Here is a 71,512-nt window from a genome sequence, read left to right on the forward strand (position 1 = left end):
GTCTCAAAAGCCTCAACATTTACTACCCGGACCTTTATAGAACAAATTTGCTAACACTTGCCCTCCATGATCCGGCTCTCTGCGGCCTCCCTCACTTTGTTTTCTTCTGCTCCCTTGGTGTTCTTAGAGCCTGCTGGGCAATCTTCTGCCCCAGGGCCCATGTGCTGTTGCTGTCCTGGCCTACTGTGGTCTCTCAGTCCACAGCCTTACCTCCTGCAGGCCAATGCCACTCTTCAAATGACATCTTTTCACTGAGGCCTTTCCTTACCCTCTTTCAAAATTGTAATCCTCTCACCCCCAAGATTTTTCTGGCTTTTCTTGTCTTCAATTTCACTACATAGTTTACTTTTTAAATTTTATTTTCTCTATCCTCTTCCACCAGAATATATCCTTCATGACGACTTACCCCCCTCCCATGGATTTCCTCCCATATGTTTTCAGCATCTAGAATGTCACCTGGAATGAGGTAGGCACTCAATACATTAGCGTTAATGAATTCCCTTTAGGTCCTTTTTCTCTTTGGTTTGCTCATTTATTTATGCCCTCATTCAATGCATATTTATGAATAATTACACAACGCTACCCACCAGCCGCAGCATCAGATGTTTTAGTAAAGGCAACAAACACAACCTCCTGATCTCAAGAAGCTTGCATTCTAGATCATTCGTGGTGGGCTGGAAAACGGTGGTGTCAGTGCTTTGGGGCTGATTGTTAAATTTTCAACTGTTAAACACAGCCATTAAAAAAAGTTAAATAAATCACAACTTTACAAATAAATTACAATAAAAACAGAAGTAGGCCGGGCGCGGTGGCTCAAGCCTGTAATCCCAGCACTTTGGGAGGCCGAGGTGGGTGGATCACGAGGTCAAGAGATCGAGACCATCCTGGTCAACATGGTGAAACCCCGTCTCTACTAAAAATACAAAAAATTAGCTGGGCATGGTGGCGCGTGCCTGTAATCCCAGCTACTCGGGAGGCTGAGGCAGGAGAATTGCCTGAACCCAGGGGGTGGAGGTTGCGGTGAGCCAAGATCGCGCCATTGCGCTCCAGCCTGGGTAACAGGAGCGAGACTCCGTTCTCAAAAAAAAAAACAAAAAAAAAAACAAAAAAAAACAGAAGTAATAAATACTCAAGACGCACCACTTCCCAATCCCTACGTTCTATTTCTTGGTTCTTGATGTTATTACTTCAAGGGTATCAGATAACCAGGATCAGCACTGTCTTTTGGAAAACCCAGCTCAGTGGTTTTCCAACAGAAACTCCCTCTCGCTGATTCTCAGGAGTCTATCTAAGTAGAGTTAATGTTATCCACCTGTTGGTTACAGAAGTAGCCTGTCTTCCCCCAGGAGGCTGTTTGCTCGGTTTGACACTGAATGCTCCCCCTTCCCCCGACTGGGGAGAGGAGTATCATCAGAGTGCACAGCCGCAGTGGAGGCGCACGGGGGCGTGCAGGGGCGCACAGGCTCCTGCCCCTGCGGGTGGGAAAGGCAGGAGGTGCCCGGGTCCCCGCTTCCGGGCTGAGCCTGCCTTGGCCACTGGTATGGGAGCCTTTAAGGTAGGAAGGAACGGAGATCGATCACTCGAGCCTCCACTTGCTGAGCCTGTGGAAGCGAGACGCGGGGATCGGCTGGGAATGCCTGGGAGCGCCGGCGCGCGGAGCCAGGTGGGAGGTGCGAGGCGGCTGCGCGGCGTTCTAGGACTACCGGGCACCAAAGGTGGGTGGACGCTGGGGCAGCCGGGCCTGGAGGGGACAGGGAGGGCGGCTCAGGTTTAGTCGCGTGGCCCCAGGTGCGCGGCCTTCGCCCCGCAGCACCCGTGGTGCTGGCCCGGGCCTCGGCTCTGCGGCAGAAGTCGCGGTTGTGGCAACCGGCGCCGGCGCAGCTGCCCCGGGCCGGGGCGTTTCGTCTGCGCGGGCCCGTGGGGCGGGCATCGCCCTGGGCCACGCGCTGATAGTCTCCATCTCTCAGAAAAAGTCACGCCGTGGTCTGTAAAGGGTCCGCCCCGAAGTGGTCAAAGTGTTCATTTTTAGAAACGGATAGTGTGAGGTCGTAAAGACGTTCTGGAAATTACCTCTACGAGCCCGGCTCTGGCATTTTATGGTAAGGGATACTAATATCGCCTGCGGAGCTGGTGGGAGGGGCTTGGTCTTCTGTCTTAGGCTTAGGGTGGTCTCCATCCCAGGAGACCTTGCTCTTCCACGTTTTAGAGATCGCTTTTCCCCTTGCTGAATTAATAAAAATGTTTTCAATTCACACGTGTTTCATCTTGTAGGAAGAAGAAATTGTCTGGACGAATAACATGAGATCATATAGAATCCCACTTTTGGTGCTTTCAAATCAAGAAAGTAAAAGTAAACCATTGCGGTCTTTCACCTTAAGTATCCTGTGTTTTACTGCTCAAAACACCCAGTTTTTATACTATTCATGATGTCAGAAGGGAAACCTTCTGACAGAAAAAAGCCTCGTAGACTCATCTTGCGCAGGGTCCTCTTCTTTATGATAGAGTAGAGCTGGTTGTCTGAAACCAGTATGGCCTCCAAAACTTCATCTGCTGCACGTGCACACACATACAGCTCTCTGATGACGCTGATTGCCTGAAGCGTTGTTGAATTGCTTTAAGCCTCTGTGAACACTAAGGAGAATCTGTTTCCTGCAGTGATACCCTTCCTTATCTAGCATTCGTTAAGTACCTACCCATGTATTGGGTACAAAATTGTACTGTATTAGAAAAGAAAAACGTGAGCCTTGGGTTCAAGTTGCTGACATTTTAGACCCAAATAAGCAAATCAGTCCGATGGTTTCTTTGGGGCAGTTTGTTGTGGGGAGCAGTAAGTGGGGATGAAGGGAAGGAAGCAGGAAGTATTGAAGGGTGATTGTTAGGGTGGGGCTGGATGCGGCGGGCTGGGGAAAGTTTTGGGAGAGGCATAAAGCTCAGTGAAGGAGCTTAGATGTGGATGGTTAGTGTGGGACAGAGGACATGCTGCAGAGCAGTGCTTCCCACACATCAGTGCCAGCAGGGTCACCTGGGAGCTTGGCTCAGTCCTCACCTGACTAGGAAAATCTGGTGCAGATTCCATAAATTCATATGTGTGACAGGCATGCCAGGTGATTCCTGCAGGTGAATCTTGACTTACCTTCAAATGAGCAACAAAACCAGGATCCTAGTGCTCACTGTAGCACTCAGTCAAGTGCAAGTCCTACCCAAACTCCAGCCCCATGAGACCTGGCCCTGGCTGTCCCTGTCACTCTGCCACGGCCACCCATCCCTCAGCATTCTTCACCAGGATGGGTGCACTCCTGTCTCAAAGCCGTGGAGTGACTTTCCCCTCCACCCAGGTCAGTTTCCACCACATAGCCACACGGCCTATTCCTGGTTTCCTTCACCTCTGCGTGGTGTTGTTTTGTCCCAGGTTTGCCTGACTGCACTGTGTGAAATACAGCAAGCCTCCTGCCAGCTTGTTTGCCTCCCCAAGTTGTGATTTTCTTTAGAGAGGTTATTACCACCTGATATATATGCCTATGCATTTAACTATTATGCTGGGAGGTTCCTGTGGATGGGATTTCTTTCACTAGCATCATGCCCGGGGCCTTAGAACGTTACCAGGCACACAGTGTACACCAATAAATATTTGTTGGAGGAGGAAGGTGCTGCCCTAAACTGTGAAGCCTTGACGGTAAAGACCTGCCAGGTCTGACTGAGCTGAATTCCTATGTGAAGGTTGGTGTCGGGGCCCACAGTACAGAACAGGCTCATGAATGCGGAATGAGCAGGAGAGGCTTGTGGGAGAAGAGGGCTGATGATCAGTTCATTCTGACCTGGTCTGAGAGGTCCTGTTTTGTGGGGGTTTTGTGACGGGAAAGGCAGGGAGTATATATTCCAAAGCAGTGGTGGGATGCCCAAACCATAATGGCTATCCATGTGTGTCTTTATTTCCTTTACATTTTAGTGAGAAATTCTACTATTTGATTTTTTTTTTTTTTCTTTTTTGAGATAGTATCTCGTTCTGTTGCCCAGGCTGGAGTGCAGTGGCGCAATCTCGGCTCACCGCAACCTCCACCTCCCAGCTTCAAGCAATTCTCCTGCCTCAGCCTCCTGAGTAGCTGGGATTACAGGCACTGCCACCACACCTGGCTAATTTTTGTATTTTTAGTAGAGACGAGGTTTCACCGTGTTGGTCAGGCTGGTCTTGATCTCCTGACCTTGTGATCCGCCTGCCTCGGCTTCCCAAAGTGCTGGGATTACAGGAGTGAGCTGCCATGCCCATTCTTGGTAACTTTTAAGAGATAGGATAGTAGCATTATGAATACATTAATAATACCATGTTAATAATTCCACATTTAATGATTGGTTTGGCCAGCTAATTAAAATTTTCTAAGTAGAATTTCATTTTATTTTCATCCTACTGAGGTAAATAAAGCTAGAAAATGGTAAAATTTTAAAAACCTTTTTTTTTTAACCATTTCAGAATCTCAGTTGCAAGAACTCTCTGAAGTGCTTGAACTCCTTTCTGCTCCTGAACTGAAATCCCTGGCCAAGACCTTCCACTTGCTGAATCCCAGTGGACAGAAACAGCAGCTGGTGGACAGCTTTCTCAAATTGGCCAAACAGCGTTCAGTCTGCACTTGGGGCAAGAATACGCCTGGAATTGGTGCAGTGATTTTAAAAAGGTTCTGTTGGCTATCATTATAGTAAAACAATTTAAAATGTTGATAGCACTTAATGACCTATAATAGATTGTATACGTGAGTGAACTGTAATTGTACGCTGCGGCTGCAGTTAGATTGAGAAGGCTGAAAAAGCCGTAACTGTGATAGCCTGGGTTCTTTCTTCCGTTACTATACAACATCTTTGTTATAACACTGTACTGATTTCCAGGACCAAGAAAAATCGAAAGGCAATAGGCCTCTGGTAAATTCTAGTATTTTATTTTCCAAGAAAAATACAGTTTTAAGTGATTCTTACAGGATTTTAGACTAAACTATTCAGTCACATTTTTATTATAGTTAAGTTTTTGTTTACTAAACAAAGTATAATCAGGCAGTCTTAATGTGCAAATTTTCCTGAGTTTAAACATAGCAGTTTACCAAAACTGTTGGTGGTTTCTTTTGTCCTTGAGAAGCCCTTGAACTAATTTGAAAATTACACAAACTTTTAGAATTGATTTATTTTGCCCATGATATCAACTTTAGTCTGGGAATTCACTACTCTGGAGTCATTGAGGATGAAATGAGAGGATGCTTTTGAAAACACTTTAAAATGAAGTTAGTTATTTTATATATTTCTTTTGTATATTCAATTGTTATGAGCCCATCCTTGCTGAGGTACTATAAATACTAATCTTTAATAAAACTTAGGTACAGTAAGGCAGACATTAAGAAAAACATCAATACCAACACTTCAAAAAGGTTTATATTGTAGATTTTTAAAAAATGCTCTAATTACTTATTTGTGATTAACTGACTTGAGAAGTATGGAATCCTTATCCATGTGATAAGTTAAATGTCTTCTAAGTCCTTTGTCTAATTTTATTTCTTAAGTATTTGATGTTAACCTTATATGTAACATTTTGTGGGCAAGTACACATTAAAATTAGCAGCCCTCTGACTGGGCATGGTGGCTCATGCCTGTAATCCCAGCACATCGAGAGGCTGAGGCAGGCAGATCATGAGGTCAGGAATTAGAGACCAGCCTGGCCAATATGGTGAAACCCCATCTCTACTAAAAATACAAAAATTAGCCGGGCGTGGTGGTGTGTGTCTAATCCCAGCTACTCAGGAGACTTGAGACAGGGTTGCAGTGAGCTGAGATTGCACCACTGCACTCCAGCTTGACTCCTATCTCAAAAAAAAAAAAAAAAAAAAAAAAAATTAGCAGCCCTCTCTTGGTATATGTATTTAGCATAGAACAGATAAAATAAATAAGATGAACATATTTTGTCATTGACTATGGACTTCTAGGAAAATAGAATCCTCAAGGCGGTTTTAATTTTAGTAAAAACCACTGTCTAGTTTGTCCTTTATTTCTTCATTTTGATGTAAAGCCCAGCAGTGGAATTTCTGAGTCCCTGGCAGCCCATGTCAGGACAGTGCCTGGTGCTCTTTCTCTGCTGTTATCGTAAAGAAACAGAAAAAACGCACATTATTACAGAAAAAGGCACATTATTTACGCTTTCTTAATCCTTGCAGGAGTCCCTGCTTAGTTTTCTCCGTTTGATGCTTCACAGCCTGGAGGCTGTGTCCACTGGGAGCATCCCTGGGATTCTGCCTGGAGGTAGATCAAGTGGGCACTTTGGGGCACTCTGCAGATGAGTGGCTCTCAGTTCAGTGGTGGTATAATAAGAATCCCACCCCTTCCCCTTCAACTCCGTGGTGGTGATACTCATCTCTCCCATGCCCTCAGGGATGCAGTGCTGCTTTTGGCTTAATAGCTTCTGCACCAGGAGGGTGTGACATCTTTCACGAGGCCAGTGGTTCTCAACTGGGGGCATCTGGCATCATTTGGAGACATTTCTGGTTGTCAGTACTGGAGGTGGTGATACTGATGGCATCTAGTGACTAGAGGCCAGGGACACTACTGAGCATCCTATAATTTACAAGACAGCCCCTGACAACCAAGAATTATTTGGCCTAAATGTCAATAGTGCTGAAGCTGAAAAACCCTGCTTTCGATGGTGTCTAAGCTGCTAGAGTCAGAGGGCCCACAGGATCCTGGATTTAATTCAGACCTCCAAGCCTACCTTGCAGATACCAGAGTTGAACTGAATTCACTCCAGTGTTAACGTAGAATAGATATGCTGCTGGACTACTCTATACACTAGAGCAGGGGTCTCCAAGACCCAGGCCGCAGACTGGTAACTGCCCATTGCCTGTTAGGAACTGGGTGGCACAGCAGGAGGTGAGCAGTGTGCCAGCAGCCATGACTGCCTGGGCTCCGCCTCTTGTCAGATCAGCAGTGGCATTAGATTCTCATAGGAGCATGAACCCAATTGTGAATTGCACTTTTGAGGGATCTGCGTTGGGCATTCCTTATGAGAATCTGAGGTGGAAGGGTTTCAACCCAAAGCACCTCCCCCAAACCCAGTCCATGGAAAGGTTCTCTTCCATGAAATCACTCTCAGTGCCAAAATCGTTGACTGCTGCACTGGAGAACAGCACCAAACTTTGGTGTATACGTTTGTACCACGTCTTGGTACACAAAATCTGATGTTTTACCCAGAGCCTATGATGATGACATTTTAAATAAACACCATTATTTAAATCATCACTTGAATCGTGAAACCCTGTCTTTAAAAAAAAAAAAAACATTTGGTTTTTGTGCTCCCAGGTCTTCGGAAAAAAAGAAAAGACAAAATATTACTTAGGATTTTGATACCTTTTGTGATTTATCTCCCCTTTTGGGCTGTGAGCTTCATGAAGGACACGTATATATGTGGTGTGTGGTGTGTGAGGGTATGATAGGTGTGTGGTGTATTGGGTGTGTGTGAGGCGGGCGTGGTATATATGTGGTGTGAGAGGTGAGTATGTGTTGTGTGGTGTGTATGGGGTATGTGTGTTAGGTATAATGTATGGTGTGTTTGAGGTGGGCATGGTATGTGTGGTGTGTGTGTGGTGTATATGGGTTAAGGGTGTAGGGTGTGTGAGGTGGGCATGGTGTATATGTGGTATGTGGTATATGACGTGGGTATGACGTGTGTTGTGTGTGGTGTGTATGGGGTATGTGTGTGAGGTGGGTATGATAAGTCTGGTGTGTGAGTGAGGTGGGGATATGTATGTGCTGTGTGTGTGGTGTGTATGGGTTAAGTATCGGGTGTGTGACGGCATGGTATATATGTTGTGTGTGTTGCGGGAAGTGGGTATTTGTGGGGTGTGTGAGGTGGGCATGGGATATGTGGTGTACATGGGTTAAGTGTGGGGTATGTGAGGTGGGCATGGTATCTGGGGTGTGTGACGTTGGCATGGTATATATGTTGTGTGTGTTGCGTGAAGTGGGTATGTGTGTGTTGTGTGTGGGGTGTGAGGTGGGTATGATATGTGTGGTGTGTGTGAGGTGGACATGGCATGTGTGTGGTGTGTTTGCTGTATATGGGTTAAGTGTGTGGCGTGTAAGAGGTGGGCATAATGTACATGTGGTCTGTGATGCAGGTACGTGTATTGTGTATGGTGTGTACGGGGTATGTGTGTGAGGGTATGCATGTATGTGGGGTGTGTGTGGTGTACATGAGTTAGGTGTGTGGTGTGTATGGGGTACGTGTGTGGTGTATGTGAGGTGGGTAGGTATGTTGTGTGTGGTGGGTATGGGGTATGTGTGTGTGGTGCGTGTGAGGTGAGCATAGCATGTGTGTAGTTTGAGGGGTATGATATGTGTGTGGTGTGCATGGGGTATGGGTGTGGTGTGTGTGAGGTGAGCATAGCATGTGTGTAGTGTGAGAGGGGTATGATATGTGTGTGGTGTGCATGGGGTATGGGTGTGGTGTGTGTGAGGTAGGCATGGTACGTGTGTGGTGCGTGTACGTATGCACACACATGCATACCTGTGCACTGCAGATGACAGGCAGGCCAGCAGCCCGGGACATGCAACAGTGACCAGCTCAGCCAAGGTAGGGCTGGGGGCAGGAGTGGCCAGGCCCCTGGCAGCTCAGGATCTTGGATGCACTAAGAGCCTAGAAGGAGAGAACAAGCTGTGTCATCATCTGCACCCAAGTTCATCACTTAACATAAACCTCTAAGAAGCACTGAAACTGTTCCACTTCTGATTAGAACCAGAAACACTCCAGATGGGCAGAAGCTGGAGAGAGCGGCAGGGAATAGCCACTAGCGAGATTCTGTGACTCCATTCATCACCACCACCACCCCCCGCCAATACCCCACTACCCCCAACCCCCAATCCCAGATTGAAGAGTCATCTTCATGATCTCCCTGATGGCAAAATGCCAGAAAGACTTACCGAGGGGCCTGAAGATGCCTTCAGTTCTCCAGGTCCTGAACTCTTCCAGTCACAGGAGTCCTGGCAATCCCGAGGTTTCCTGAGTGTTCCTTATTCCTGAGCTCCTCTGAGATTTCCACTTTCCTCATTTTCATCTAAATTTAACTACATCTAACTACCTCTGCTAACCAGACATTTGTTCATAGTGGACAGAGTTTCTCGAAATGCTGTGTGGTTATCTTGCAGATGACTACAGTTATCTAAAAATAACTAAGATTCTACTAGCTATACTGGAACAGAACTATTCTGGAACAAATTACCCCAAAATGTATTGGTTTAAAAAAACCAAACATTTGGCCGCGTGCGGTGGCTCACACCTGTAATCCCAACACTTTGGGAGGCTGAGGTGGGCGGATCACCTGAGGTCAGGAGTTCGAGACCAGCCTGACCAATTTTCGTGAAACCCTGTCTTAAAAAAAAAAATTTGGTTTTTGTGTTCCCAGGTCTTCAGAAAAAAAGAAAAGACAAAATATGACTTAGAATTTTGATACCTTTTGTGGTTTATCTCCCCTTTTGGGCTGTGAGCTTCATGAAGGCAGTGGTTATATATGATTCCTGAGTGACCACAGTTCCCAGAACGATCTTAAGTATAGACCGTTACCAGTAAATATCCATTGGAAAATGCACCCTATGTGTGTTGAAGGAATGGTGGAATTGACATCAAATGTATCTTCCACATTAGCTCTATGGCTGGTAATTCTAAGCGTTTTATAGTCCATCACAAAATGTTCTGTTCTTTTTCTCAATTGCACTGAATCCACAGAGTAGACAGGCACATTTTCTTTTTTTTTGAGACGGAGTTTCGCTCTTGTTACCCAGGCTGGAGTGCAATGGCGTGATCTCGGCTCACTGCAACCTCCGCCTCCTGGGTTCAGGCAATTCTCCTGCCTCAGCCTCCTGAGTAGCTGGGATTACAGGCACGCGCCACCATGCCCAGCTAATTTTTTGTATTTTTAGTAGAGACGGGGTTTCACCATGTTGACCAGGATGGTCTCGATCTCTTGACCTCGTGATCCACCCACCTTGGCCTCCCAAAGTGCTGGGATTACAGGCTTGAGCCACCGCGCCCGGCCGACAGGCACATTTTCTTCACTTTAAGGAAAGGCGTTACTATTTTTTAGCTAGGGGCCAGCCCAAAGTGACCTCTGGCTCTCACAGGAGACCCAGGAGCTCCCAGTTTACAGCCCAATAGCACATTTCCCAGAATACTTGGCGCCTCGCCCGCCTCCTCTGGCTACCAGCCAGACAGAAGGGGACGTCCTGGGAGTCTGATGCCAAGGGAAGGAGGCGGAACGTCTGTTTTCTACTCTGGGCTTCTGCTGGACCCTTCTTATGTCCAGTTAGAGTCGGCCTGGGACCTCGCCGCGCAAACACCCAGCAGGCTCCGGCCGCCGAGATGGGGTGGAAGGATGGGCAGAAGAGAGGCCGCAAAGGCCAAAGGGCTGAGCTGCTCCGTGCTGGGGAGGGGCGATGTGCCAGAGGGCGGGAGACCTCGCTGTGGGCACAAGGCTGCTCAGAGGTGGGCGTGGGAGGCCAGAAGATCCGCATCTGCAGATCCCACACTGGGGGAACAACATTTAGATCCCTCCGCAACAAACAGGCGGTTCCCGGGGCGGTAGCTCGAGAATTGGGTTTAGTACTTGTCAACCCTTCAAACTGTGCATCCACGGCTGCGAGTCCTTTGAGGTCTTGCTCAGGACTATGTTTCCCAGAAGGCTCGGCGGTAATTGACAGCTGTGTCAGCCTATGGACAGAGAAGAATTCTAGTTATGGAAACTGAACAGCCAATAGCAAGAGGACAGGGGCGGTATGTTCCGGCTGCGGCTGGGGAAGCTGGAGTCCCACCTGTGTCCCCCACAGCTCTGTCACGAATCCCGGTCGGGTTCTGGGAGGGACCGCCTCGCGGTGGCGGGCCGGGTGCTGCTCGGCGGTGGAGGCCTCACTTCCTGCTCCATCCCCGGCTGGGCCCTGGGGCGGTGAGTGATCCCGGGAGGGAGACGGCGGCGGCCGCGGCGTGCTGCTGAGGGGCGTGGAGGGGGCTTACCTGCCACCCCGACGTTTTCTCAGCCGGGTTCCCGGCCTGGCCTTTGGGAGCCCCCGGGTCTTGCTGGGGTGCGGGAGAGGTAGCCGTGGTCTCTTTCCCATCGTTGGGTTAAGTCACTCTCCGTCGGCTTCCTGGCTTCTCGGCGGTGGTCTCGGGTTTCAGCTGACCTTTGTGACCCTCTAACCGCAGCACTCGGGTTCCGGCCTCAGCGCCGAGAAAAAGGGGGTCGGCCCCCCGCGTGCGGTCACGTTCCTATTAATAAACCCGGTGTACGCGCTGCACCTTCTCACAGTGGCGCTTAGTCACAGCCCCTGAGCGCTGGGGGCCTTTGGGGTCACCTGTGCATGGGGAAGGGGGCGGGCCCGGAAATAGGGCTGCTATGACCGAGGCTCAGAAGTCTTCCCGGGGCGCTGCTCCCGCAAGTGACCTTTCGGCTGTGTTTGGTCATGAATATAGAAATAAATATACTCACAACTGTTTTGTTTTGTTTTCGAGATGGGGTCTCGCTCTGTCGCCCAGGCTGGAGTGCAGTGGCCCGATCTCGGCTCTCTGCAACCTCTGCCTCCCAGGTTCAAGCGATTCTCTTGCTCTCCGTCTCCTGGGTAGCTGGCATTACAGGCACGTGCCACCACACCCGCTTAATTTTCGTGTTTTTAGTAGAGACCGGATTTCGGTTGATCTCGAACTCTTGACCTCATGATCCGCCAGCCTCGGCCTCCCAAAGTGCCGGGATTACAGGCGTGAGCCATTGCGCCCGGCCATTACTCAAAACTCTTATTAGAATTTCTACTTTTGAATTACATTATGGTTGTTAAAGTTTTAAACCAGAGAGATGGTTTTTAGATCCTTAAAAACTCAATACTTTATAAATGACCTGACCGATGATCATGTCTGTAAATACATAAATATTCCCCCTGAAAGTGTGTGTGTGTGGTGCTTTGTTTGTGGTGGGACAAAAGGTGTGAAAGAGTAAAACTTCTTCACCCCATTCTGGTCCTTCCTCCTCTGAAATGCAATATTCTTTGTAGCAGGTGGTCATGCTGGCTGTTTTTTGTTTTGTTTTTATGGAGAGACAAGGGTTCACTCTGCTACTAGGCTCACCGCAGCCTTGCTTGACCTCCTGGGCTCAAGTGATCCTCCCACCTCAGCCTCCTGAGTAGCTGGGACCACAGTTGCGTGCCACCACACCTGGCTGATTTTTCAAAGTTCTTTGTAGAGAAAAGGGTCTCATTATGTGCTGAGGCTGGTGTATTAGAAACTTTTTAAAGGAAAAAAACAGGATCTTAATTTCTTTGTGACTCCTATGCCTAGCAACATATTGATTGCTGAATAAATGACTGATCCATCCAGTAATCGACTGACAATCCTCCAAAAAGTAACTTCTTTGTGATACTGTCAGCTTATTAATATATGAATGGTTGGTTTCGGCTCCTAAGAATTGTGTTTTGTGCTTATCCCCATTGACTTTCACTTATTTTTACAACCTATCCATGTCTATTTTTTTTTAAATTCCATATATTTTTCAGTCTTATTTCTGACTCCATTAAAATCTTAAAATAGAATGGCGTCCAACACAGTTTCCTTTGGAGTTCTGCATAATCTGTCCCTTGAGATTGTCCCCAGATCTGCAAGCCAAGAAGTGAGCTATTCTCATAACTAATATGAGTATAGTTAAGTCCGCGACTTCCTAGCTTGCTGAGGAAAATGCAGCTGGAGAGAATCAAAAGCTCTCCAGAAATCAAATTATACCTGCCAATTCTCTCCTTTGTCTACCTTGCTCATTGTGGACAGTTTGTTCCTCAAAAAGTTAATGTATCTAAAAGACTAGCTTCTGTCTATGTGTTTGGGAGGCCTAGGTCTCTGTTAGTAATGGGAAAGTTGGCCAGGAGAAGACGTATGTAAAAACAGACAGAAAAGCAACCCGCTGTGGTTGACAGAATTTACCTCAGGATGATTCTGGTCAGGGGTAGGGCGTTGTTTCTGTACACTGGTGGCCGTTTTTTGGCTTTCACATGGTGGTGAGAATAGGGAGCTACTGATGCATATTGAGCTCTCTTGCTTCAGGAACTGATGACCCTCAATGATGTGGCTGGGGACTTCTGGGAAGAGTGGGTTACCTGGACACTGCTTAGAGAATCCTCTTCAGGGATGCCACCCAGCACAGTTAGAAGAATGGGCCATCAAAGGGTAAGAATGCTACTTTCCTTTATTTTATGTATTTATTTTGTTTTTCTGAGATGGGGGCTGTCTCTGTCATCCAGGCAGTGGCGAAATCTCAATTCACTGCAACCTGTGCCTCCCGAGCTCAAGAGATTCTCCCACCTCAACCTCCTGAGTAGCTGGGATCACAAGCATGTGCCATCATGCCCACCTAATGTTTTGTATTTTTAGTAAAGACAGAACTTTGCTGTGTTGGCCAGGCTGGTCTCAAACTCCTAAGCTCAAGTAATCAACATGACTCAGCCTCCTAAAAGTGCTGGGATTACCGGTGCCACCACGCCTGGCCTCTACTCTCCTTTAATTTGAGACATAGATACTTTGAGAGGGCCAGGGTCTGAGTGGTCTCTGGTGTGTTGGTGTCTTAGAGCTCCAGACCTCTGTAAGATTAATTGTTGCCTCCTTGGCAGAAAAAGAATAACTTCTTTATGCATTTTATGGTTGCAGATGTCTTAGCTATTTATTGTCTTTTTAATATCTCACCTAAACTTTTTGATATATGTATTACTATCCTCCTTTTCCAGCCTGGGTTGGACTCTCACCTCTGCCACTTAACTTCTGAGGTCTTTGTGGAAAAGGAGGTAGTTTTTTTCTGTCACTTAAAAACAAACAAACACCTCCAAGGCTCTTTCTCAAAAACAATGGCTACCCTTCCTCCTGCTTTACTTCTTTTGTGTGTGTGTGTGTGTCTAAGTCTTGCTCTGTCACCCAGGCTGGAGTGTCATGGCATGATCTGAGCTCACTGCAACCTCCGCCTCCTGGGTTCAAGCAATTCCTGGATAATTTTTTGTATTTTTAGTAGAGATGGGGTTTTGCCATGTTGGCCAGGCTAGTCTTGAACTCCTGACCTCAAGTGATCCACCCACCTTGGCCTCCCAAAGTACTGGGATTACAGGCATGAGCGACCGTGCCCGGCCCTAATTTTTTGTGTTCTTAGTAGAGTCGAGGTTTCACCATGTTGGCCAGGGTGGTCTCAAATTCTTGACTTCAGGTGATCTGCTGGTCTTGGCCTCCCCAAGTGCTAGGATTAGAGGCGTGAGCCACTGTGCCTGGCCTACTTCATCTATTTTACAAGTAATGTATACTCATTAAAGAAAAAGACAAGCAAAATGAAAACAAACGCCATCCTGAATCCTACCATTGAAGAGTTACTATCCTACCAGCATTTTTCTTTTTTTTTGAGGCAGAGTTAACACTCCTGTTACCATCCAGCATTTTTCTAATCATTTATACAATTTTAAAACAAGCACATAAGAATAATATTGGGATTATACTGTACAGTCAGCTGTACATTCTACTTTCTTCCATGTTGTGAGCATATTTTGAAAATAATAAATTCTTTACATCACTTAAAATAACCACCTAGTATTTTGTTTTATGGAATACAGTATTATTTTGTTGATGAAGTCAAACATTAGATTGAACCATATATCTGACCATTTTTTACCTAAATAGCAATTGTCTGTAGTTCTAGCTACTTGGAGGCTGAGGCAGAAGGATCCCTTGGCCCAGGAGTTTGAGGCTGCAGTGAGTTATATAATTATTGCTTTGTTGTGAGGCTGGAGTGGAATGGCACGATCTTGGCTCACTGCAACCTCCGCCTCCTGGGTTCAGGCAATTCTCCTGCCTCAGCCTCCGGAGTAGCTGGGATTACAGGCACGCACCACTGTGTCCAGCTAATTTTTTGTATTTTTACGGGAGACGGGGTTTCACCATGTTGACCAGGAAGGTCTCGATCTCTTGACCTCGTGATTCACCTGCCTCGGCCTCCCAAAGTGCTGGGATTACAGGCGTGAGCCACTGCGCCCAGTCTAGCTTATTTTTTTAAAGTATTTTTAATTGAAATATAATTTTATCATTTCCTTAGAATTCTCAGAATTAGAATTGCTAGGTCAAAGTATAGATACATTTCTAAGGTATTTAATACTTTGCAAAATACCTTCCAAGAAGATTGAATCAATTGATTTATTCCCATTAGCATAATATGAAAGTATCTTTCACAGTGGCTATGATAATTTAAGTCTGGGGCTGGCTATGATGCCTCGCACCTGTAATCCCAGCACTTTGGGAGGCTGAAGCAGGAGGATCAGTTGAGCTCAGGAGTTCCAAGACCAGCCTGGGCAACATAATGAGACCATGTCTATACAAAAATTGCATTCGCCAGGTGTAGGGGCTTGTGCCTGTGGTCCCAGCTACTTGGGAGGCTGAAGTGAGAGAATCACTTGAGCCAGGAGCTTGAGGATGCAGTGAACTGTGATTGTACCAGTGCTCTCCAGCCTGGGTTTCAGAGCAAGAGCCCGTCTCACAAACAAATACACACAAAAAACACAAAAAAAGAGCCTGGGAAAAATGGCAAATAGCAGTGATAGTTAACATTTATTGAAGTCTTTTTTTTTAAATTTTGATTTTGGAGACAGAGTCTTACTCGAGACAGAGTCTTACTCTGTCGCCCAGGCTGGAGTGCAGTGGCACAATCTTGGCTCACTGTAACCTCCGCCTCCCAGTTTCAAGCAATTCTCCTGCCTCAGCCTCCAGAGTAGCTGGGATTACAGGTGTGCATCACCACACCTGGCTAATTTTTGCATTTTTAGTAGAGACAGGGTTTCTCCATGTTGGCCAGGCTGTTCTTGATCTCCTGGCCTCAGGTGATCCACCTGCCTTGGCCTCCCAAACTGCTGGGATTACAGCTGTGAGCTACTGCACCTGGCCAATGCATCTTATTCTTATCCCTATCTTATTGATGAAGACATTGAAACACTGAGGTTAAGTAACTTTCTCGAGGCCACACAGCTTGTAAGAGGCAAGATTATGCGTCACACCCAGGCAGTGTGACCCTTGAGGCCCCACAGCTTGTAAGAGGCAAGATTATGCGTCACACCCAGGCAGTGTGACCCTTGAGGCCCCACAGCTTGTAAGAGGCAAGATTATGCATCACACCCAGGCAGTGTGACCCTTGTGTTTGCACTCATTACCTCTACACTGTATTGCCTCCGTGTACCATTGTCGTAACTTGAATTTCTTTTATTATAGAGAGGTTAAGCATTTTTCATACATTTACAGGCTACTTAACAAGCGTTTGTCTTTTTCTCATGGCGTCTTTGACTGCTACCACTCTGTGAAAATTTTAAAGCCCAACTTTATAGTTAACTTCCTTCATTCTTTCTAAGGGTGAGGTCACGGCAGCTCTGTTTCTGATAAAATCCTCTCTATATTTAGCTTTAGACTTATACAGAAATAGTTATTGTGTTTACTTCAGACTTTCTGTCACCTGAGTCTTTTTTTTTTTAATAAAATGAAAGGGGCTTTTTCTTTTCAGCTTTTGGGGAAATCACCCTGTTTTATCACTTTACCACGGCTGCACTTTTAATGAGACCAAATACACGTTAGAGCTCCCGGGGTCTTCCCTACCTAGGCATGGGGTAGGGCTTGGATTTTGGTCAGGCCTCATGTGACTGGCTCAGACTCACATCCTGTGCTTACATTCCTGTGTAGAATTTCTAGACCTAGTGTAGTCTCCCAGCTGGAGCAGAAAGAAGAGGCATGGGTTCTACCACTCCAAAACTCTGAGGCGAGGAAGATCCTGAGGGAAAGCCACACAGGTGAGATGCGAGTGCTCCCAGTGGAAGGAAAGCTAGCATTTCAGCCTTGTTGAGATGAAGAATTTGGAATGCTGCCCTACACTTTTCTTCTTATAGCAGACATTTAAATTGGACTCAGTGGTCGGTAGTTGACTAAATAAAGTCTTCATTTTTTTTTGAGACAGAGTTTCGCTCTTGTTACCCAGGCTGGAGTGCAATGGCGCGATCTCGGCTCATCGCAATCTCTGCCCCCTGGGTTCAGGCAATTCTCCTGCCTCAGCTTCATGAGTAACTGGGATTACAGGCACGCGCCACCATGCCCAGCTAATTTTTTGTATTTTTAGTAGAGACGGGATTTCACTATGTTGACCAGAATGGTCTCGATCTCTTGACCTCGTGATCCACCCGCCTCGGCCTCCCAAAGTGCTGGGATTACAGGCTTGAGCCACCACGCCTGTCTAAAGTCTTCATTTTCATTAAGCATTTCACTTTTGTCTAACCTGTAACTTATTTATTTATTTATTTATTTATTTGAGACAGAGTCTCCCTCTGCCTCCCAGGCTGGAGTGCAGTGACACAATCTTGGCTCACTGCAACCTCCGCCTCTCAGGTTCAAGCAATTCTCCTGCCTCCCCCTCCTGAATAGCTGGGACTATAGGCATCTGCCACCATGTCCAGCTAATTTTTGTATTTTTAGTAGAGATGGGGTTTTACCACGTTGGCCAGGCTGGTCTCAAACTCCTGACGTTAAACGATCTGCCTGCCTCAGCCTTCCAGAGTGCTGGAATTACAAACGTGAGCCACCACACCTGGCCTAAACCTAAAATATCTTCGAAAGAAAAAGTGCCCAATATTGACAATATGTGGTCTCCTCTTGAAGGATATCAAGATTCATCTGGCCATCTCAAAATTTACAAAGTTTAGGAATTCACATGTTCTGAAAGCTCAATGAACTTCAACAAACTTTTCACAAAGCAAAAAGCAGAGCGGTTGAATTAAGTGCAGTCTGCTGCAGAAACAGCAATTTTAGTCTTTCTCACTGCTTTCTGATATTCCTTCCTGATAACTGATAACTTCATTCTCTGTTACTTACATTAATTTTTCAGACTTTGAGCATCAGGTGGCAAAGCTTGATCGGGACATTTCTGAAACAGCAGAACAATATGGAACATCCTCAGAAAGGAATAATAAAGATCTCTCATAGTCTTCGTTGGGGAGGAAACTGGGAGAGAGGCCTAGAATTAGAAGAGCAACATGGAACCCTTACAGGAGAGGGCCAGCTGGAGCCCTTTTCACAGGAGAGGGATTTAAACAAGCTCCTGGATGGATATGTAGGACAGAAGCCCATGTGTGGAGAATGCGGGAAAAGCTTTAACCAGAGTTCCTATCTCATAAGACACCTACGAACCCATACTGGCGAGAGGCCCTATACATGCATAGAGTGTGGGAAAGGCTTCAAACAGAGCTCAGACCTTGTCACCCATCGCAGAACACATACAGGAGAGAAGCCTTACCAATGCAAGGGGTGTGAGAAAAAGTTCAGCGACAGCTCAACACTCATCAAACATCAGAGAACCCACACAGGGGAGAGACCCTACGAGTGCGCAGAGTGTGGGAAGACTTTTGGGCGGAGGCCGCATCTCGTAATGCACCAACGAACCCACACAGGCGAGAAGCCCTACACATGCCTGGAATGTCACAAAAGCTTCAGTCGAAGCTCAAATTTCATCACCCACCAGAGGACCCACACAGGTGTGAAGCCTTACAATTGTAATGACTGTGGGGAGAGTTTTAGCCAGAGCTCAGATTTGATTAAGCACCAACGAACCCATACGGGAGAACGGCCCTTCCAGTGCCCGGAGTGCAGGAAGGGCTTCAGAGATAGTTCTCATTTTGTAGCTCACATGAGTACTCATTCAGGAGAAAGGCCTTTCAGTTGTCCCGACTGCCACAAAAGCTTCAGTCAGAGCTCACATTTGGTCACACATCAGAGAACACACACAGGTGAGAGACCTTTTAAGTGCGAAAACTGTGGAAAAGGATTTGCTGACAGCTCCGCCCTCATTAAGCATCAACGGATCCACACAGGAGAAAGACCCTATAAATGTGGAGAGTGTGGGAAGAGCTTCAACCAGAGCTCCCACTGTATCACCCATCAGCGAATTCACTTAGGAAACAGGCCCTATCCATGTCCTGAGTGTGGCAAGACCTTCAATCAGCGCTCCCATTTCCTCACACACCAGAGAACGCACACAGGAGAAAAACCTTTCCACTGTAGTAAATGTGACAAGAGCTTCCGTCAGAAGGCGCATCTTTTATGCCATCAAAACACCCACTTGATTTAGGAAGTAGTCTTCAGTGGTTCCACTGCTCCCTTGCAAATTTTCACTGCTTCTGCCTTTGAGCACCTCACATAGAGAAAACCTGGTAATTAGTCGCTCACTTTGGGCCCTGATCTAGTCTCCCTCTTTCTTTTCTATGTTATAACAGAGAAGATAAACTTAGAGTCCAAATAATGGTCCAAATACAACAGGCATTTCTGACTCTTAGTGAAATGTGAGTTTATTTTTTATTTTTTTACAGATGGGGTTTCACCATATTGGTCAGGCTGGTCTCGAACTCCTGACCTCAGGTGATCCGCCCACCTCAGCGTCCCAAACTGCTGGGATTACAAGTGTGAGCCACCACGCCCAGCTGAAATGTGAGTTTAATAGTTGATGCCAGCCAGGCGTGGTGGCTCACGCCTGTAATCCCAGCACTTTTGGGAGGTCAAGGCAGGTAGATCACTTGAGGTCAGGAGTTCGAGATCAGCCTGGTCAACATGGCAAAACCCCATCTCTACTAAAAATAAAAAAGTTAGCCAGATGTGGTGGCCCATGCCTGTAGTCCCAGTTACTTGGGAGGCTGAAGCAGGAGAATCACTTGAACCCGGGAGGTGTAGGTTGGAGTGAGCCCAGGACTGCACCATTGCACTCCAGCCTGGGCAACAGAGCAAGACTCCATCTCAGCAACAACAAAAAAAGTTGATGCCTAGTTACTAAATGAGAAGTGAGAGCAATGTGGCCTTGAGATCACATGTAAACCACCTAGTACAGTGCCTGGCACAACGTAGAGGCTCAGTAAATAAACGGTCACATGATTATTCATGATTAAAACTTGAGGTCTTAGATAAAGCCTTTAATGCAGTATCTGGCCCTTAAAAGACACTCAATACAAGACTGGAGGCTTTTATCAGTCTTATTACTCAATTAGGAATTTATGAGTATAGTTCCCACACCCCAAGCTCAGAACTTAAAGAAATTAGATTGGCACTAGAAGCTTTAGGGTTGGAAAACATGAATTGAATAAAATGTTAATGCAGTCCCAGTTCAGTGCTGTGCAGGCATTAGTCACCAGATGTCTCACTGCCATGACAAGGCAGAACTACTGAAGAGGATGTCTGCAGTCTTGTGACTAGGAGGCTGAAAGAATTACAGAGGCACCTTGAACAGCAGTGTATGAGGTACTTTCACAGGAGGTTTGCTGTCTGACACGGAAAATACCCTACAATGAACGATCCAGAGGGACCTGGTAGAGGACTGTAGAATTGTGGAAGCAAAATTGCTGAGAATGTCAAATTATATTACAGGGATCCTCCCTGGCGTTTAGCTGAAGGAAGCACCTCTTGTTTTCTTTTGTTGTTTTTTACATGGACCCTCGCTCTGTTGCCAGGCTGGAGTGCAGTGGCGTGATCTCGGCTCACTGCAACCTCTGACTCCCTGGTTCAAGTGAATCTCCTGCCTCAGCTTCCTGAGTAGCTGTGATTACAGGCATGCGCCATCACACCCAGCTAATTTTTTGTATTTTCAGTAGAGATGGGTTTTGCGATGTTGGCAGGATGGTCTCGATCTCCTGACCTCATCATCTGCTCACCTCAGCCTCCCAATGTACTGGGATTACAGCCGTGAGCCACCGCCCCCGGCCAACAATTTTTGTTTTCTAATTTCCTGGGTCATTGGCCATTTAGTTTTAGGTTAATATAATTCTCTGATCCTTTTAGGGCCATTTAGTTTATGTACTAATACATTCCTACATTCAATTGAAATAATTTGAGGGAAGGCAGCGTGTTGGAAAGAACACTGACTTACTTCATTGAGAAGGTGAAGCATTTGAGTCCTTGCCCTGAGACTTTATTTGGCCAGACTTACCTTCTCCCAGCCTCAAGTCACTACCTTACCTACCTCACAGGGTTATTGTGAGGATCTAAAACTGTGCACTCACAAGCACTTTGTTGGTAAACTATAAATGTAATGTCTCTAATGTTACAGTTCTGATGCTAATGTCTTTTTTCGAAGAAAATTTTGGCTAATATTTCTTCAGGTATTCCATTTCTCTCATAGTGAGAGACTTTTTTTTTTAACTGTTGAAGAATTAAGGTTTAAAAATGCTAAATGACATGACTCATCATGGGCCACGTAGTTGACAGAAGAGCCAGACTTGGCTGCAAGTCACTAGATTTCCAGCCTGCAGTCCTCTGCAGCAACAGACCAGTTCTGGGATTTTGACAGTGTCTGTGAGTCACTACAGGACCAGAGGACCCATATGATCTCCATTAAACCAGTCTGAATTTGGAAATGGTGGAGTGTGTCGTCTAAATTATAGGGAGCTTTGCAAGATCCTGTGCTGGCATTCTTGATCCTGGGGGAATGGAAGTGGCTAAGTGCAGGTGCAAGGGGTTAGGGAGGGACCGGGGTGGCTATCACTGTTTAGAGAGCAAAGTGGTGGGTTGAAGGTTTTTTCTTTCATTCTCTTCCATTATATGGAATGCATGTTAGTGTTGTGGCTCATGGAGGATAGCACTCAGCTGATAACCCTATCTCTGTTTCTGAAAGCATCATTGGATAATGGACCAGAAATTTTTTTTAGTTAATCCAGTGCAGTGGTTCTCAAATTGAGAGGCCAGAACTGTAGCATCAGCATCATCTAGGAACTTGTTAGAAATGCAGATTCAGGCAAGGCGCAGTGGCTCTTGCCTGTAATCCCAACACCCTGGGAGCCTAAGGCAGTTGGATCACCTGAGGTCAGGAGTTCATTCAAGACCATCCTGGCCAATATGGTGAAATCCTGTCCCTACTAAAAATATAAAAATTACCCAGGTGTAGTGGCATGTGCCTGTAATCCCAGCTACTTGGGTGGCTGAGGCAGGAGAATGTCTTGAACCCAGGAAGTGGAGGCTGCAATGAGTCGAGATCACACCTGGTCTCAAACTCCTGACCTCAGTTAATCCACCCACCTCAGCCTCCCAAAGTGCTGGGATTACAGGCGTGAGCCACTGATCCCAGCTACCTATCAATTTGTTATTCATGTTCAGCTATCATAAGATGTGAGCTTTTTTTTTTTTTTTTGAGACAAAGTCTTGCTCTGTTGCCCAGACTGGAGTGCAGTGGCATGATCTTAGCTCACTGCAACCTCCGACTCCCAGGTTCAAGCAATTCTCCTGCCTCAGCCTCCCTAGTAGCTGGGATTACAGGCACACACCACCATGCCTGTCTAGTTTTGTATGTTTAGTAGAGATAGAGTTTCATCGTATTGACCAGGTGGCTCTTGAACTCCTGACCTCAGGTGATCCACCTGCCTCCGCCTCCCAAAGTGCTGGGATTACAGGCAAGAGCCACCATGCCTGGCCACCTGTCACTTTGATTTTCATGTTGTTCAGCTATGGTAAAATGTGAACTCTGGAAGCGGAATGTGCGATTTGCTTTGTGGCCCCGCCAGGCCCCTCTCTCCTCCCTTTCTTCCTGCCCATCCTCCCCCAGCCATGAGCAGGGAATATTTCAATGCTATTGCTGGGAGTGGAGGTAACCCTTTCCACAGTTTTCTTTTGTTTCTACCTCATGACTAGAGATTCGCTTCTTGAATGTGCGCCACACATCTGTTCTTTCTCACTCCAAAATTGAGGTCATCATCAAGCCCCATTAATTTTACCTCCCAGATTCCCCTTGAACCTGTCTTGTCACACGCGACCATCTTCCCTGCCACTTTTCAGTCCCAAACAACCAGACTCTCTTACCTGAATTCCTGTAGCAGCCTCCAGACTGATCTTCCTGATACTATTTTTGCTCTGAGAAAACTCACAGAAACCAGAGTGATCTTTTAAAATCCTAAATCGGGCCGGGCTCACACCTGTAATCTCAGCACTTTGGGAGGCTGAGGCAGGCAGATCACCTGAGGTTGGGAGTTTGAGACCAGCCTGACCAACACAGAGAGACCCCGTCTCTACTAAAAATACAAAATTAGCTGGGTGTGGTGACGCATACCTGTAATCCCAGTTACTCGGGAAGCTGAGGCAGGAGAATCGCTTAAACCCGGGAGGCGGAGGTTGCAGTGAGCCGAGGTGCCATTGCACTCCAGCCTGTCCAACAAGAGGAAAACTACATTTCAAATACATAAATAAGTAAAAATAAAATCCTAAATTGAATCGCATTACTTCTCAGCAGCTTTCCATTGCTTTTAGAATGAAGACCCAATCCTTACCCAGCCCTAAGAGACCCTTGTGGTTTTGTTACCTCAGACTCCAGCCTCTTCTGATGTCCCTTTCCCTCTCCCTTGCCTCACTCAGCACTCTTGAATTCTCTGCTCCTTGGTCATGCCAAGGTTGTGCGCTCTTTAGAGCCTTGGTACTAACTGTTCCCTCGGCCTAGAATGTTCCTCATCCAGACCTTTGCATTGCCTCCTACTTGTCAACCAGGTTTCAGCCTAAACTCATATCCTCAGGAAGACCTTCCTGACTATCCCATCTAAATTAGTCACCCTCCATCACATTATCCTTACACCTCCATCAGAGTCCTTACACCTGTCTGATCATTTATTAATTGATTTGTTTTTGGTAAACCCCACAAAAGGTGAGAGTCATTTCTCTTGTTTCCATTCTTTCCATGGCGTTTAAAACAGTGCCTGGCACACGGTGGGTGCTCAAGTAATGCTTACTGGATGGATTGAGTGCATGTCCACAGGCAAGGATCTCGTTGCACTGGAAAAGTAGCAGAGTGAGACAAAACTGGACAAGGGAGCAAAGGTCACACCAAGGAGGTTCTTAGCTGCCCAACTGGGGAGTTTGGATCTTACTCCCTGGGGAAAAGGGTGTGGCTGGTGGTTTTATAGGAGAGGAGAGGCGTGATCAGCACTCAAGAAGGTCAGTTTGGCCACTGGGTATAGGTCATATTACAGAGAAAAAAGCTGAAGGCTTTGAGACAATCTGTGATGTAAAGGGCTTAGCACAGTGCCTGGCATGTAGTGAGTCTCCAGTGAGTCACTGTTAGCAACAAGCACCTGGGAAGGCACCACAACAAAAAAAAATCTCTAACCTGTCTTTCACCTCGAAATAATTCTTCCTAGACCCTATCCTCGCATTACTTCTCTGCCCCTTTTGTCAAACTTCCACTCACAGGTATATATTCTCAGGGCTATCATGCCTAGGCCCTTTTAAATAGGACTACCTACCCTAGCATGCTTCTTTAACTGGATGCTCAAAGGTCTTCTAGGGCTGAGCGTGATGGCTCACACCTGTAATCCCAGCACTTTGGGAGGCCAAAGCCAGAGGATGGCTTGAGCCCAGTAGTTCAAGACCAGCCTGGGCAATATAGGCAGACCCTGATTCTACAAAAAATAATTTTAACAAATTAGCCAGGCATGGTGATGTGTGCCTGTAGTCCCAAGTACTTGGGAGGCTGAGGTGGGAGGATTGCGGATTGCCTGACCCTTGGGTGACACGCCAGATTAGGTGACAGAGCTAGACCTTGTCTCTTAAAAAAAAAAAAAATCCAGGCGTGATGGCTCACGCCTGTAATCTCAGCACTTTGGGAGGCCAAGGCAGGCTGGTCATCTGAGGTTGGGAGTTCAAGACCAGCCTGGCTAATATGGTGAAACCCCGCCTCTATTAAAAATACAAAATTAGCCAGGTGTGGTGGCACATGCCTGTAATCCCAGCTACTTGGGAGGCTGAGGTAGGAAAATCACTTGAACCGGGGGGGTGGAATGAGCCAAGATCGTGCCATTGCACTCCAGCCTGGGTAACTAGAGCAAAACTCCTCAAAAAAACCAAAAAAGACTGAATTTCCACATTTGAAGGTCTCTTGTTAGTCTTCCTTTAATTCAACAGCTCTTTACTGTTTGATGCCATTTACATATGTTTTTTATTTTTTACAGATGGGGTCTTGATCTATTGCTGAGGCTGGAGTACCGTGGTACGATCATGGCCCATTGCAGCCTCAACCTCCCAGACTCAAGCCATCCTCCTGTCTCAGCCTCCTGAGTAACAGCTAGGACTACAACCACAAGCCACCAGGCCCAGCCTTTTAAAATTTTTGGTTGAGGCTGGGCACGGTGGCTCATGCCTGTAATCCCAGCACTTTGGCAGGCCGAGACGGGTAGATCACCTGAGGTCAGAAGTTCCAGCCCAGCCTGGCCAACATGGTAAAACCTCTTCTTTACTAAAAATACAAATACTAGCTGGGAGTGATGGTGGGCACCTGTAATCTCAGCTACTCAGGAGGCTGAGACAGGAGAACCCCTTGAACCTGGGAGACAGAAGTTGTAGTGAGCCAAGATCACGCCATTGCACTCCAGCCTGGGTGACAAGAGCGAAAATAAAAAAAATTTTGGTAGAGACAGGGTCCCCTTATGGTGCCCAGGCTCCCAGGCTGGTCTTGAACTCCTGACCTCAAGCAGTCCTTCCACCTTGGCCTCCCAAAGCATTGGCATTACAGGTGTGAGCCACTGCACCAGGCCCATATGACTTTTTAAAAAAATTCTTTTTTCCAGTGGTGATCGTGAGGTTGTGAGATGATTCTCCTACATTTCTGGCTGCTTCTCTTCCAGTACCTTCCCTGGCTCCTCTGTTCCTCTGTTTTTGTTTGTTTATTTGTTTTGAGACGAAGTCTTGCTCTGTTGCCCAGGCTGGAGTGCAGCGCCTCAGTCTGAGCTCACCAGTTCACTGCAACCTCTGCCTGCCAGGTTCAAGGGATTCTGGTTCCCCAGTCTCCAGAGACTAGGTATCATTCTATCAAATTCAGAATTTTGACCTAACATAGCTGGATTATTGCCCAGCATGATAAAACTTTTAATTTTTTCATGTTTAACTGAAATTGTTATTTGATAAATGTAAAAGATTACTAATATCTATGTCACAGGTCAGATGCTCTTGGTTATAAATAGGCAACATTTCTTTATAGGCTCGGATGTCCTTTGAGATAAAATGTATTTAAAATTATTATTGAACAGTGTCTCATGTTGAACAACCCAACTAAAACTAAAGACAGTAACTCACACATTTTCAAATTTGAAATCCACTAATTGTTCATCACAATTAATTGTGTATTGTTACTTTGTCACCCAGGCTGGGAGCAATGGTGTGATCATGACTCACTGCAACCTTGACCTCTGGAGCTCAAGTAGTCCTCCCATCTCAGCCCTCCATCACAGCCCCCCAAGTATCTGGGACCGCAGGCATGCACCATCACCTGGCTACTCTTTTAATTTTTGCAGAAATGAGGTCTTTCTGTGTTGTCCAGGCTGGTCTTGAGCTCCTGGCCTCAGGTGATCCTCTGCCTGGGCCTCCCGCAGTGCTGGGATTACAAGCATGAGCCAGTGCACCTGGCCACTTGCATTATTTCTGTGAGAAATCTGTCATTTTTATCTTTGTTTTCCTGTATATTCTGTAATTTTTTTCTTCTGGCCACTTAAAATTTTCTCTTAGATGAACTGGTTGAAGAAATGTGATTATGATGTGCCTCAGTATGGTTTTCTTTAGATTTTTGTGATTACGGTTTGTTGAACTTTTTGGAGCAGTGGGTATATAGTTTTCATCAAATGAAGAAAAATTTCTGCCATTATTTTTTGAAATCTCCCCTTCTCTATCAGAGATCCTGGCTGCATGTATATCCAACCACCTGATGTTCTCTTCATTCATTATTTCCCAATCCTTTAGCCCTGTGTTAATCTTGAATAGTTTCTACTGCTCTGTCTTCATGTTCACTAAGCTTTTCTTCGGCAATTTCTAATCTATCATTTATCCCATCTTACTGTATTTCCAGCTGGTTTTAGAAAAAAAGACCTTTTTACTGAACATGCTTAAATTTACTCTAGTTGGTTATACATAAAGAATAGCATTATAATAACTGCTTCAATGTCCTTCTCTATGATTTTATGATCTACGGCAATTTTCGATCTGTTTTGACTGGTTGTTATTTTCCTAATTAGAGATCATATTCTCCCAATTCTTTGCCTGCCTGGCAATTCGTGGTTCAATGGTAGGCATAGTGAATCGTATCTTGGTGGGTACTAGATATTTGTATTCTTAAAACTATCCTTAAATTTTGTTCTGGTAAGTGAATAAATTTCTTTGAAATATCCCGGGCTCACTTTTAGGATTTTTCGAAAGACCACAGGAGCATTAAGTGTAGGGTAATTTTCTCCACTTCTTAGGCAAACTCTGCTGAGTACTGTAGCCGACACCCCAAGAATAATGAGATTTTTCTTTCTTTAGTTTTATTCTAGTTGCTTTTGGGGCACAAGTGGATTTTAGTTACATGGATCAATTACATTGTGGTGAATTCTGAGATTTTTGTGTACCTGTCACTCAAGTAGTGTTCATTATACCTAATGTGTAGCTTTTTATCCCTATAAACCTTTACATCCTATCCCTTCTGAGTCTTCAAAATCCATTATATCGCTCCATATGTGTTTATGTACTCATAGCTAAGCTTGCACTTACAAGGCAAAACACACGGATTTTGGCTTTCCACTCCTGTGTTACTTCACTTTCAATAAACGGACTTTAGCTCCATCCACGTTGCTACAGAAATCATTATTTTGTCTCTTTTAATAGCTGAGTAGTGTGTGTATATATGTGTGTGTCACATTTTCTTTATCCACTCATTAGTCAGTGGGCACTTAGGTTGATTCCACATCTTTTCAATTGCAAATTGTGCTGCTGTAAACATTCATGTGCAGGTGTGTTTTAGATGGAACGGATTCTTTTCCTTTGTGTAGATGCCCAATAGTGGATTGCTGCATGGAATGGTAGATCTACTCTGTGTCTTTAAGGAACAGCCATACTGTCTTCCACAGGGCCGTACTAATTCACACTCCCACCAGTAGTGTATACGCATTGAGTTTTTAATAATGGCCTTTCTTCAGGAATCATATGGTATCTGAATTATGTGATTTTCCATACATGCTCACGAGGTTAGGCATTATTCTGAGCCCTGAATTTTCTCGGAAGATTGTCGTCTTCAATGCTTTTGGGTAGTTTTACTTTTTACTTGGCATCAGTTAGTTTCCTAATATGAATATGAATACACTGATCAGAGTCAGGGAAGGAGGAGGTCAGTTGTGTGGATAACAGGGGGCCTGTGTGGAGGACATGAGGCAAGAGTGTGAGGCCTGTTTGAGGATGTTGAGATGTGGCAGGTGCTGGAGAACAGTCAGAGGGAGAGACACAGGCCTGCCCAGCAGGCTTTGTATGCCTTCGGGGTCTAAGTCCATGGGAACTTAGGCAGGAATGTGAGAGGATCAGATTTGCTGCCTGCTTTTGGGAAGATGAAAGGGAGGTGTGAACACCCGCTAGGACACTGCTAGATCAATACAATCAAGTTAGTGGGAGAGAAGCAACGATAACTTTGAAGGGAGGGGCCCGCTGGGGTGACTCTGCCTGGAGTAGGCGAAGAGGGGACCTCTAATTCCAGAGACCCATGCTGTACTGGAGAAAGAGCAGGCATGGAGAAAAGGTGATCACCCCCAAACTCATCCCCATGCCCCAGAGTCCCCTGCTGCTGGGATTCTCCCCTCCTCCTCCCAGCCCACCTCTCTCTCCTGGCCTCCAATCTCGTTGCCACCTGCAGGGAAGAAGCACAGGTGGAGGCACAGGCAGAAGGCTCACCCGAGGGCTGCCCTGGGGTCTGTGCAGACCCAAGAGGGAGAGTGTGGAGGGTGTGATGGGCTTCAGGCCAGCCTGGGGGTGTTGGGGTTACTGGCTTTCTTTGGAGAAGAATGCAGCTGCTTGTGGGAAAGATCTTAAGGAGGAAACCAGAACCTCTCCCTGTCCTGAGCTCTCATCCCTGGGGGAGCCTCTTATGACTGAGCCATCCTCCCAGACTCCCAGGGAAAAACCCACATTGGGTTTCACCTTTCAACATCCTTCTTGCCACCCAGTGTGGGGAGGGGGCAGAACTGGCTGAGCAAAGCCATACTCAGCCCCTGCTTAAGGGCTGGTCACTCCAGCTTCCAAATCCTGGGTGGTGCCCAGTGCAGCTGGATTCCTTCCTTTCCCCAGGCCCAGTTCTTACATTCAGCCTTGTCCCTGGAGATCTCAGCCCTACTTTCTACCTTCTGAGGGAGACTCTTGGCCCCAGCAGAGAGATCTCCAAGGCCATCTCCCACCCATCTGCAGCACTGTTAGCCTGTGTCAACAGAACCCATTCCCTCTGGACTTGGCATTTTGCCTTTGGAAAGAGAGGTGTCGCTGTGCTTTAGGGACATAAAGTGCCATTTGGACCTGCTGTAAAGAGGCTGAGCACATTTATTCAGGTACGGAGGTAGCTGATGAGGTCTGACCCAGTGAGGCGCTCAGGGTTTCCACTCGATGACTTAGATGGCGATCTGTGCTGCCCGCTGTAAGGCCTCGACCCCATGAGCCTTGCTGTAAGAGTCCTCCAGAACATGGGAAGTGTGTGTGTGAGGCAGCAGGAACTTGCAGCCCTTGGAGGCCTCTGCCAGCACGGTGAGAGCCTTGGTGGTGGTCAGGTGCACCCTATTCATGGGTGATACAGCAGTTCCAGGATCGGGTTGATGGCTTGTGCATCCAGCATCGCGTACGTCCCTGCAAGCCACCAACATGAGGCATTTCTAATAGCCCAGGGGGCCTTTTCCCACCCCTTTTGCACCTGCCTCTTTTGACCCTCCTGGCTGTGCAATTACAAGGGGAGCTGCCAGCCTGTCCCCCACAATGCCATCACCCCAATGCTCTTGCAACTTTGCTGAGTCCAGCCTGGGCCCAGCCCCTTCATTATCTTCCTTTCCAGCCCCAATTGGCTCCTTCCCATTGACCTTGTTCCTATCCCACAGGCCAGTCCCAACAAAGCGACACAAATGATCTTTTAAAAATATAAACCTGGCTGTGTTCAGTGGCTCACACCTGTAGTTCCAGCACTTTGGGAGATGGAGGTGAGAGTATTGCTTGAGCCCAGGAGTTCAAGAGCAGCCTGGGCAACCTAGTAAGATCTCTTCTCTACAAACAATTAAAAAATAGCCAGGTGAGGTGACAGGCAGCTATAGTCTCAGGTATTCAGGAGGCTGAGAAGGGAGGATCCCTTGAGCCCAGGAGTTTGAGGCCACAGTGAATTATGATTGTGCCACTGCAGTTCAGCCTGGACCACACAGTGAGACCCCATCTCAAAAAAAAAAAAAAAAAAAAAGGAAACTCAATAGATTGTTTATGTGGCCAGTATTTCTTGAGCACCAAGTCTGTACCAGGTACAAAAATACACATGCCTCTCAGGAGACGCCCTCCTCACCCCTTCACTGCCCTTTCCTCCTGCCCTCACTAGCCCCACCCTCCTGCAGTGCCCGCTGAATTCTTTCCTTTGCTGGCAGGACCTTTACTAGGCCTGAGCCCTGCAACTCCAGTTGACACTGTGGACTGTGGGTGAGAGAGAAGACACTGTGCCTCAGTTACCTCACCTGTAATAGGAGACATCACCTTCCTAGAGGGCTGTCTAAATGTTAGGTTTGCAGACAATGTCTGGCACGTCAGAGGCACTTAGTGTCAACTGGGTGTCATGATCGTCACCAGTGCTGCTTCTGTGCTCACCTTTCTCATGGAGAGGGGACTTAACCATGTCCTGTTTCCTCCTGGAGGTAGGGGCCAGTGGGTCCGGGATGGGATCCTGGAGCTTCCTCCTTCCCCTACAGCTTCCACACCAGCAAGGGGATCAGACCTTTGCTGATGATGCCATAGGCCCTGCAGGAGAGGAAAGGGTGCTGAGGGAGGGCCAGCCACACACCCACGCATGCCGGTTTGTCTTCAGGTCCCGTGGAGGGTTTTCAGAGCAGGTGGTGGCTTTGACAAGAGGACTCACAAGTGTCCCTCGGCTCCCCAGCCAGAGACCTGAGCAGCCAGCAGGAGGCTGCCAGTGACAGTCGTGTCAGAGGCTGAGAAACGAGGGGCAGGGGAACTGGGAAGGACCAGCTTTTGGTCACCAGTGCCTCAGAAGACATCTACCGTAGCAGGTGTACAGTGGCCTGAGAGGCAGCAGTCACCCCTGGGAAAGTCAGCAACTCATTTTTCTGGGGCCCCAGGCACATGAGGAGATTCTCCATTCTTCCCTACACTACCCCAGGGTGTGGGAGCCAGCCAAGCCTCATTCCCACCCAAAGTATTTCAAAGCCACTGGGCACCCCAGACTGGTCTGGCCAGCCCTGGGGAAGGGCTTGGAGTCAGCTCTGAGGTAGACCTAACGTGTAGGCTAGTGTCTTACACACCAAAAAGAGCTGTGTCACTAAAGGTGACGGGAAGCCATAGGCTCTGGCCAAGGGGTCTTGAAGGGACCTGGGATCCCATGGGAAAGGGGAGCTCCATATGGCACAGCTCAGGTGCAGGTACTGGGAGGGGCACAGTGAGGCAAGGCTCCTTCATAAACAGGCCCCACCTTGTTCCTCCCAGCTGGAGCTGCAAGCCTGGGGGGAAAGAGGCCAGCCCAGCCTGCAGAGCCTGTGGGGCAGTAAAGGGCGAGATATTCCAGGAAATGTGGGAGTCCTGCGGGGAGATAAGCCAGAGGGGTGAGGAGGAAGCTTATCCCCTATAGGGGCCTGGGTAGACACTGGCTTTAATTAAGGAGTTGATATTTTGCCCACCATGGATTTGATTTGAATTATTTTTATTTTCAATAGCATATTACAAATAGTATTTATCTTGATTCCTGAGATTTCTGGCTCCCCTTAAATTAGGCATCAAGGTCACTGCCTCGCCTGCCTCTCCCTAGTGCTCCATGTAGGACAGAAACTAAGGCAGGGGCAGGAAGTCCCCAGTGGCTGTTGGCTACTGTCCCTGCAGGGTGCCCAGGTCTCCTCCTCCCTCTTTCTCTCCTCCTTTTCCCACTTATGTGTCACTGTTAAGGTCCCTAGGTCACTAGACCTTAGCCGATTCCTCCAGGGAGTCCAAGCCCTCATAGAGTGCAGGTGCCTCTGAGGGAAAGGCCTGGGGAAGCATCTGTGGGGCACCATGGTGCAGGCCACCTCTCTGTGTGACCCCAGCCCTCACTCTCTGTGTGTGGCAGGAGGTCCCTGGATGAAGCATCGAACATCAGCGACAATTTGTGACCATCTGGGACCCAACAGCCCATGTATCACTGGTGCACTTGATACCCCACAGATGGTAATCATTTTAGACACAGAATAGGCAGATTCTGCTGTGATCCCCATTGTGCAGATGACAATAGAGGCCAGGGAAAGGAGGCGGCCTGCCTAAGGTCACTCAGCTCATACTTAGACTGAAGGCTGCTGGCCCTGGCTGATGCCTGTCACCCAAAAAGTCACCTGGTCACCAGGAAACAACCAAGTCAGGCTACTGGCTCACAATGCCCTGCCCCACAGCCCCACCCAATGGCTCACAGTGCCCATCCCTGTGGTCACCTGTTTCCTCCTGGAGGTAGGGGCCAGTGGGTCCAGGATGGGATCCTGGAGCTTCCTCCTTCCCCTACAGCTTCCACACCAGCAAGGGGATCAGAACTTTGCTGATGATGCCATAGGCCCTGCAGGAGAGGAAAGGGTGTGACTGCCTTATTCCCCCACTCTGTGTTCTTGTAGCTCCTGTTTAAAACCCAGAGGAGTGTACACTTGGCAGTGAGGAGGAGGAGGTGGCCTCTGACATGGTAACATACATCTCTTTGTCTGGAAATTTTTTCTTCTGGGGATTCTAGACTATAAAGTGAATATGATTTTTGACTGCCATCATAAATTAGGCCTCGGGGGTCTTGGACTCTAGCGACTGGTCACAGGAGATTACAACCAACTGAGGCCTGATGGATGATATCCATGAAAAGAGGACATCACCTACAAACTGGTCATGAGCACATTTCTCAGTAGCAGCATTTTCTTCTTGAAAAAATAATTTTGTATTTCCTAGAGAACATAGACACCTGTGAAATTTTCCAAACGCACTGCATTATCTGCAAGCATACTGTATGTGTCATCTGGGGCCAGAGACTTGATCACTGTTGTACATTTGGTTTTCTCGTTGTTGTTTTGAAACAGAGACTTTCTCTGTCACCCGGCTACAGTGCAGTGGTGTGATCTCAGATCACTGTAACCTCCACGTACTGGGTTCAAGCAATTCTCCTGCCTCAGTCTCCCGAGTAGCTGGGATTACAGGCTCACACCACCACCATGCCGGGTTTCTTGTAGTTTTCAGTAGATGCAGGGTTTCACCATGTTGGTCGCCAGGATGGTCTCAGTCTCTTGACCTCATGATCTGCCCGCCTTGGCCTCCTAACGTGCTGGGATTACATGCGTGAGCCACACCGTGCCCTGCCTGGCATCTGGTTTTCTAATGTCACCAAGTGAATACAAGACCTGTGCCAACAGGACTCAGCATGATATAATCCTCATGGGGTTTCCTTTTCTTTTATTGCAGGAGAAGCCTGCGGCCCAGTATCACCGCTGTACTTTTTCTTTTAAACAGTTACTGAGACGTAGTTGACATGCAAACCAATTCACCCATTTAAAGTAGGTGATTCAGTGTTGTTACTGTATTGACAGGGTTGTGCAACCATTGTTAGAATCTAATTTTAGAAGCTCTTGGTTCCCTCTCAGAACACCCCCTTAGTAGTGACTCCTCTGTTTTCCCCAACCCCACACCCCTGGTTCTAGGCAGCCCTAATCTACCTCCTGTTCCTATAGTACACTGCCTTTCTGTGTTAACCGGTTCTTCAAATAACGATTTCACATTGATGAGGTTGCCCTAGCTAGGAAGCCAAGGCTCTTTCATTCCTTTCTGCCCCTCTGCTTTTCCTTCCTTCCGCACCAAGGAGAATGGTCCAGCAGCAGCTCAGTCCGTGCTAGTCAAACGCCCAGCTCCACACACTCCAGCCTGGTCCACATTTCCCAAAGCTCCTTGTGAGATTCCTCAGCAGCACCAATGTGCTGACTGTCACTCTGTGTTCTCTTAGGTCCTGTTGAGGTCCTACAGGACCTCATCATAGAAGACATTGAAGATTACGAGATGCCCCCTGACGTGGTAAGGTGCATTTCTTCGTCTCAAAGAGCAATGCTTTTTTCTGGGGCCTCTGGAATATCAAGTGAGTATCAGACCTCAGTTGTCATGGACTCTAGCGACCAGTCAGTGGAGTTTCTGACCAACTGAGGCCTGATTGACGATGTCAGTCAAAAGATGGCATAACTTACAATCTGGTCGTGGGCATATTTCTCAGTATCAGCATTTCCTTCTTGAAAAATGTATTTCCCAGCCAGCATAGACACTTGCTAAATATTCCAAACCCACTGCATTTTCTGCAAGAATCCCCTGTGCTCCATTTGGGGCCCTTGACTTCCTCACTGTTTGATATCTGGTTTTTTTTTTTGTTTAGTTTTGTTTTTGAGACAGAGTCTCTCTGTCATCAGGCTACAGTGCAGTGGTGTCATCTCAGATCACTGCAGCGTCTACCTACTGCCTTCAAGCGATTGTCCTGCCTCAGCCCCCTGAGTAGCTGGGATTACAGGCACGTGCCACCACGCCTGGCTAATTTTGTATTTTTAGTAGAGTTGGGGTTTCTCCATGTCTCTACTAAGAACATTTACAAGCAATGATTCAGGCCGGTCTTGAACTCCTAACCTCAGGTGATCCGCCTGCCTTGACCTCTTAAAGTGCTGGTATTACAGGTGTGAGCCACCACACCCAGCTGTATATGTGTAGCTTTTTAAGAAACTGCTTGACCTTTTCCCAAAATAGTGATCCAATTTTACACTCATGCCAGCAACGTGTAATAAAAGTTCATTTGCTCTACATCCTTCCCGTCATTTGATGTTAATCATCATTTTAATTTTAGCCATTCTGGTGGGTGTGCAGTGATATCTCATTGTGGCTTTGATTTGTATTTCCTTGACGGCTAATGATTTTGAGTAATTTTTCCATGTGCTTATTGTTCATTTACTGTATTACTTTCTTTTTAAAGTTTTTATTTTAATATTTTTAATTAAAAGGAAGTATAAACATGATGACCTCTGGGTAGGGAAGGACTGATCAAGCAAGTTACATAAGGCATTTACATAAAGGAAATGTTTAATAAATTCAACTATGTTAAAATAAAGAACTTCTGTTTAGAAGAGAGTGAAAAATTGGAAAAGGTTGGGACAGACGTGGCGCTGAGAGGAAATCAAATAGCTAATAAGTATATGAAAAGATGTTCAACCTCATTGGGGAAATGCAAATTAAACCCACAATGAAATAACATACCCATCAAATTGGCAGACATTTAAAAGACTGACAGTAGTTTCAGGAACTGCTCAACATTAGGTAGAAGCGTAAATTAGTTCAACCACATTACAGGTAGAGTTGAACATGTGAGCCTGTGACACAGCAGCTTCTCTCCTAGAAACTGTCTTTACTGGAAACATGTTTGAAGATTTTCAGAGCAGATTAATTTTAATTCCAAACTTTCCTGTAAAACCCAAATGTCCATTAACAACATGACGGATAAACAAGTTATGACATGTTCAAAGAAAGGAATACTTTACAGCGGTGAAAAAGATGAATGAATTACAGCTCTAGGTATTAACTTGGATAAATCTCAGAAACAATGTGGAGAGAAAGAAGAAGCCATCAAAACATTTATAAGCTATGATTCTTTTCATTTAAACATTAATAGTATGGGAGTGGTGGCTCACACCTGTAATCCCAGCACTTTGGGAGACTAAGGCAGAAGGATTACGTGCTATGTTGTCCAGGCCAGGAGTTTGAGATGAGCCTGGACAACATAGCAAGACCCCATCTTTAACAACAAAAAAAGAGATTAATAGCTAAACAATATATAGTAATGTACACATAGGTGTCAACAGAACGTAAAATCAGTTTAAGCAATTAAAGTTTATTTTAAGGACTTAAATGTTTAACTGGTTAATTTGAGTGCCTAATATAGAAGCTTTAGAAGGATAGTAGGCCCTGCTCTCAGGGAACAATTAGTCCTTTCTGGAAAGGTGGGGTAGGTGTCTGACCTGGAAGTGATGATGGGACCTTGAGGGATGGATCATGGAGGCAGGAGCTTGGTCTGGATTGGTCATAAGGTACAGAAAGAGGAAAGGAGGGAGAGGTTTGACCTGCGCTTAAAAGACTGGGAGATATTCTCACTCATAGGTGGGTGATGAAAAATGAGAACACATGGACACAGAAAGGGGAGTACTAAACACTGGGGTCTATTGGGGGGGGAAAGGGGAGGGCCAGTGGGAGGGGGAGGTGGGGAGGGATAGCCTGGGGAGAAAAGCCAAATGTGGGTGAAGGGGAGAAGAAAAGAAAGCACACTGCCATGTGTGTACCTATGCAACTGTCTTGCATGCTCTGCTCATGTACCCCAAAACCTATAATCCAATAAAAAATTAAAAAAAAAAAAAAAAAAAAGACTGGGAGGATGTGGATAAGTGGAAAATATATCTCTGGATAAGGGAAGGGTGTGGGGCTTGGGTACATGCTCCAATTATGAGGAGCCTGACCAGGGATAGGAGGGAAGGTCTAAAAGCCATGTTGAGTTTGAAGTCCATCCTGTAACCCTTAGAGAACTCCCAAAGACATTTCATTTTCAGAAGGGTAGTCAAAGGATAAACATATTTCATGAAGATTAGGTTTCAGGCAAAAATTACAATAGGAGGGGTAAGGGAAAGCTAGAGGTGGGGCATTATCCAGGACCTATTGACCAGGTATGACTACCTTAGTGCAGTGGTTTGGGAAAGGAAGGAATAAGGGAAGGAAAAACTGACAGACTAGTGGCAGAGTGGATTCAGGGAGTGAAGGGGTGGAGAGTGGAGGGTGACTCAGAGGTTGGGGTTTACCAGCTTAGAAGGACGGTGATAACACACCACAATTTGTACAGTGCTTTATGGTTTACCGAAAGCTATTTTTATACAGCATCGCATTTGACGTTCCCCAGACCATGGGGAGGTAGAAAGGAGGGATTTTATTTTCCCTGTTTAAGGCCTACAGAAGCAGAAATTCAGAGACTGAATGACTTGTTCAAGTTTGTGGTGACCACTTACAGAAACCGGTTCATTGTAATAGAGTAAGTCAGAGGAAAGAGAAGTTAAGGAGTTTTTAAAAAACCTTTGTCTTTTGGTTCTGGGTTTATCTTACAAAAATAAACTTTTACTTTTTCTGATTGTAAAAATCATATTTATAAGTCAGAGGAAAGAGAAGTTAAGGAGTTTTTAAAAAACCTTTGTCTTTTGGTTCTGGGTTCATCTTAGAAAAATAAACTTTTACTTTTCCTGATTGTAAAAGTCATATTCATTGTAGAAATCTTGAAAAATATAGAAAACAACAAGGATCACTTAAATTGTACAGTCATTCAAATTGCGCATTCAGGAGATAATGTCTCCTAAAATGGTGGTGTGTTTTTTTCCATCCATGTAGATTGCTTTAAATAACTAATTTGTATTTTTTATTTCGGCTGGGCGCAGTGACTCATACCTTTAAATCCCAGCACTTTGGGGAGGACAAGATGGGAGAATCACTTGAGACTGGGAGTTTGAGACCAGCTTGGGAAACATAGCAACACCCCCATTCTCTATCAAATAAAGGAATAAATATATTAGCTGGGCATGAGGCACAGGCCTTTAATCCCAGCTACTTAGGAGCCTGAGGCAGGAGGATTGCTTGAGGCCGGGAGTTTGAGGTTGCAGTGAGCTATGATTATACCACTGTTCTCCAACCTGGGGACAGAGTGAGACCCAGACTCTTAAAAAGCAAAAGTATTATTTTTTTTAAAATTTTTTTTAAGTGGTTAATGCATATTTTATGTGTTTAAAATGGAGACCTCTATTGTGTTTATTTGTTCTGGCTCTGAGTTCAAGTCCTGGATATCATTATCAATTTGTTGTCTCGTTGAATCTAAATCTCATTATGTGTCTTATGTATCTGGGTGTTAAGATCTCTTATTGTTGCATTAATCCTTTTACCCTTGCATCCTTGTAGCTTTGAAATCTATTTTATTAAGTGTGAGAATTGCAACTCCTGCTTTTTATTTATTTATTTTTGCTCTCCATTTGGTTGGTGAGTTTTTTTCCATCCCCTTGTTTTGAGTCTTTGTATATCTTTAGATATATCATTAGATTTTGTGGATAATGTATATTTTGTGTGTTTAAAATGGAGAGCTCTATTGAGTTTATTTGTTCTGGATCTGAGTTCAAGTCCTGGATATCGTTATCAATTTTCTGTCTCGTTGAATCTAAATCTCATTATGGGTCTTATGTATCTGGGTGTTAAGATCTCTTATTATTACATTAATCCTTTTACCCTTGTATCCTTGTAGCTTTGAAATCTATTTTGTCAAATGTGAAAATTGCAACTCCTGCTTTTTATTTATTTATTTTTGCTCTCCATTTGGTTGGTACGTTTTTTTTTTTCCAACCCTTTATTTTGAGTCTATGTATATCTTTGGATATACCGTTAGATTTTGTCTGTATCTTTTGATTGGGAGATTTGGTCGATTTAAATTTAGGGTTGCTGCTGTTTGATATTAACTGGCTATTTGTCCTTTCGTTGATAAAAATTCTTCTTTATGTTAATGTTCTTTACTTTTTGGTGTATTTTTAGAAAGGGTCATACTGGTTGTTCCTTTCTGTGTATATGCTTCTTTTAGAAGTTCTAGTAAAGCAGGCCTGGTGGTAATAAAATCTCTGAGTACTTGCTTGTTCCTAAAAGATTTTATTTTTCCTTCAAATGTAAAGCTTAAATTGGCAGGATATGAAATTCTGGGCTGAAAGTTCTGTTGATTAAGTATATTGAATATTGGCCCCCACTCTCTTCTAGCTTGTAGGGTTCCCGTTGAGACATCTGCTGTAAGCCTAATAGGCTTACCTTTATGGGTAACTTGATCTTTCTCTCTGGCTGCCCTTAATATTTTCTCCTTCGTTTCGATCTTGGTGAATCTAACGATTATGTGCCTTGGGGTTGGTCTTCTTGAGGAATATCTTTGTGGTGTTCTCTGTATTGCCTGGGGTTGAATAGTGTCCTGCTTTGCTAAATTAGGAAAATTTTCCTGGATAATGTCCTGGAGAGTATTTTCCAGCTTGAATTCATTCTCTCCGTCACATTCAGGTACACCAATCAAGCGTATATTAGGTCTTTTCACATAGTCCCATATTGCTTGGAGACTTTGCTCATTCCTTTTTATCCTTTTTTCTCTATTCTTGTCTTGTCGTTTTGTTTCATTAAGTTGGTCTTCGACCTCTGATACCCTTTCTTCTGCTTGATCCATTCAGCTCTTTAAGCTTGTACATACTTCACTAAGTTCTCGTGTTGTATTTTTCAACTCCATAAGTTCATTTGTATTCCTCTCTATATTGTCTATTCTTTTCAACATTTCATCGAACCCTTTTTCCAAGTTCTTAGTTTCTTTACATTGGGTTAGAACAAGTTCCTTTAACTCCCAGAAGTTTCTTATCATCCACCTTTTAAAGCCTACTTCAGATAATGGAACACAGTCCTTTTCCATCAGGGCTTGTTCCGTTACTGATGAGTCCTTTTCCATCAGGGCTTGTTTGGTTGCTGATGAGTCCTTTTCCATCAGGGCTTGTTCCGTTGCTGATGGGTTCTGATTTTGAGTATACTCGGCCTTCTTAGTCTGTTTTTTTCCCTTCATTGTAGATGACCCGCCTTTCTAATTAGGTTTCTGAGTCGACGTCCGACTTATTGATTCCCAGTATTGGGATCCGAGCAACCCACTGTGGCGGCCTAAATAGCAGCGATAAGACTGATGGTGCTCTTCTGCCCGGGAATCTCTGGTCTGGCTTCCCTCTTGAGTCCGCAACAAGCGGCTCTGACTTCCCGGAGCTCCAGACTCTGGTCAGTAGGGGAGGCAGTCCCGTTGGCTCTGCATTAAGAGCCGCTGCGCCGAGATGCCGGCAAAACCGCTGCGGCGGCCACAAGAGTCACGCTGGCGACCTGTGGGGCTCCTCCACTAGGAATCGGCTGATCGGTGAGTGACGAAAATTCGTCTAAAACTGTGGTGTCGTCTCCTTCTCTGGGCTTTCACTGGGAGCTACAATCCTGAGCTGTTAGTGGTCGGCCATCTTGGATCCATGCAAAAATATTTTTAAAGCAGTTTTCTGTTTTAGTTCTAGTAAACATTTAGCTATTATTTATTTAAATGTCATTTTCTTAAATTTTCTCATTTCTCCTCTTCAGCTCCCTCTAAAAGATAGATTGAGACACATCTTGATCTGTCCTCCGAGTCTCTTCACTTTTCTTTTATTTCCCCTCTCTGTGCCGTCTTCTGGAAGCATTTTTAAACTCAGTCTTTTAAGTCACAAATTTATTCCTTAAGGTCTGCTCAGCTCTTTAGCCCACTGAGTTTTTAAATTTGAGTTTTTGCCCTCAATCTGTGGTTTGCTGTTTTTCATGACTGCTTATTCATGTTTTATGGTTGCAGCATACTCCGTTATCTTTTTGAGGATATAAATTATACTCACTTTAAAGTCCTATTCTGATTGCTGTTTATTAAAAATAGTCTTTATTGAATTATAAATGCAGTCAGCAAGGTGTACAAAATCCCTAAGTGTATACAGCGTGATGAATTTTCCTCATGCTCCCAGGTAATCACCACCCAAATCAAGACAGAACATTTCCTGCATTCCAGAAGGCTGCCTTAGGGGTCTTCACTGTTTTTTGGTATTTTTAACATTTTTACAGCAATCTTGAAGGATTTTCACAGGGTGCCCCTGTATATCCAATGCCTGTATTTTATATTAGCATTTTAGTGTACCTGCTTTATCACGTATATCCATATTTTCATTCTTCTACCTGTCATTCTCCTTTCTCTTTGATACATTTTAAAGTCATTGTAAATGTTAGTATACTTCCCCTTACATACTTCGGCATGAGTTTGATATTTGTTTAGTTTTTTTCCTTTTGAGGCCGCATTTACATACAATGAAATGCACAAATATTTAGTGTATATTTGCTGAGTTTTGACTAATGTATACCTCTATGTAATCCAAACCTCTGTGAAGCTATAGAACATGGTTTTCACCCCGGAAAGCTTCATCATGCTCCTTATTGGAGAATCTCTTCTTGCAACCACCCTTCTGATTTTTTTTTCTGCACCATGGATTAGTTTTGCCTGTTCTAGAACTTAATGTAAGTGGAGTTATACAGTATGTATTTTTTTTTCTTTCTTTCTTTTTTTTGAGGCAGGGTCCCCCTGTGTTGCCCGGCTGGAGTGCAGTGCTGTGGTCATAGTTCCTGCAGCCTTGACTTCCCTGGCTCAGGTGACTCTCCCATCTCAACCTCCCGAGTAGCTGGGACTACAGGTACTCAGGATCTCACTGTGTTGCCCAGGCTGGTCTCAAATTCCTGGGCTCAAGCAATCCTCCTGCCTCGGCTTCTGAAAGTGTTGGGATTATAGGTATGAGCCACTGTGCCCAGTGTATATACTCTGTCCCCTGAACTTGTCCATGAAGCCTAGCTTGGCACCGCCAACACTCTGCACAGCAATCATGATTCCCACTCAGACCACTCTGGGGCCAGGGCTGGGTTGCTCTTACCTGTTGATAAATAGGAAAAGTTTCCCTTCCCCATCAAGAACACAAGGCACCACCTCTCAACTGTCTTCTCTCTACTTCTCCCCACTCGCTTTCTCTCAGCCCTGGTTTCTTTCCATCCAAACCTGATGTTTTCTGGAGTAGAAGGCCCTCCAGTTGAAGCTGGTCCCTGGGCAGGGAGGGGCTCTCAGGAAGGAGTGGCCAGGCAGCAGTTACATCACTTGACAGACGTTCAAAGCAATATAATCACTCCCATTTCCCTTGATGATGTCCCACCCCACCACGCGTAGCTTGGGCAATGGAAAATGAGGAATGCTGGGACTTTGATATTTTTGAACTGGAGGCTGCCACCCACAATAGGTGAGTTCATGCAGAGCTCAGCAGCGGGAGAACTGGATTCCCAGGGCCTGTGTGAGGAGGCTACCTAAGGATTGTGGATTGTGCACAGAGCTGGTCCCTGGGCAGAGAGGGGCTCTCAGGAAGGAGTGGCCAGGCAGCAGATAGCTCTGGGTCACCAGGGCCTGGGGGAGAGTCTGCTGGCCACAGTAATGGCACGTTCATGGAAAGCATGCAACTATGCCAGTGACTTCTCCAAGTAGCACAGGACTTTTTTCTGTGAAATAAAAGTATTTCTCCTGTAGGTGGTAATACGTAAGAGATGTGCTCAGAGCCGAGAACCAAAATTTATTAGAAACCCACATACAGATGTGGTAAGAGCTGCCCCCAGATCCTGATTGCTGTGTTGCGGATAGGCATAGGGACATGGGAAGAGCAAAATGATAATCCAAAGTGGCTCCCGGAAGAAAAAATTAGTACAAGAAAATAAAGTTCTAGCCAAACTAGTTAAGATATATCAAGACGGGGTCCAAAGTGGCTCCCGCCGGAGGTCATGGAGCTTGCGAAAGGCGAGGTCATCAGTTCAAGGCTAACCTGAGCAACCTCATAAGCTCAAACTGATTGGCAAAAAAAAAAAAAAAAAAAAAAAAAAGGATATATAAAGACACAAAAATGTACACATTTAAAGTAGGAAATAGTAGAAGGAAGTACTGCACACATAGGTACTATATCAAAAGCTTTAAAATAGTTTTTAATGGAATGTTTTAAGTTAAATTGATGTAAGGAAAAAAACAGGTCATTAACATGGAAGTAATTTTAGTAATTTTTAAATTACTGACTTTCTTCAAAAGTTGGCTCCTGACCCAGATAGACAGGCAAATTCTTTAGCCCTTTAAGGTATTTTTCCATGTTACATAAATCCTTCTAGAGCTTTGAAAAAGATGGAAAACTTCCAGATCATTTTGTCAAACTCACAAAACTCTGACATCAACCTGACAAAGGCAGCACTAAAGGGGGAAGAAAACTAGACCAATTCCCAGTTAATGTTAAGTGGTGCCTATTTTAAATTGTATTTGAAATTATTTCTTATCTTTATTAATATTAGTTTATATTGGTCTCAGTCAATATCTCAGACAAAGGACTTTTTTTGTGACGGGTCTAGAGAAAGACTGGCTGAGGAGGTGACTCCTATCTGTTGAAAACATCTGTATTTTGGTAAGTCCTTAACTTGTGTGAGACAAACATTTGCAGAAATGTAACTGTTTTAGTGTGGGGAGATAGGAAAACTAGATTTGCTCAGGCAGTCTGCTTTTCTTAGAAATCTGAAACATTGTTACCTTAAAGTAATAGGGGAGAAAGAGAACTATACAGAAGGCTTCCTTGCCTTCACTGAAAAAGAGAAGCTTTTAAAAATTTGAGTTAGGACATTGAAGGCAAGGAAGCCTTTTGCATAGTTTTTAAAAGCTCTCTTTTTCAGGAAACATTCAGTCCAGTTGATGAGGTCACTGCACTCATTGCAGCCACCATTCATGATGTGGATCATCGCTCCTCCCTGTGTGATGCTGGAGTTGGCCATTTTATATAATGATATCGCTGTGCTACGGAGCCACCATGCGGCCTTGGCCTTCCAGGTGACCATTGGAGATTGTAAATGCGATATATTTAAAAACATAGAGAGGTAAGAACAATGACTGAGGATTCTGTTGACACCTCTTTGTCTTTTTTATACAGCTATATTGAGATATAATTCACATGTTACACAGTTGGCCCATTTAAAGTGTACAGTGCGCCAGACATAGTGTTAGGTATTTCCACTTTAGGGCCTCCGTGTGTACGTCAACGTCTGCAGGGGTCTAAGGCCAAGTTCATCATCTCTGTTCCCAGCACTGCTCCCACCCAGGGTTATCTGCCTAATCCAGGGTTCTGTCATCCAACCAGAAACCCAGGCTAGAAACTGAGTCATCCTTGGTTCAGGGTTCTGTCATCCAACCAGAAACCAAGGCTAGAAACTGAGTCATCCTTGGTTCAGGGTTCTGTCATCCACCCAGAAACCCAGGCTAGAAACTGAGTCATCCTTGGTTCAGGGTTCTGTCATCCACCCAGAAACCCAGGCTAGAAACTGAGACATCCTTGGTTCAGGGTTCTGTCATCCAACCAGAAACCAAGGCTAGAAACTGAGTCATCCTTGGTTCAGGGTTCTGTCATCCAACCAGAAACCCAGGCTAGAAACTGAGTCATCCTTGGTTCAGGGTTCTGTCATCCAACCAGAAACCCAGGCTAGAAACTGAGTCATCCTTGGTTCAGGGTTCTGTCATCCAACCAGAAACCAAGGCTAGAAACTGAGTCATCCTTGGTTCAGGGTTCTGTCATCCAACCAGAAACCCAGGCTAGAAACTGAGTCATCCTTGGTTCTTTCTGCTCCTCAGCCTCTGACATTGGCTGCAGCTACAAGATTCCATTTATCTCCTTTCTGCTCCCACTCCCAGAGGAGAATCTGCCACTCCACGCCCCCCATCCTGGCTCCTCCTGAATGTCAAAATTATTACCGTAACTCTTAATTCTTTTCCCCACCGACCATCTCCTTTTGAGGACATGGACCATACCTTACCATTTTCACCTCCCTAATGCCTAGCTTAGGGCATCACACATGGTGGGTGCCCAGTAAAGGTTTCTTGAATGGAATGAAAGAGGGAAGAATGAAGGAACAAATACCCCGAAGTTCCCAGCCCAGGCTCATCAGGTGGCCACGTGGATATTACTCAACATGCAGCTCAGAGGAAGGAGAGACACTTCCGGCTCCATGTGGTTGAGAAGAGGAGAAATGTGTAGGTGTGAACACTTGGAGAGGGTGCAGTGTCATGTCTCATGAAAGGACCAGGTGTCATGGCTATTCCAGAGACGGAAGGCAGAGCAGTTGTGCTGACGCAGCACATTCGTGGGAAACAGCAAGAGATGAAAGGCAGGGTGCTGAAAGCTGACTGGACCTATCCTTGAATGCCGGGAAGTTCTTTGTCTCCCAGGCGCTGAAGGATGTTGAGCAGGGGAGCCACAGAATCAAAGTTTCTGATTTAGTAGAACTTTGGCTTGTGCACAGGAAGGTGCAGGTTTTTGGTGAAGCAGATGTGTATTTATTGAGCTTTGATACACATGCTGCTTCTAGCACATGCCAGGCAGAGTACTGATCACAGAGGAAAGACAGGAAAAACTGTCCCCGCCCCCAGGTCATTCACGTTAGCAAGGAAGGAAAGCCAGCAGAGCACTGCTGGGGTGGTGTGGAGAGGCTGTTTTAGGGGAGGTTTCCGAAAAGGTATGATACCCGAACTGCATCTTCAAAGAAGATATAGGGTAAGCGGGTGGGGAAGGTGGCATGGGCGAGGCACATTCCCAAGTAAGTGTTGGGTGCCAAGTCACAGAAGTTTGGGAGGCAAACTGACAAATCATCAGTAGTTCAAGGTGGCTGGAGAGAGGGGGACAGACCTTATGAGACTCTGGGTGCCACACTGAGGAGTCTGAATCTTACCCTAAAAACAAGGATGAGCTGTTGAAGTGTTTTGATTGGGAGAGATCTGGTTGGATTTTTGTTTTAGAACAATTGCTTAGCTTTCTGCAGAGAATACATTGAAGTGGGTAAGGTTGGTGTTTTGGAACCGATCAGGGAGGCTATCGTTATAATCCAGAGAGGATGACAAGTGTCTGAGCTCAAACAGGGATAGAGCAGGGGATGGACTCGAGGTGTTTGGGAGGTAGAATTTTTAGATTTGGCTGACCCAATGGAAGGAGAGGAGAAGGGAGGGGGAGAAGTGATGGATGACTTCTGTCTACCTTATGGTAGATGCTGTTCCGTGACCTGGGTTAAAGAACAGATTTGGAAAAAGAAAAAGAGCTAGTGGTGGATAATCAATTCATCTGCAGTTCCTGAGGAGTATCCAAATGAGGTGGTAAGTGGTTAGTTAAGTCTGGAGCTCAGGACAGAGACCTGGGGTAAGATGGCAACATGGGAATTAATTAGATCTATAGGAAGGAATGAGATCTCCCGAGGAGGTTTTGTTGAGAAACTGAGAAGGGCTAAGGATAGAACCTTTGGAAAACCACCTTTGGAAAACCAGGGATGCCGAGGAAGAGGAAATCATGGAAGAAAGTAGAAAGGAATGGTAAGAGATGGAAGGCAAACCACGAGAATGTGGACTCTGCAAATAGGAGCGTCCAGAAAGGGATCAGTTGTGTCTAGTACCACAGTCAAGTCAGGTCAGGCAAGGATTGAGTTGTAGCCTTCAGACTTAGCAAAACATTCATTGAAATCGGTTCAAGCAATATAATGACTCCCATCTCGCTCGATGATGTCCCACCCCACCACAGGTAGCTCGGGCAATGGAAAATGAGGAATGCTGGGACTTGGATATTTTTCAACTGGAGGCTGCCACCCGCAATAGGTGAGGAGTTCACGCAGAGCTCAGCAGCGGGAGATCTAGATTTCCAGGGCCTGTGTGAGGAGGCTACCTAAGGATTGTGGATTGTGCACAGAGCTGGTCCCTGGACAGGGAGGGGCTCTCAGTGAGGAGTGGCCGGGCAGCAGATGGCTCTGGGTCACCAGGGCCTGGGGGAGAGGCCTTTGATGTATCTTGACAGAAAATCTTTGCTCGCTTTGGAATCCGTAAGGGGAGAAAGAAAATGCCGTGACCCAGTTTTTAAAAGCTCTCTTTTTCAGGAAACGTTGAGTCCAGTTGAGGAGGTCACTGCACTCATTGCAGCCACCATTCATGACATGGATCATCGCTCCTCCCTGTGTGGTGCTGGAGTTGGCCATTTTATATAATGATATCGCTGTGCTGCGGAGCCACCATGCGGCCTTGGCCTTCCAGGTGACCATTGGAGATTGTTCTTACCTTTCTATGTTTTTAAATATATTGCTACAATGACTGAGGATTGTGTTGATCCCTCTTTGTCTTTTTCTTTTATACAGCTATATTGAGATATAATTCACATGTTACACAGTTGGCCCATTTAAAGTGTACAGTGCGCCAGACATAGTGTTAGGTATTTCCACTTTAGGGCCTCCGTGTGTACGTCAACGTCTGCAGGGGTCTAAGGCCAAGTTCATCATCTGTGTTCCCAGCACTGCTCCCACCCAGGGTTATCTGCGTAATCCAGGGTTCTGTCATCCAACCAGAAACCCAGGCTAGAAACTGAGTCATCCTTGGTTCAGGGTTCTGTCATCCACCCAGAAACCCAGGCTAGAAACTGAGACATCCTTGGTTCAGGGTTCTGTCATCCAACCAGAAACCAAGGCTAGAAACTGAGTCATCCTTGGTTCAGGGTTCTGTCATCCAACCAGAAACCCAGGCTAGAAACTGAGTCATCCTTGGTTCAGGGTTCTGTCATCCAACCAGAAACCCAGGCTAGAAACTGAGTCATCCTTGGTTCAGGGTTCTGTCATCCAACCAGAAACCAAGACTAGAAACTGAGTCATCCTTGGTTCAGGGTTCTGTCATCCAACCAGAAACCCAGGCTAGAAACTGAGTCATCCTTGGTTCTTTCTGCTCCTCAGCCTCTGACATTGGCTGCAGCTACAAGATTCCATTTATCTCCTTTCTGCTCCCACTCCCAGAGGAGAATCTGCCACTCCACGCCCCCCACCCTGACTCCTGCTGAACGTCAAAATTATTACCGTAACTCTTAATTCTTTTCCCCACTGACCATCTCCTTTTGAGGACATGGACCATACCTTACCATTTTCACCTCCCTAATGCCTAGCTTAGGGCATCACACATGGTGGGTGCCCAGTAAAGGTTTCTTGAATGGAATGAAAGAGGGAAGGATGAAGGAACAAATACCCCGAAGTTCCCAGCCCAGGCTCATCAGGTGGCCACGTGGATATTACTCATCATGCAGCTCAGAGGAAGGAGAGACACTTCCGGCTCCATGTGGTTGAGAAGAGGAGAAATGTGTAGGTGTGAACACTTGGAGAGGGTGCAGTGTCATGTCTCATGAAAGGACCAGGTGTCATGGCTATTCCAGAGACGGAAGGCAGAGCAGTTGTGCTGACGCAGCACATTCGTGGGAAACAGCAAGAGATGAAAGGCAGGGTGCTGAAAGCTGACTGGACCTATCCTTGAATGCCGGGAAGTTCTTTGTCTCCCAGGCGCTGAAGGATGTTGAGCAGGGGAGCCACAGAATCAAAGTTTCTGATTTAGTAGAACTTTGGCTTGTGCACAGGAAGGTGCAGGTTTTTGGTGAAGCAGATGTGTATTTATTGAGCTTTGATACACATGCTGCTTCTAGCACATGCCAGGCAGAGTACTGATCACAGAGGAAAGACAGGAAAAACTGTCCCCGCCCCCAGGTCATTCACGTTAGCAAGGAAGGAAAGCCAGCAGAGCACTGCTGGGGTGGTGTGGAGAGGCTGTTTTAGGGGAGGTTTCCCAAAAGGTATGATACCCGAACTGCATCTTCAAAGAAGATATAGGGTAAGCGGGTGGGGAAGGTGGCATGGGCGAGGCACATTCCCAAGTAAGTGTTGTGTACCAAGTCACAGAAGTTTGGGAGGCAAACTGACAAATCATCAGTAGTTCAAGGTGGCTGGAGAGAGGGGGACAGACCTCATGAGACTCTGGGTGCCACACTGGAGTCTGAATCTTACCCTAAAAACAAGGATGAGCTGTTGAAGTGTTTTGATTGGGAGAGATCTGGTTGGATTTTTGTTTTAGAACAATTGCTTAGCTTTCTGCAGAGAATACATTGAAGTGGGTAAGGTTGGTGTTTTGGAACCGATCGGGGAGGCTATCATTATAATCCAGAGAGGATGACAAGTGTCTGAGCTCAAACAGGGATAGAGCAGGGGATGGACTCGAGGTGTTTGGGAGGTAGAATTTTTAGATTTGGCTGACCCAATGGAAGGAGAGGAGAAGGGAGGGGGAGAAGTGATGGATGACTTCTGTCTACCTTATGGTAGATGCTGTTCCGTGACCTGGGTTAAAGAACAGATTTGGAAAAAGAAAAAGAGCTAGTGGTGGATAACCAATTCATCTGCAGTTCCTGAGGAGTATCCAAATGAGGTGGTAAGTGGTTAGTTAAGTCTGGAACTCAGGACAGAGACCTGGGGTAAGATGGCAACATGGGAATTAATTAGAGCTATAGGAAGGAATGAGATCTCCCAAGGAGGTTTTGTTGAGAAACTGAGAAGGGCTAAGGATAGAACCTTTGGAAAACCACCTTTGGAAAACCAGGGATGCCGAGGAAGAGGAAATCATGGAAGAAAGTAGAAAGGAATGGTAAGAGATGGAAGGCAAACCACGAGAATGTGGACTCTGCAAATAGGAGCGTCCAGAAAGGGATCAGTTGTGTCTAGTACCACAGTCAAGTCAGGTCAGGCAAGGATTGAGTTGTAGCCTTCAGACTTAGCAAAACATTCATTGAAATGGGTTCAAGCAATATAATGACTCCCATCTCGCTCGATGATGTCCCACCCCACCACGGGTAGCTCGGGCAATGGAAAATGAGGAATGCTGGGACTTGGATATTTTTCAACTGGAGGCTGCCACCCGCAATAGGTGAGGAGTTCACGCAGAGCTCAGCAGCGGGAGATCTAGATTTCCAGGGCCTGTGTGAGGAGGCTACCTAAGGATTGTGGATTGTGCACAGAGCTGGTCCCTGGACAGGGAGGGGCTCTCAGTGAGGAGTGGCCGGGCAGCAGATGGCTCTGGGTCACCAGGGCCTGGGGGAGAGGCCTTTGATGTATCTTGACAGAAAATCTTTGCTCGCTTTGGAATCCGTAAGGGGAGAAAGAAAATGCCGTGACCCAGTTTTTTAAAGCTCTCTTTTTCAGGAAACGTTGAGTCCAGTTGAGGAGGTCACTGCACTCATTGCAGCCACCGTTCATGACGTGGATCATCGCTCCTCCCTGTGTGGTGCTGGAGTTGGCCATTTTATATAATGATATCGCTGTGCTGTGGAGCCACCATGCGGCCTTGGCCTTCCAGGTGACCATTGGAGATTGTTCTTACCTCTCTATGTTTTTAAATATATTGCTACAATGACTGAGGATTCTGTTGACACCTCTTTGTCTTTTTTATACAGCTATATTGAGATATAATTCACATGTTACACAGTTGGCCCATTTAAAGTGTACAGTGCGCCAGACATAGTGTTAGGTATTTCCACTTTAGGGCCTCCGTGTGTACGTCAACGTCTGCAGGGGTCTAAGGCCAAGTTCATCATCTGTGTTCCCAGCACTGCTCCCACCCAGGGTTATCTGCGTAATCCAGGGTTCTGTCATCCAACCAGAAACCCAGGCTAGAAACTGAGTCATCCTTGGTTCAGGGTTCTGTCATCCAACCAGAAACCCAGGCTAGAAACTGAGTCATCCTTGGTTCAGGGTTCTGTCATCCAACCAGAAACCCAGGCTACAAACTGAGTCATCCTTGGTTCTTTCTGCTCCTCAGCCTCTGACATTGGCTGCAGCTACAAGATTCCATTTATCTCCTTTCTGCTCCCACTCCCAGAGGAGAATCTGCCACTCCACGCCCCCCACCCTGACTCCTGCTGAACGTCAAAATTATTACCGTAACTCTTAATTCTTTTCCCCACTGACCATCTCCTTTTGAGGACATGGACCATACCTTACCATTTTCACCTCCCTAATGCCTAGCTTAGGGCATCACACATGGTGGGTGCCCAGTAAAGGTTTCTTGAATGGAATGAAAGAGGGAAGGATGAAGGAACAAATACCCCGAAGTTCCCAGCCCAGGCTCATCAGGTGGCCACGTGGATATTACTCATCATGCAGCTCAGAGGAAGGAGAGACACTTCCGGCTCCATGTGGTTGAGAAGAGGAGAAATGTGTAGGTGTGAACACTTGGAGAGGGTGCAGTGTCATGTCTCATGAAAGGACCAGGTGTCATGGCTATTCCAGAGACGGAAGGCAGAGCAGTTGTGCTGACGCAGCACATTCGTGGGAAACAGCAAGAGATGAAAGGCAGGGTGCTGAAAGCTGACTGGACCTATCCTTGAATGCCGGGAAGTTCTTTGTCTCCCAGGCGCTGAAGGATGTTGAGCAGGGGAGCCACAGAATCAAAGTTTCTGATTTAGTAGAACTTTGGCTTGTGCACAGGAAGGTGCAGGTTTTTGGTGAAGCAGATGTGTATTTATTGAGCTTTGATACACATGCTGCTTCTAGCACATGCCAGGCAGAGTACTGATCACAGAGGAAAGACAGGAAAAACTGTCCCCGCCCCCAGGTCATTCACGTTAGCAAGGAAGGAAAGCCAGCAGAGCACTGCTGGGGTGGTGTGGAGAGGCTGTTTTAGGGGAGGTTTCCCAAAAGGTATGATACCCGAACTGCATCTTCAAAGAAGATATAGGGTAAGCGGGTGGGGAAGGTGGCATGGGCGAGGCACATTCCCAAGTAAGTGTTGTGTACCAAGTCACAGAAGTTTGGGAGGCAAACTGACAAATCATCAGTAGTTCAAGGTGGCTGGAGAGAGGGGGACAGACCTCATGAGACTCTGGGTGCCACACTGGAGTCTGAATCTTACCCTAAAAACAAGGATGAGCTGTTGAAGTGTTTTGATTGGGAGAGATCTGGTTGGATTTTTGTTTTAGAACAATTGCTTAGCTTTCTGCAGAGAATACATTGAAGTGGGTAAGGTTGGTGTTTTGGAACCGATCGGGGAGGCTATCATTATAATCCAGAGAGGATGACAAGTGTCTGAGCTCAAACAGGGATAGAGCAGGGGATGGACTCGAGGTGTTTGGGAGGTAGAATTTTTAGATTTGGCTGACCCAATGGAAGGAGAGGAGAAGGGAGGGGGAGAAGTGATGGATGACTTCTGTCTACCTTATGGTAGATGCTGTTCCGTGACCTGGGTTAAAGAACAGATTTGGAAAAAGAAAAAGAGCTAGTGGTGGATAACCAATTCATCTGCAGTTCCTGAGGAGTATCCAAATGAGGTGGTAAGTGGTTAGTTAAGTCTGGAACTCAGGACAGAGACCTGGGGTAAGATGGCAACATGGGAATTAATTAGAGCTATAGGAAGGAATGAGATCTCCCAAGGAGGTTTTGTTGAGAAACTGAGAAGGGCTAAGGATAGAACCTTTGGAAAACCACCTTTGGAAAACCAGGGATGCCGAGGAAGAGGAAATCATGGAAGAAAGTAGAAAGGAATGGTAAGAGATGGAAGGCAAACCACGAGAATGTGGACTCTGCAAATAGGAGCGTCCAGAAAGGGATCAGTTGTGTCTAGTACCACAGTCAAGTCAGGTCAGGCAAGGATTGAGTTGTAGCCTTCAGACTTAGCAAAACATTCATTGAAATGGGTTCAAGCAATATAATGACTCCCATCTCGCTCGATGATGTCCCACCCCACCACGGGTAGCTCGGGCAATGGAAAATGAGGAATGCTGGGACTTGGATATTTTTCAACTGGAGGCTGCCACCCGCAATAGGTGAGGAGTTCACGCAGAGCTCAGCAGCGGGAGATCTAGATTTCCAGGGCCTGTGTGAGGAGGCTACCTAAGGATTGTGGATTGTGCACAGAGCTGGTCCCTGGACAGGGAGGGGCTCTCAGTGAGGAGTGGCCGGGCAGCAGATGGCTCTGGGTCACCAGGGCCTGGGGGAGAGGCCTTTGATGTATCTTGACAGAAAATCTTTGCTCGCTTTGGAATCCGTAAGGGGAGAAAGAAAATGCCGTGACCCAGTTTTTTAAAGCTCTCTTTTTCAGGAAACGTTGAGTCCAGTTGATGAGGTCACTGCACTCATTGCAGCCACCGTTCATGATGTGGATCATCGCTCCTCCCTGTGTGATGCTGGAGTTGGCCATTTTATATAATGATATCGCTGTGCTGTGGAGCCACCATGCGGCCTTGGCCTTCCAGGTGACCATTGGAGATTGTTCTTACCTCTCTATGTTTTTAAATATATTGCTACAATGATTGAGGATTGTGTTGATCCCTCTTTGTCTTTTTCTTTTATACAGCTATATTGAGATATAATTCACATGTTACACAGTTGGCCCATTTAAAGTGTACAGTGCGCCAGACATAGTGTTAGGTATTTCCACTTTAGGGCCTCCGTGTGTACGTCAACGTCTGCAGGGGTCTAAGGCCAAGTTCATCATCTCTGTTCCCAGCACTGCTCCCACCCAGGGTTATCTGCGTAATCTAGGGTTCTGTCATCCAACCAGAAACCCAGGCTAGAAACTGAGTCATCCTTGGTTCTTTCTGCTCCTCAGCCCCTGTCATCTGGTTTATCATCTGACCTTGCCTCATCGCAGGCTAGACTTCTAACTCCATTTTACTTCTGCAACTCATTTGTTTGGCCATGGCCTTTGTCTCCCCCATGGCTTTCTGGCATATTACCCCTTGACATTTCTTTCAGTTTAAGCTGATGTTGAGAACTGTGTTCCTTCACCCTTTCCTGTTCTCTCACTTTGTCTGCCTGCTTCTGACTTCACTCTCTTTCCAAAGACTTTCAACACAGAGGTGCCTGTACCAGCCTCTTTTATTGGCTCATGCCCTGCCATTCTGGATAGGGCCATGTGTCACCCAGCCACCACTCCTGGCTGACCCCATGCCACAGAAGAAAATAACAGGCCTCAGAGACTTGGTTTTCTCCATCTAGTCTGGACAGCCCCGAGACTTAGCTGAGTTTTCTGCTCCACCTAACATTATGGTTCTCATCTCTGTTGTCAGTACGTGGGGTTACTTCTGAGAGACTGAAAATCAATATCCAGTGGGTCAGAGCAGGAGAAAGGAAGACGATAGACAATAGTTTTCAGGCCGGCAGTACTAACGTTTGTGAAGTGTATTTCTTGCTGTTTTTTTGCAGTCAAAAAAGGCCAAGTAACATTAGTCTGGACAAACTCATTGCCGCGAGGCCCAGCCTGCTCTGCGGGAGCCGGAAAGACCACGCCTGTGTGGGGAAAAGTCAGAACTGAGGCTCTGGCCCTGTGTTGGCCCTGTGGACCTGACAGCGCTTTTTGGCCCCAACCAGATTTAGGTGCGCACCTTATTGGGCCCTGAGTGGGAAGGGCTGTTGCAGGAAACCTCCTTTAGAGGCCCCTAGGTGTATTCTGGTTGTCTAACCACATGGCTCTCCACTGCTCTGGGGCCTCAAGTGAGCTGCTCAGTCGTGCGAAGCCCTGCAGAACTTGGGAGAACTGGATAGCGCTGACATAGGATGGGAAAGCAGCAATTGGTCAGCAAATGTCAGCGGTCTTCTGGGATGTGATGCTGTTTCAGGAGCATTTGCCCGTGCTACAGCATGAAATCTAAGTGCCTGTGGAAGACTGGGAGGGGTCAGGCTTGGGGACCTGCTTGCTGAAGGATCGTTTGGGAAAGCACAGCAGTCTGGGGAGAGGCAAGCCCGGGTAGATGCCTCAAAGCCATCACCTCCGATAGCACAAGCTCTTTGCTTGTTAGGGAAAGAGAGAAGAGTGCCAGGCTTTTATCATTCATTGCCAGAATGCTCCACCAATCACTGAGGATTGGACAGCAGCATGCAGAATGCTGAGAGAGGAGACAGAATATGAATGTGCACACACAGGATGCTCCCGGTGCTGCCGGGTGGCGGCGGCGTTGGCCACCAGGGTGCGCTGCTGGGGCCATTCCTGAGTTGAGGTGGTAGGGGTGCTACACAGGGAGATGGCATTTATTTATTTATTGCTAAGAAGTTACAGAGTATCTAGCACACTGCCTTGACCATACTACATGCTTAAGTTAGGGGGGTGAATTTCCTAAAGAGTTCAGAATAATCTGTGCTTGTTAATCAGTGTGGAATCCGGGGACAGTGCTGTTCAAAGGTCTGTTCCTGCGGTGTGGGCAACGTGCAGAAACAACTGAAACTGGGATTTTCCTGTTAAAGGAAAGCGCCAGCTTTTAAAGCATTCATTATTCTTTGCTTCTTTGGAAATCTCTTTCATTTCCCCACTGATGGTCAGCCCTCCCCCTTTCCCTCCCCTGTTTCCTCATCCTCTTCCCTCTCCCTTCCCTCCCCCATCCCCTGTCCCCTCATCTTCCTCCCTCATCCCCTGTCCCCTCATCCTCCTCCCTCTCCTTCCCAGGACTGCCTACACTTCTCTGCCCTTCAATACACCGCAAAGAGGGGAGGAAAATTAACTGGGCAAAGGAAAGTTATGGATTCTGACTAGGCTACTTCTCAGACCTGGGACTTATCTGCTTTGAATTTCAGCTTACATGTTGCCATTTGGGAATAACAAGAAATGATCCCAATTCAGGGATTCACTCATGAGCTCATATTCGAGAGCAAAGGCCATCTGTTCCCTGCTCTTGTCATCGCTGTAATCTCTTAGCACACCCTTAGCAGCAGTGACTGCCCAGTAGCGACCATTTCCAAGCAGTTGAGGGCATGGGCTAGGAGGGTATCGCCAATGACTGTTTCTGCATGCACCTGCTGAACACTCGTTTATTGGCTGGCACTGTGCCTGGGTGACGGGCTCTAGGAAGACTTGAGACCAGAAACTTTGGCCTCTATGAGGCTCTAATCTTGTCATGGGAAGCATGGAAACAGAGACACGGAATACAGCACAGGGATGGCTAGGGTGAGATTGAGTGAAACTATCTAAATGGGTCTTCACCGCTATTCGTTGCCTCCAGATGGGCTGCATCTTGGAGCTTCAACTTCTTTCTGTGTTAATGGGGAAGAAACAGAATCCCTTGGAAGCTCCTTTCCCATCATTCAATTTTCACAGGGTGGACTGAGTCACATTATTCTTCACAGACAAATTCTCCTTCTGAGAAGGCTGGTTAGTGCATAGCTGGAGAAATAAAACAACTCAGAAACCCCACTGGCTTTTTTAAACAAATTGTACTGTATGAAAATTGGAGACAAACATGTCTGCCATCTCTCACTTAGGCAGCAGGAAGTTAGGGTGACCTACCCAACAAGCATTCCTAACCCACAGTTTGTGGTTCTCAGATTTGGCACTCATGTGCCCAGGACACTGCTGGAAACTCACAGGACTGCCTAAATGTTTGAATTCCCTAAACACAGAATTAAAAGTGTTCAAAGTGGTGGCAGTGACATCTTCAGATCCCTGTGTTGATTTGTTTGGCCCTAACTATGTATTAACAGAGCTACTTGTTATTTCTTTGAGGTTAGGGGCTTTTCCAAGCATTACTGAGATCCCAAGGGCATCCTGAATGGGGAAATGTGTGGCAGGCTTTTTGGAGCCCAGTGCACCAACACCTCCTCCACCGCTGGATGGCCACTCGGAAGCAACAGACATCTCTTTTATACACCTACGCCTTGGTCTAGTCATTGGTCAGCTCTTTGAACTTGGCAGTTGCTGATTTCTTTACAAAACATGCAAGTTCATCACGAATTTGACCTTGATTCACAGTGCCCACCGTTCAGCACCAGAAGCCACCAGCACGCCTGCCTTTGCGGTAAGAGAGAGGTGGTTAGCTCAAAGGCTGTGAGTTTTCAACACAGGGCAGGCCTCCAAACTGACGCCCAGGCTGGCAGGATTTGCCTCTAGAGCCAATAGTGGGCGGCGGCGTCTTCTCCTTCGTGACTTGGTCCTCTTCTTCCTGGCAGGCCTCCCGCGCAGAATCTCTGCTTATCTTCCCCCCCTCAGCTATCCCCTATGGGCCCTGATAGGGCCGAGGCTGCCTCTGCACCCTCCCAGGTCTGTGTGCTCTTCTGCCTGGGGGCTTCACTGCCTGACTGTTGGTCTCAACTGCCATTAGAATGTTCAGTCCTAAAGATTGATTGGTGCCCAGGTTCTGTAGCCAGGTAGACCAAGAGGCTTGCAAGGCTGTCGGGTTTCAGGTCTTTCTGAGGGGACCCAGCACGTGGTATATGAGAAATGCACAATGAATATGTGATGGATCAACCTTATCGGTTAATCCCCAGTGAGAGCCTCAGGGCAGCCACAGCTGCGTGTGAGAGTCCTCGGTCCCTGCCTTCTCATTTCCCAGAGTTCCCTCTGCCTTAACTGAAAAAAAAAAAAAAAAAAAAACGATCAACCTTACAGGTTAATTCCCAGTGAGAGCCTCAGGGCAGCCACAGCTGCGTGTGAGAGTCCTCGGTCCCTGCCTTCTCATTTCCCAGAGTTCTCGCTGCCTTAACTGAAAAAAAAAAAAACAAATGATCAACCTTACAGGTTAATTCCCAGTGAGATGCTCAGGGCAGCCACAGCTGCGTGTGAGAGTCCTCGGTCCCTGCCTTCTCATTTCCCAGAATTCCCTCTGCCTTAACTGAAAAAAAAAAAAAAAAATGATTGGAGACCCCAGGCAGGCCCAGCAGAGGGAGTCTGTGGTCGGGGGGTGGGAGGGGGAGCGGGACACCGGTCCTCCTGCCGGTGCTTCTCTTTCCTGCTGCTCTTGCTCATTCTTGGCCAAGGCTCTCGTCCTTCCGGGCAGGTGGCTGAGTGTGTGCAGCCTACACAGACGGGGCAGGGCTGTGTAGGGATTTAATCAATGGTTTTACCTTTGCCTGGCAACAGGGAAGGGAGACTGATCTCTCCAAGGCTGAGGGGCACACCTCGCCCTCTCACTCTGGGGGTCTGGTCTCTGGCACCCCTGGCCTTGCCTCACAGGGGATGGTGGGGGGGATGGGAGGGGAGCTGGAGGAAAGCCTGCCCTGACCCTTGACACCCCTAGGCCCCCGGTGTTCCTGACTCTCCTGTATCAGCTCTTGAGGACATTTTAACAGGAGAAAAAAGCCCTGGTTTTTAGCTCAACAGAAGAATACGCTGGTCAGGCAGGAGCTCACTGGAGATGAGCCTGTGGTCTAAAGCCTTTTAAGAACGGAGGTTCAGGGCCGGGCGCAGTGGCTCACACCTGTAATCCCAGCACTTTGGGAGGCCGAGGTGGGTGGATCACGATGTCAAGAGATGGAGACCATCCTGGCCAACATGGTGAAACCCCGTCTCTACTAAAAATGCAAAGATTAGTTGGGTGTGGTGACATGCGCCCATAGCCCCAGCTACTCAGGAGGCTGAGGCAGGAGAATTGTTTGAACCTGGGAGGCGGAGGTGGAGGTTGCATTGAGCTGAGATCGTGCCACTGCTTTCTAGCCTGAAGACAGAGTGAGACTTTGTCAAAAAAAGAAAAAAAGAAAGAAAAAAAAAGAACGGAGGTTCAGGACCCAGGGCCCCTTTGGCGCTCTGCTTGCCAAGCCTCCCATGGTAGGTTCAGGCAGGCTCGGAGGGATCTCTTGCCAGAAGATCCCCGGACCCCTCTCCTGGTGGACGAAGGACTTGCAGATCAACTCTGCACTGCTGGGAAGGGAAGTGGAGCCTGGTCTGGGCTCCTTGCTGGGTTTGGCTGAGCCACAGGCAGAAGGACACATGGAGGCAGCCCTGGGCACTGGGTGTCTGGGGCCTCTGCTGTTAAATGGGTAAAGGAACCTCTGTGAACAGTTCTCACTGGGCCTGCTGTGTTTTAAGATATAAGAAATAGCTCCACTGCCGGGACCAACATTCTGCTGGCTCCTGTTAGACGGTAGCAGGCCAGGTCTTGTGCTAGGAGCAGGGCCTATAGGGATTTACTATCCACGACAGCTGCCCTAGAGGGGCCGAGAGCTGACTTGGAGGAAAGCACACATGTGTTAGGCATCTCCGTGCAAGAGTGCTCTGCTCTGGCAGTGACCGGATCACAGAGGAGGGGTCCCCATCCAGGGCTCGTGTCCCTGAGAAGGTTTTAGAGCAGGGAGGGCCTGAGCTGAACCCTGATGAAGAAAGGGCTTAAGTCACACCAGGAGTGGGATATGGGGGAATCCAGGAGTGGAGTGGGTATGGGGACCCTGGCTTGGGGAAGGCACTGAGGTGTGACAGGGCAGGGGTGAGGACTCTGGGGGAATTAAGTGTTGAGGAAACAAGCAGAGGGTGGGGTTGGAGAGGGAATGAGTGGAGGCGTGACAGGCTTGCTCTGCATGGATTTTATTCTGTTAACTTTCTGGGGAGGACAGCCAGAGGGCCAGATGGGCACCTGAGGCTTCTCTCCCAGCGTTCTGGACCCCGGTACCACCTATGTGGGAGAGCAGGCTTTTTGGCAGTCAGCAAGGGTGTGAGCAGGTAGGGGCTGATCCAGGCGATGATCTGAGAATGGAAGTCCTGCCCAACCTGGGGAGGGGGGGAATTCTCTCCGCAGCCCAGCTTACGCCCTTGAAGAATGAAGAATTCCCCAGTAAGTCCTCCTGTGTCTTTCCTGCTATACTTTGGTCTCGAGGCAGCCCTCCGCCCTCCAAAGATGAGCTGCCCTCTGTTGACACTGGGTCTTAAGTCCTTCATGCCTAGGAATTCAAGGATAAAATCGTCCTTTGCTCCACCAGGGGCTGGCAGGAGGGCAAGTATCCACAGCTGGGGAAGGCACCTTAGGCCAAGCCCAACTAGTCTCGGGGATCACCACGGCAGCCTACATCAGCTGTGTGCTCAGCCAGCCTTCTCCCATCGTTCTCACCACACCTGGCCCAACACCTCAGGCTCTCCCAGAGCGACCCCAGAGGGTTGGCTCCACCCCCTCCAGCCCCAGCATTGGGGAGAAAGGGTGGTGGTCAGCACAGCAGTGACTATCCTTTCACCTGGCCCCACATATGTACTAGGGTCCCATCCAGAAGAGCTGTTCCCCGCAGCCCACTCCCACCTCACTCCACCTGTGTCTGCCCTGCGTCTCATCCTGACCTGACTCCCAGCACAGGCACCCTGGCCCAGCAGGCAGGGATCGTGCGGGGCTTCCAGTTGCACATGCACAGGGGCCTCTAGAGAATGCCTGCATCACTCCAGCCTCATTCAGTGCCTCATTCCAGCCTCACCCTTTCTCCAGCACCATTTGGGCAAAATGAGACCATGTATTGACTGACATGCAGAAATATTTAGGGAGGCCAGAGGACCTCTAACACTCAAGGAAAAATTGGGAATGTTGAACCACAGAAAAACCCACTTAAAGAATTTTTGACATCTCTGATCGTCCCAGCAGAATGTGATCTTTCCTGCTTTGCTCTGCGGGAGCACCTGCTTTGTATCACCACGAGCTCTACACTAATTACACTCAGAGTCTCTCACTCCCGGCACTATTGACATTTCAGGTGGAATAATTCTGTGTTGTTGCGGGGGCTGTCCTGTGCATATCTAGCAGCGTCCCTGGTCTCTACCCACCAGATGCCAGTAGCATCATTTCCATCACAGTTGTGACAATGATCATTGCATTTAGACACTGCGAAATGGGGGAGAAGGGGAGATGAAATCAATCCTGGTTAAGATCCACTGCCTTGAGACACAACAAAAAAATAAAATGTCGGGCCAATATCCCTGATGAACATTAATGTGAAAATCCTCAATAAAATGCTGGCAAACTGAATCCAGAAGCAAATCAAAAAGCTCATTCACCATGATGAGGTCGGTGTCGTCCCTAAGATGCAAGGCTGGTTCAACATATGCAAATCAATCAATGTAATCCATCACATAGACAGAACCAATGACAAAAACCACAGGATTATCTCAAAAGATGCAGAAAAGGCCTTCAATAAAACTCAGCACCCCTTCATGCTGAAAACTCTTAATAAACTAGGTATTGATGGAACGTATCTCAAAATAAGAGCTATTTATGACAAACCCACAGCCAACATCATACTGAATGGGCAAAAGCTGGAAGCATTTCCTTTGAAAACCGGCACAACACAAGGATGCCCTCTCTCACCACTCCTATTCAACATAGTATTGCAAGTTCTGGCCAGGGCAAGCTGGCAGGAGAAAGAAATAAAGGGTATTCAAACAGGAAGAGAGGAAGTCACATTGTCTCTGTTTGCAGATGACATGGTTGTATATAGAAAACCTCATCGTCTCAACCCAAAATCTCCTTAAGCTGATAAGCAACTTCAGCAAAGCCTCAGGATACAAAATCAATGTGTAGAAATCCCAAGCATTCCTATACACCAATAACAGACAAACCAAGAGCCAAATCATGAGTGAATTCTCATTCACAGTCGCTACAAAAAGAATTCAATACCTAGGAATACAACTGACGAGGGATGTGAAGGACCTCTTCAAAAAGAACTACAAACCACTGCTCAAGGAAAGAAGAGAGGACACAAACAGATGGAGAAACATTCCATGCTCACGGTTAGGAAGAATCAATATCCTGAAAATGGCCATACTGCCCAAGGTAGTTTATAGATTCAGTGCTATCCCCAACAAGCTACCATTGATTTTCTTCACAGAATTAGAAGAAAACTATTTTAAATTTCATATGGAACTAAAAAAGAGCCCATATAGTCAAGACAATCCTAAGCAAATAGAACAAAGTTGGAGGTATCCTGCTACCTGACTTCAAACTATACGATGATACAGTAACCAAAACAGCATGGTACTGGTACCAAAACAGACATATAGACCTGTGGAACAGAACAGAGACCTCAGAAATACCACCACACATCTACAACCGTCTGATCTTTGACAAACCTGACGAAAGCAAGCAATGGGGAAAGGATTCCCTACTTAATAAATGGTGTTGGAAAAACTGGCTAGCCATATGCAGAAAAGAGAACTGGACCCCTTCCTTGCATCTTATACAAAAATTAACTCAAGTGGATTAAAGACTTAAACATAAGACCTAAAACCATAAAAATCCTAGAGGAAAACCTAAGCAATACTATTCAGGACATAGGCACTCCATTAGAGTTTGTTTACGAAGAGAACATTTCCCTCCTACTTCCTTCATGTTCTTTAAACGTAGAGTTTTCAAAATGCCCAACGGTCATCTTTTTAAAAAAAATGTACCCCTCTTAATTGTTACCTCGGAAAATAAGGATGGTGGAAAACAATTTTAAAAACCCACTTGCCAAAAAAAATTACACTGTGCTCTTATGAAGTATTTCAACTAAAGTTGGTAAGCCTAAGATCTGTCTTTAGCACCTCCTTCCCGCAGTGCCTCATATCGTGTGGCTCTTATGGTAGATGTATGTGCAAAGAATATCAATAGGAAATACATTTCAAGCCAAATCTTAGATGTAGGCAGATCAGCTCCACATGATTTCAATCTTAGAGTCTTAACCAGATGGAAATCGTTTCCCAGGAGACAGAGCTGCGGGGCAGGGGCTAGAAGCAGCACCTGGACGCGAAGCACCACCAATTACTCCGAGGCTGCGTATATAAACGTCCCCGAGGGAAAGAAAGCCAGTGCCAAAGCCCCATCCCGAGGGCCGCTGCTGCGAGAGAATCTGCAGCTCCTGGTGGCTGAGCTTCCGCGTGAGAGGCCCGAGCCTGAAGCAGAGGTGGCGTCAAACCCCCGGGGGACCTGCAGGCAACCACAGGTCATTCTCATTTGTTTATATTTAACAAGCGTTTGAGTTTGGAGTAACCTGAAATGTTTTAAAATTGCAAAGCGAGTTCAGAGTTCCCCTCTACCTCTTACCCAGTCCCGCATTGTTGACCTCGTACATTACCACGGGATATTTGCCAAAGCTAAAACACTGACATTGACGTTGCATTTATTTACGAGACAGGGTCTTGCTCTGCCGTCCAGACTGGAGTGCAGAGACGCGGTCTTGGCTCACCGCAAGCTCCGCCTCTGAGTTCAAGCGGTTTTCCTGGCTCAGCCTCCCAAGGAGCCAGGACTACAGGCACACACCGCAATGCCCAGCTAACTTCTGTATTTTCAGTAGAGACAGAATTTCGCCATGTTGGCCAGACTGCTCTCGAAGTCCTGGGCTCAAGCAATCCTCCCACCTCAGCCTCCCAAAGTGCTGGGATTGCAAGGATGAGTCACCGTGCCTGGCGAACATATTATTTACTTCTAACTAAAGCGTTAAACGATTTCCTTTAAAAGAAAAACATTCAACATGAAGTTTATATGTGTGGGGTGCAAGCCAGCAGCTCTTAAGAACATAGAAAAATTCTTCCTGAGAGCGGTTCATTAGATGCTCCTTTTGCTTCCATGCTAAAGAACAAATCCCACAGCAAGGCCGGTTTCCCAACATTTGAAGCGGTTCTTTGTGTCTCCCAAAATTCCAGTTATAACACCTGTAGGGGTATGTGGCATCTCAGAGGGAGTTTGGTGCTTGTAAGATAGCAGGGTGGGATGGGGAATTTCCCTAGGACTTTGCCTGTGGCTCTCCTTGGGGTGCCAGGTTAAAATCTGAAGAACGGAGTCTCGGGGTCTCCACGTGGCCATGTATCAGGGGCTTTGGCAGCCCACTATCTTCCCCCTCTTCAAAAAAATCCTGGGCTTGGTTCAAGGAGGCAGGTGTCATCTGGTCCTCAAAGGCCAGCTGTGCAGCTGATGGAGCCCCTAGGGTAGGAGCCGGGTTGGAGGCTACCCCACCCCTTGTAGAAGGGTAAAAATCTCGGATCTCAATGATTTATTTCAGTGAACACCTGTGGAAGTTGCTGGCGGGCGGATGCCTAACCCCAGATCTGGTGGGTCTGGGATAGGTCCTGGGGCTCGGTGTTTCTGACAAGCATCCCAGATGATTCTGATGCAAATAGATGACATGTAAGTCAGATACACTGTTTAATTAGTCTGCTTGTTCTAGATGAATCCATTAGAATCTGGATTGCTGTCAGCTGGCTGTGTCTTTTAGCGTTCTTTAATTCAGAGAACGGAGGGGCTCTTTAATTCAGAATGTTATGCATTTTATTTTGCTGACAATCATTGACAGTAAGAGAAAACATATAATGTAAGAACTAAGTAAAATTTGCTAAACACTTAGGCATGAGTGTGTATGTCACAACTTACGGTGTCATGCCAGTGATAAACCCCATCTTTCTCTATTAGGTGCAGCCAAGTAGTAGTGTGTGGTGTCCGTAGTCAGTACCTCTGCAATATACACGGAGGGGGAAAGCATTTCAAGCCAAATCTTCATGCAGGCAAATCATCTGTTTTGGGTCTTGTTCTGTTCAGGGAGGCGGCTCCTGACTTTTTGTTGGTTTTCCAGGATCTGTGTTGTCTGTTTATCCTATTATATACGGCAGGTGAGTCTGTCCTAAAATGATCACTCTTTTAGCTAATGACCACAGGGTGTGGTTGACCATCACTTCCAGCTTGTGCCTAAGTTTGGGGGCCTGCAGGACTTCCAGTTTAAATCGGTGGCAGGAAGTGTGCAGTTAGTACCTGTGACTTGAATAATAATAAGATTTGCTCTCTGTTTTCTCACATGATATCTCTTCAGTGAAGTCTTCACCCTTCTCCAGGCCACTCTGTCCCTCCTGTGGTTTCTGGTTTTGCTCTTCCTTCTCCCAAGAATCACTGTAGCATTTAAGGAAGTTTACTGAAGACTTGAAAATAAAGTCGAGGACCGGCAATACAGAAAGGAAAGCCCGTGCCTCAGTCGTCCTCAGATCCCATTGCTCCAGAAACCTTTCAGTCATGGCCTTTCCACAGGACGACCCCTGGTCATCCTTCCACCCACCTTCTCCTGCTCCCACCAGTGTCTCCAAGTTACTCGCTGTCTTAGTTTTTTTTTAGCTGCTATAACAAAAATGGCATAAGGTGGGTGGCTTATAAACAACTTCACATCTCACAGTGCTGGAGGCTGAGAAGTCCAGGATCAGGCACTGGTGAATTCGGGGTCTAGTGAGGGCCTGCTTTCTGGTCTGTAGACACCATCATCTTGCTGTGACCTCCCATGACAGAAGGGACAGGGTAGCTCTCTGGGGTCCCTTGTAAGAAGGATACTAATTCCACTCATAATTCAGCCTTAATGACCTAACCATCTTCCAAAAGCCCCTCTTCCTCATGCTATCACCTTGGTAGTTAGGTTTCAACTTTAGAATTTTGGTGACATTCAGACCATGGCACTGGTCTGCCTCCCACTTCCACAAACACAGTTCCCTTGACCTTCTCCGTCATAAAGTCCACAGCTCCACCATTGTGTCTTCTAGCTCTCGCCACAGGAGAACTGGAGTTAAGCTCAGGATCATCTCTAGGCACAGGGCCAGGATGAGGGTAAGGCAATGATACATGAGGCCACAAGTTTTAACAGAGCACCAAAAAATGCAATAATTAAGAGCAAGAATATGTTAACGCAACATTTTAAAACTTAAAATTAATGCAAAAATCCATGATTAACAAAATAGCAATCATTTAAATAAAAACAGGCTGTTTGTTTTCCAACTCAGTGTTTTTGTGCAATAAAGCATAGTTGTTGATTAGCTCCAGGTTCCTGGGCCCCGAAGGCTAGGCGGGTTTATAAGGGGTGATGATGCTGTGTGAACAGATTGGGCAATACAGTGCTTTATAGTCATATTTTTTATTTTGTTTTATTTTTTTGGTATGGAATCTCTCTCTGTCACCAAGCTGGAGTGTAGCAGTGTGATCTTGGCTCACTGCAACCTCCGCCTCCCGGGTTCCAGTGATTCTCCTGCCTTGGCCTCCCTAGCAGCTGGGAATACAGGCACGTGCCACCACACCTGACTAATTTTATGTATATATATTTTTAGTACAAACGGAGGTTCACCATGTTAGCCAGGTTGGTCTCAATCTCCTCACCTCGTCATCCACCCACCTTGGCTTTCCAAAGTGCTGGAATTACAGGCGTGAGCCACTGCGCCTGGCCTATTCAGTCATATTTTTAAATTGTAGAACTTTTATTACTTTTTCCTATTGGGTTCAAAATACGGTGGAGGCTACTTTGTATGTGTATATAGGGGTACATATTTATCCTTTTGCCTCAGGCTCCAATGTGACATGGCTGACCAGTGTTCCATCCACAACGAGAGGAGGTTTTTACATTACCATTGGTGCAGGATTCTGGGCCCTGCTAGGCACAACTACAATCCGTAAGTGCCCTCCCCCTGAAGGAGAAGTCTTTCCCTAACATGTAGGCTGCCACCTTTATAGTAATACATCGCCAGATAAAGCAAACAGTCCAAACAAGTCCCCATTCTCTCGTCCCCACCACCACTGGCAATACCATTCCACTTCCTATAGCTATGAATTTGATACTTGAGGTGGGTCACACAAACGGAGTCGTACAGGGGTTGCCCTCTGTAACTGGCTTGGTGCACTTGGCATGATGCCTCCGACGTTCATCCACGTTGCAGCAAGTGTCGGCATGCTTGCTGCATGTCGATAGGCATTTCTAAGGTTGAAGAACACTCCATTGCATATACTGTGTTCACTCCTCTTTTAAGGTTGAGTAATATTCCTTTGTATATATTTTGTTCATTCCTCTGTCGGTAGACATTTGGGTGGTTTATACCTTTTGGCTACTGTGAATAGTGCTATTAGGAGCACAGGTGTACAAATGTCTCTTCACTGGCAGCTTTTGAAGATCACAGAATCGTATCTCAGAAAATCCACTCCACCAATGGTTATTTGTGAATTGGGTTTCTGCTCTACACTCTTGGCGGTAAGAGGAGGACTTTGCTGCAAGCCTCTGGCTCTTGGGTGGCAAAAGCCATTCCTAGGTTGAGGTACAGAAGTCAATGGAATCTTTAACACTCCACCTGACTTGCCACTGTTGTCACTGGTTGATTATTTCTTGCCCACTTTTATGAAGGCCACACTTCCTATACAATACCGTGCTTAATCCTTACTACAAATCTGTGACATTGATGTCATGATTCGCTTTTTATAGTCAAAGAAACTGAGTCTCTGGGAAGGTAGGTGACTAACCCAGTAAACAACCCATTTGGGACCTAACGTGAGGATATAGGCAGTACTAATAAGTCAGCACTGTGCACATAGACTGAGTTTTGCTAAATCTATAACTCTTTCTATTTGAGCAAAATAAATGTAAGAAGTTTGCAGAATTCATAACTCTACTTACCAGTATCTAAGAGGGGCAGTATCCAAATGGTTTTGTGTACAGGGAGATGCTACAGCTTTCCTTAGCAACTCAATCTAATGACTCATGACTAACATGCCCCTGGGAGGAAAAATAATCTTAATACAGATTAGCGTAATGAGACAAGACAACGTGACACAGAAATCAAAGCTAGCACATGGAGTTAAGGTTGGGTACGCGGTTGCTGCACTGAGATAGCCATTTTACATTAATGCTACTCTGATGGTCCTTGACTCATGACGGCGGTGTGTGTGTGTCCACGCTATCCAACAGTTTTCCGCAGTGACGGAAATACTTTCTATCTGACCGTCCAGTGAAGTAGCCACGAGCCACACGTGGCAACTGAGCACTTGAGTGGCAACTAGTATAATGGGAAAATAGAATTTTTAATTAATTTATACTTAAACAGCGACATGTAGTTATAACAGAATACTAGACAATGTGGGGCTGTAGAATGGGTATAGCAATGTTGGATTTCAGTTCTTCTGATCCATTTTGGAATATTTTACCCTGAATTCTGTGTTGGAATACGTAGGATTATAGTGAAACTCTGGCACTTAGTCACACGAATAAAAACTGAATGAGGACAAAGCTTTTCAAAAGAAGGGTCATATGTCTACAGAGAAAGACAATCTGGCCCAACAAATAAGGTAAATTGTGTGTTTTGGAATGCTCTAGTGTGTTTTATTGCTACCCCCATCTAGTGAATGGATTGATTTTCCTGTTAGAATGTAGCGGGAACATGCAGAATCTGAATGCCTTTTGACTGTGAAGCCTACTGCGGGTAACAAGAAGAACATTGTATTTCACTGGCCCTGACAGATTAGGACAAATGGCTGCATTAACGCGTTTCATGTCGAATTTATGTAGCACACTGCTTCCTATTTTTTTCCTGTCAAGGAACTATTTTATGTTCTATTAAACTACACAAATATAGTTTCAGTTTTTAGTACATTACTTCCTCCTGTCTTTGAACACCTGCATCTTCTCTCATGATGTCATCCTTTCTCTTTGTTTAAATAACTTTTTTATTATAGAAATAGCGAGAGGGGTTCACCATGTTGACCATGCTGGTCTCGAACTCCTGACCTCAGGTGATCCACCCACCTCAGCCTCCCAAAGTGCTGGGATTACAGGCGTGAGCCACTGTGCCCGGCCATCCTTTATGTATTGCAATTTGACTTTGGCACCTACTCTACTACTGTGCCTTTTTTTTTTTTTTTTTAAACAAGGTCCCACTCTGGCCCAGGCTGGAGTGCAGTGGTGCAACCTTGGCTCACTGCAACCTCCGCCTACGGGATTCAAGTGATTGTTCTGTCTCAGCCTCCCAAGTAGCCTTCGGGTTCCTAGGACCACAGACACGTGCCACCATGCCCAGCTAATTTTTTGTATTTTTAGTAGACACAGGACTTTGCTATGTTGCCCAGGCTTGTCTGGAACTCAGTTTTTCTGCCTCAGCCCCCTAAAGTGCTGGGATTGCTGGTGTGAGCCACCATACCCAGATTGTTTATTTTATTCCAAGAATATTAATCCTTTGTATTTTCCCTGCCATTTTTAACACCTCCTTTGTTCCTTCATTTTCCTTCATTGACATTCTGTTGGCATCATTCAGTTTGACTCAGTTGCAGTGAAATTCGGCTCACAGGCTTGCTAACCCTAGTTTGGTGAACATAAAAATCCTTTTGGATGCTTGCTGGAAATGCAGCTGTTTATTCCATAACACCAACCTTTAAGCAGCAGAAAAAAGAGGAGCAGCCCTTGGTGAAGGTGACTGGAAGGTCAGAGACCCGGTGGGAGATAGGATGAAAGTTATCAGTGGTACCCAATGAAGAACAGCTGTCCTGAGACATAAGGACTGAGAATGTTCCTCATGAGGATGTCATCGGTGGCCTTGGTGAGAACAGTCAGCAGAAGGGTGAGAAATTATTGGGAGGTGCTGAAGCCGCCACCACAAGTGCGGACCGCGCTTCTGAGAGAGTTGGACGGGGAGAGAAGGAGAAGGTGAAAAGGAGCTCAGGATAGAGAAGCTTTGGTTCAGGAAGGGAGAAGCTGGAGCGAGCCAATGTCAGCTGGCGCCTCCCTGCCTCTGAGATGTTTGTCCATCTTTGTAAACTGGGTCCAAAGCCTCAGACAGTCCAAGGTTCCTTTCGTGATTTCCCTAAACTTCCGAGGCTGGCTCCCTCCTGCTTCTCTTTGTGTCCACTGCCACATCTGTACCTGTGGTGTCAGATCCATCTTGTGGCAGCACAGTGCAGATGTCAGCCTTCTCAGCAGTTTCTACACCAATGAACACACTCATGTTAATAATAATCTACTGAATTAGCAATTTCACAAGGAACTTGAAGGTAGTTTGGAGGTGCTTCTGGAGAGGGGTTACACATCCAACCACACTGCCTTCTGCTGTCCTGCCGGCTCCTCCTCCTCTTTCCCCAACTTCTTCCTCCTCTAGAGCAAGGAATTACTCTTCTTGTCTAGAACCGAGTGATCAGCCCACAGTCAAGGTCTCACTTCAACCTCAGTGGGCTTATTCATGAATTTTTCTGAGAAATCAGCAAAAGGAATTTTCATGCCATTTGCTAAGAGAATTTGATTGTCCTCTGTCTTCTCATATTAGCATTCTGGGTTGGGGGTAGGGGTGGGGCAAACAGTTTATGTAGATATGGAAATTGATGCAGGCAGTGAAATGCTGGGAGACGTGCGGGGGAGAGGGAGCAGCTGTTTTGTTTCTTGTGATTGATGGGACAAGAGGTAAGAATGAGTGAAAATGAAGATAAACCTGCGCAGTGGCAGGTTGCTTATGTGGGCAGGATGGGAGAGGGAAGATTTGAGGGTTTATGGACTCAGTAGTCTCTATGGAGACAAGATCACCTGTTGACAGGACGGGCAGAACTGAAGGTGTGAGGTTCTAGCTGGAGGGAGGAGGGAAGGAAGGAGAAGGGATGGGGGGAGAGGTGCTGATGAGAAGTGCTGACAAGCTGAACTGAGTATTCTTGTTAGACCGGAAGGTATACCTTTGTGAAGATACCATTTCCATAGCTGCACTTCTCTCTAGATGCCCTAATCCACTGAGATACAGAAGCAGAGAAGGGGACTTCGGGTTAATCTAGGGTTGGAGCCTGCGGAGCAGGGCATTGTGAGTTCTAGTACTTGATGGTGAAGTCCTGGTGGAGAAGGGAAGATTGAGTAGGAAGAAGCCTGCCGGTTAGCACAGGGTTGACATTGGGCTCCGCTCTGGACCGTGTTACCTTGGTGATAACGAAAGCAGAAAAGAAGAAGGAGGGATGCTTTTCTACCGATTTTATCTAAGCATCCTGGGAAATTTGAATTTAAACCTATGATGCCACCTCCTTTCTTCCTGCGCTGATGCCTTTCGTTTGCTTTGGCTCTGTTGGTGGAAAGGGGTTGATCTCTGATGACGTTATCTGCTGAGCGTTGTCATCCCAACCTCTGGTTTACGTTTTTCCTGATGCTTCTCTTCTACATTACAGCTCAGGACTGCCACCGAGTGGCGTGTTGGCACAGAGCTCTAGAAATGCTGACTTTTCTTCCGTACAGCCCCAGAATAAGAGTATGAAAATACGTGCTTCCTTGTTGGGGAAAGGAAAATGTAGAACTTCCTATTTACCAGCCAAACAACAAAAAATGCATCTTCTCAGGACCTCAGAGGACTTTTGGAAAACGAGAAGAGCTTTTTTGACTTTGGTAACCTTTGACATGGTTCTCTGAGCTGGTGTGTTTAGCCAGGAATTTAAATGGAATAAAAGCAGAATCGAGCTTTTAAAGAAAAAGACCTCTCAAATGGGGGAGAGTTCGGCAAGAGAGTTCCTGAATGTAAAGTCATTTGGGGAAGGTGCAGGCCCTTGGATAAGTCACACCTTTCTTGTTTTCTTCATTTACTTTCTTCCTCACCCTTTAACAGGTGCAAGATGAGTCTCTTTGTCCTCTGGGTCTGATAGAAAGTTGTCAGATTGCAGTTGTGTGAGTTGCTTTATTTATTTGGAATTTCTGGATGTGAGAAGCTATGGAAACCAAGTTCAGATTCAGCCATTCTACTGCTTACAATATTATCCTCTATGAAACAGTGGTGTACATTTCAGTTTCATTTTTGTAAAAACTGAGTGTCAGAATTTCAAAGTCTTCCATGTTTTATTAAAAGATAACTTACAGGCACAATTACTGGTATAATTTTTAATTGTTTGAATTGTAGATTGTCTTTCCTTTTTATCACAGACTCTCTGAAAGCTAATTGGGATGACTGAGAAGAAAAAGAAAGAAAGAATTAAAATAAGAGGCCCAGGGGCCTCACTAGAAGGGTGAGGAGACAGGGCTTGCTCTAGAGGAGGAAACACGGCAGCTTCCTTGCCCACTAAGGGGAGCCACAGACACCCTTGGGTGCAGTGTAGAGTGTCCTTCCTTAGCCATTACAGGGCTCCTTCCAGGTTGTGACTGTTTCTAGGAATGTTATTTACAGCCCGGGACTTCATGAAGCCAGAAGGTTTCCGTGAACCCCAGCAGAGATGTGCCCTGTAAGAGTGGCACGGGCTTGCTGATACAAATGGAGGGACAGTAGGGGGATATCTGTGCCTGGCTCTGGGGCACACCCAGGGCGGTGTGGGTGGAGTGCCAGGCTCTGTCAAGGATTCCCAGCTGGTCAGCCACAAGCATGTGGAGTGATGGCTCCTCAACAAACACTGGACAGAAAAGTGGGCAGAAGAAAATGCCAGATTTGGAAACAGAGATAAGAAGGTAATAAAAACAGTTTTCCACTTTCTAAGTGCCTAAGCTTAGCCCTGCTTGTATTTGATAGAAGATAAAAGGTTTACACTAGGGATTATT

At 46.4% G+C, this 71,512-nt stretch overlaps 1 protein-coding gene and 1 long non-coding RNA gene across 5 annotated transcripts; one reads left to right on the forward strand and one right to left on the reverse strand.

Annotated features, from left to right (window-relative positions):
- Window positions 1-1,690: 1,690 nt before the first annotated feature.
- ZNF774 (zinc finger protein 774) lies at window positions 1,691-55,977 on the forward strand. The gene is given in 8 exon segments (XM_078375838.1): window positions 1,691-2,099; window positions 4,466-10,958; window positions 13,091-13,213; window positions 16,736-16,842; window positions 17,928-18,015; window positions 18,017-34,090; window positions 43,455-52,803; window positions 53,756-55,977. Coding segments are annotated over 4 exon segments (1,452 nt in total). The 5' UTR covers window positions 1,691-2,099; window positions 4,466-10,958; window positions 13,091-13,106; the 3' UTR covers window positions 19,167-34,090; window positions 43,455-52,803; window positions 53,756-55,977.
- Window positions 4,464-56,584, reverse strand: LOC118154452 (uncharacterized). Of its 4 annotated transcripts, XR_013536522.1 has the most exons (7): window positions 56,192-56,584; window positions 55,524-55,703; window positions 32,488-32,606; window positions 30,668-30,817; window positions 10,828-29,677; window positions 8,944-10,726; window positions 4,464-8,659 (listed from the first exon to the last, which is right to left on the reverse strand). It is a non-coding gene; the product is annotated as an uncharacterized LOC118154452 (long non-coding RNA). The 4 variants fall into 4 exon arrangements; XR_013536521.1 differs by lacking the exon at window positions 55,524-55,703; XR_008481960.2 differs by having other exon boundaries at window positions 11,027-29,677; window positions 55,524-56,584.
- Between the last annotated feature and the right edge of the window lie 14,928 nt (window positions 56,585-71,512).

Source organism: Callithrix jacchus, chromosome 6 (assembly GCF_049354715.1).
Source record: "Callithrix jacchus isolate 240 chromosome 6, calJac240_pri, whole genome shotgun sequence".
In the NCBI taxonomy this organism is placed as follows: Eukaryota; Metazoa; Chordata; class Mammalia; order Primates; family Cebidae; genus Callithrix; species Callithrix jacchus.